The sequence below is a fragment of the Dendronephthya gigantea genome, unplaced genomic scaffold (genome assembly GCF_004324835.1).
Source record: "Dendronephthya gigantea isolate DGI-Jeju-01 unplaced genomic scaffold, DenGig_1.0 000058F, whole genome shotgun sequence".
Taxonomy (NCBI): domain Eukaryota; kingdom Metazoa; phylum Cnidaria; class Anthozoa; order Malacalcyonacea; family Nephtheidae; genus Dendronephthya; species Dendronephthya gigantea.
In genome coordinates this window covers 677,937-730,267 of record NW_021163068.1, presented here as the reverse complement: position 1 = coordinate 730,267, position 52,331 = coordinate 677,937, and the positions used below count along the sequence as shown (strand labels likewise).

Below are 52,331 nucleotides of genomic sequence, written 5' to 3'. Positions count from 1 at the left end.
TAGCGAAATATTTGCATATTTTCTTTTGAATTGAGAACAGTCAAGTCGAACCAATTTATTTATGCTGTTAAAATTCAAAAAAAATATGCAAATATTTCGCTGGCGAACGATTTCGCTGTAAGTGGAAATCCGCCTTAATGAATACATGTTAATTTTTTTGTCGCCTAAAAAATGCAAGCAAGCCAAAACGTGCTTAAAAATCATCATGTGACACGGAAGCAAATACAATTCATGGCTCGCACAGCCTGATATGCATGAAATCATTGCGGGAGTTTGATATATAAAATTATATCAAATGTATGCAATCACATGTTACATGGCAAAAAGTCTTATGTGAAAGCGGCTTTCATTTCTCTCTATGTAAAAGTGCTTCTTAAAATTCGTTCTGGTGTGATATGGGTGATCTGGACCATCAAAATTTTACGCTAAAATTGCGATAGTTAGATTTTAATAGGAAGATGATACGACAATCTCTCTTTGCCTTTTATCAATTAATTACTGGAAAGTAGAAAAGTGCAGCCTGAACTATAAATCTAGTAGAAAGGTACATACCGTGTGCTCTAAAATGCCGGTTCACGATTCCTTGATCTGTTCTCAATATGACCTCTTCGTCTGGACCGTCTTGCTATATCGTTATTCAGAAGCCTCTATAATAAACGTTTTAAATAATATCAACGGTAGGAAAGAAAATATGTACCATAAGTACAGTAGATTTCGACTACGTTTTGGTTATGGGATAACGCTAAATTGCATTAGATATATATATGCGAAGGATAAAAGTAATATGATACGAAAAACTTCCTGGGAACAAAGAATGTATATAAAAAACACCGTAGCAACCGTATACGATAATCAGGCAATCCGAAAAATAAGCAGATGAGAAAATGTTAATTAATTACAAAATATGATGTTAAATTTCTTTTCTAAAATTGGTTCCAATGCCCAACATTAAATATCTAAACCTAGTTCATACTTGTCTGAGGTCACTAGTGCGCATAATTTTTTGTCTATTGGAATAATACAGTGGATCGCCAATTGTTAGGAGCTAGTGTGAATCAGGCCTTAGTTTGGCACTATACTGTATACAGATCGAGACTTAATTCATAAATGCTGTAGAAATCAATGTGAGATCTGCTCTCGAATGAGTCAGAATGAGTACAGTGCGGTAACCCGATCCACTTGTCTTTCTAACTTACAGCATGACAATGAATTTCTGTAAAAGGTAATAATCAGTAAACTCATAGATGAAATGCGATAACGCGATACTTTCATATGAATGGCATGCAATGATCGTTGTGTGGTAAATACTATACTATATTGTTTACTCAGGGCTTCACAGGAAGGCTAGTTTTGCCTGTAAGGCTAGTTTTCACGTCGTATTTACATGAGAAAAGTCAACACGCTTACTGCGGATGGCTCTTTCTCAAAAACCACATTAAATATCTTCTCTGGGAGTCTGGGACTTATCATGATATCCAAAGCCATAGTCAGTCAGACAATTTTTTTAATACTAATAATCAAAGATCTACTGAATGTTATTGTAGAGCTATTACGATCGATATTACGCATTTTATCATGTTGCGCTAGTCAATGACAATGTATGACCCATGTAAACAGCCCCTGAATCGACGAATTATGCCGAATTATTAAATTTAACTGGCAAACATAAAACATTGTCATTCTCAAAGACAATGATAATGTTAATTTTAACAATAATATAATAAAGTCTTACCTGAATGGGGAGCGAATCCACGTTTTGCGACGGCCATTATTTTTACAGTACAGTAGTCCTCCGCTAACTCGAACTCGCTTAACTCAAACTCCTCACTAACTCGAACTAAATCTAATTCCCCTCAGATTTGGTAGTGTTCTTGAGTATTCTATCAGTATTTCATTATTATATAAAGCAGGATTTTTTAGGAAATAAACGCATGAACTGCGGCAATCCAATATACGTAAATATAGGCGTAACCTAACACCAACCTTGGTTAGCTCGAACCCCCGGTAACTCGAACAATTTTTCTTTCCTCTGTAGGTTTCAGAGTTCGCAGTTTGCTGGATTACGCTCGCTAATGTATAAGCACACAAAGTAATGCATGTTAATTCTTTGTCATTCCTGGTGACGTTAAAATACCGGTAACTAAACAAAACCGACGCGATATTAATCATGATATCACTCTCGTTGCACAGGGAACACGTTTCTTTCATTAAGCTTGTTTGTACAGTGTGTCTCATAGAAAAGTGACGCTATTCAGAGTGCATAAAAAACTACAAAAGTATACATTATCATACATTAGAATTTCAATAGCTGTGCATCTAATTACGTTGGGCTTTGAAAATACGTTACCGCGTGCAATACTATGAAAATATGCAAACAAAGTGAATTAGAAATAGTTTAGTTACGAATGGCCCGGTATTACCTAAGAATGGTCTTTATGATTGCAATGTTGACACTTTCGTGGAGTTTTGTTCTGATTCGATCTGGGTTAAGGTTATCGTCTCAATACAAACTGAAAGTCCCTAAATGTAGGACTGACTGCTTAAGAACACCTACTTCAACAGGATTGTATATTTGAGGAACAGTCTGCCAAATGATTTAAGAACTACTAATATTAGTTTAGAGCATTTCAAAAAGTCGTGTAGGAATTATTGTAAATCGTTATCTTACGATCTCGATAGACCTCGTGCTTCTTGGGCTATCTGACTTTTTTATTTTTGGTTTTTTGTATCTTTTGATATGTTATGATTTGTTTTGGGTGGAAAAGCTTATTGTGGTTCTTATTGTTCCTTTCTACTCCATCCTCACTGTACTCTATTTCATTTAATTTTTTAACTTTTTTATTTTGTATTTACCTTTTGTGTATAATACAGCGGAAAATTTATTAAATTAAACTGAAATTCACTACTCATTCACGCCCTGGCTAAACGGTTACATGCTCGTCGATTGTAAAGAATATTCGGGTTCTTTTTTAAGAATATCTCTCTTTTGAACCCCAGGTCAATTCCATCTGCAAGGCTGCGTTCTCTCATATATACGCAATATTTCAAAAATTAGGAAATTTCTCATCACGGCTAAGATTATTATCCATGGCCATGTTTTGTAACATCGAAACTGAATAAATATTTGATTGGGAGACTACAATCGCTTCACAATTATGCAGCTAGAATTATTGTTCAGTGTAAGAAATTTAAGCATGCAACTCTACTCAGAGTTTGCCTTGGCCCCTGTTGAACAGAGAATCAAATTTAAAGCTCTTAAGGGCCTAATGCCATCATATATTTGAAAACTAGTTAAACCGTATGCTCCCTTGAGGACTCTTCGTTCAGCGGACCAAAATCTTCTTTGTCAGCCAAGATTCAATTATAAAGACAATTGGAGCATGTTCCTTTTCCACTTCGGCTGTCGGCACCTACCTTATGGAACTCAATGCCTTCTTCTTTACGTGTTACAAGTTTACGTGTTTAAGCGTGTTTTCAAGTAATTGCACTGGTGAGGGCTTGGTTTAACAAGTTAGCCCTTTCTATATAAATGCAGTTCGGTTTATTTTAGTTCGCCAGTTTTTATAGTTTTTACGTTTTATTAAATCAAACGGGTAGATTTTTTTTGGGACATGCACCCGTATTATTTTATTAACTGAATGTGGTAAAACTCTACATACATTGCTATTAGTATAATGATACACGTATAAGCTTTATATATCACTTATCACGCGTTTGGCTTGATTACGTAATATTACAGTAAAGCCCACGTACACGGCAGCTGTCAGCTGAGCTTCAGCTATAACGACCTCGCGAGGCAATTAGCTCAGCCCGAAAACCATCCGCACACGTGAGAAATTTGAGCTAAGGCTTTGACTTTGCAGGCTTTAACTCAGCTAATAGCTCTCGTGTGCGGAAGGCTTAAGCTATATAGAGATAACTCGGTTTCGTTCTCTATATTGTTAATTTTTAAAGATTATAAGCCCTTGGCGAGACAAAAATAATTTGCACTACACTTAATTAAAACAACATTACCAAACAATGGCAAACGCCAGTTTCAAACAATCACATCGCAGTATTTTCAACCATGTCTTTGGTGGCGTAACCTGTGTTATCTGCAGCCCTTGCTGACTCGTAAGGGTTTTGTTTGAGACCGACATGATCCGACTCACCGTAAACTGGATTTTTAATTGTATGTTGAGATTTGGAACCTGGTTCAATATTCCTTCTTCTGAACCTTTGGCGACGATAAAATATCGCGACACAAGCAATGATAATCCCAGCGATGATGACTGCTGGTATCGTCATAAATATAGGCCATTCAGCTGCGCTGTCCAATTCCCCACGTGACTTTTCTTTTTCTGAAAATGAAAACAGACTTAGTGCATGTGCCATTGCTAAGTGATTTTGAGAAGGAATACATATATATTTATATATATATATATATATGTATATATATATATATATATATATATATATATATATAATATATGTATATATAATATATATATATATATATATATATTATATATATATATATATATATATATATATATATATATATATATATATATCTGCGGCCAATATATATATATAATATATATATATATATATATATATATATATATATATATATATATATATATATATATATATATATATATATATATACAGATAAAGTCTGTATTAAACGAAACTGAAATCTCTGAAATTCACATTATCTATGACGTTTTTTTTGAAATTTCACTCGTCCAATGAAGCGACTAATCTGAAAGGAATAAAATTTCGAAAATATTAACTTCCTATGAGAAATATTGAGTTATACGCTTAAATCACACATATTAACTTGACCCGGGACTATGAGTCGCGATGAAATTTGCATTGTTATAAAAATATCCTCGCCAGTTGCGAAGTTACTTTAATATATTACTTAAATATATCGCAAAGCTAAGGGGTTTTCTTAATATAATATATTTTTTACCGATTTTCCCAAAGCATTGAACTCCGGCGTCTCCAAGATGAGAGCAAGAACGAACTTTTCCCCAACCTCCATGTGAACAATTCGCTATATTTCTTTCTTCTCCGGTACAAGAAACTTGTGTTAACCATACAGGTCCAGAAAGGGGAGGAATTTTTCCACTAGAAGAAGCCTTAATAGCCTTTCGATAACCAAGCTGACGACATGCAACCCTAGCATCTTTCATATCCCATCCATCATCACAGATTGTTCCCCATCGTCCGCGATAGGATATTTCGACGCGCCCTGAACCAGTAGAACTGGATGATCCTTGTAACCTTAGGCTAACAGGAATACCAGTGGCATCTGAAAGATCGAATTTGAAGTCAATCCATCTGATCTCGGTATAAAAACAACCAATCAGAAACCAGATCCTCAACAAAACGGAATTATAATTTCCTTCATTTCATATGTCTTCTAATTAAACACGTTTGTTTTCACCCAACAGCAAATTATAATCTACATTTTTTGCCCTTTATACCAATATTTTGAAGAACAAAGGCAAATAAAATGAGGCGCGTAAAAGAATTTTGTCGAGATGCCTTATGACGTCACCATCTCAGATTAGCGGAATAGGCCTTTCCGATAATGACGTCACAATTTTATTTTTTTTAAATTTATGCATTTCAAAAGTGGGAATTTTGCGAGAGTTAAGAAAAGCGCGCGAAACACTAGTCGAAGGCGAGTTTAATTATTTCATAAGCCTCCAATTGGTCCGTTGAAAGGTCCAATTCTGCAATCCGCCAAGTGTCCGCTGGAATTTTGACCTGTTTGGGAGAAAACTCACTTTCTCACCTTTTGTTGTACATTCAACGCCAACAACTTCGCCGTCAGAGCAATGTCTATTCCCCCAAGCTACTAAGCGAACAACTTTCTATATTTTTTTCTTTCCCTGTACAATCGATGTATTCTAACCATATCTGCTTATAACCGGATGGAATCTCGTGTCTTTGAGGAGTCCTAACGACATATTCATAACCAAGTTGACGACATACAACTTTAGCATCTTTCATATCCAGGGGCGTAACTAGAACGATAATTGGGGGGGAGGGTGTGAATATTCATACATTCAGTTCTGCCCGACGGATTTCTATTGTAAGCTATTGCAATTACAAAAGAAATCCGCAGGGCAGAACTTGATGTATGAATATTCACCCCCCCCCCCAATTATCGTTCTAATTACGCCACTGAGTACAAAGGTAAATACCGTGTGTTCTAAAATGCCGGTTCACGATTCCTTGATCTGTTCTCAATATATGACCTCTTCGTCTGGACCGTCTTGCTATGTCGTTAATCAGAAGCCTCTATCATAAACGTTTTAAATAATACCAACGATAGGAAAGAAAAATATGTACGATACGGCAGGTGCGTACAGTAGATCTCGACTACGTTTTGGTTATGGGATAACGCTGAATTGCATTAAAGTTATATATAGCAAAGGTTAAAAGTAATATGAGACGAAAAACTTCCTGGAAGCAACGAATGTATAAAAAGTACCGTAGCAACCGCATGCATAAGACAATCAGACAATCCTGAAAATAAGCAAATGAGAAAATGTTAATTACAAAATATGATGTTAAATTTCTTTTCTGAAATTGGTTCCAATGGCAATGCCCAACATTAACTTAAACTTCAGCCTTGTTCACACTTGTCTAAGGTCACCAGTGCGCAAATTTTTTTGTCTATTCGAATAATAATACAGTTGATCGCCGATTGTTAGGAGCTAGTGTGAATCAGGCCTTAGTTTGGCACTATACTGTATACGGATCGAGACTAAATTTATAAATGCCGTAGAAATCAATGTGAGATCTGCTCTCGAATGAGTCAGAATGAGTACAGTGCGGTAACCCGATCCACTTGTCTTTCAAACTTACAGCATGACAATGAATTTAAGTAAAAGGGAAGGGGGGCACTGGTAACATTTTGGCGATCCTGCCAGGACTGCTCTAAAAGGCATTTTAACGTTGAAAATAGGGGGCAAAGACGTGGACATATTCGGTCGAGGCGTGCGCTTGAGTACAAGTTATATTATGACGTTCATAATCTAAAAAATACGTTTTTTTATGACTTAATGAAGGAGCATTACTTGTCGAAGTGAACAATATGGATCGGCTTACGCGTTAAGGAACTGTTTCAGTGTGTATGTGGGGTTAGTCTTTTGCACTTCACGATGGCGGCCGTTGATGAGGAAATTGAAGCATTACAGTTGCAACTAGAGTCGGAAGTTTGTGGACTTCAATGGAAGCACTAACGAAATTTGCCCAACACGTAGAAGCCAATACCGAGGGACTAAGACGAATCCAGTTGTCGAAGGGAGTTCGTCAGAAAATTGAGACAAAATCTAGCGGAAGCGGAGGACAAGAGAGCACTACTTACGAGCTATCTTGCGTTGGTGACACCGGAACCACCCCCGCTAGAGACACCAGATGAAGCGGAGGAAAACACAAATTTATTCTACTGGTGCTAATGCGAAGTGAGGCACTCGTAACAGTTACACAAAAGTAAATTTCATGAATGTGTTACATTTCATGACACTTTTGATGCTCCAGTAGCGAACTATGTTAAGAAGCAGTCAAGTGGGAGGGAGAGTTGAAAATTCCGTTTTGTAATTCGCAACGCAGTTCCGAAGTTCAAATCGCACTTCGGAATTTCAAAGCTATTTCAATGCAGCAAAGAAATATTTTTGTAATTGCTTTGCCATGGTATTCTATGGTGGCCATTTTATAAAGCGATTTAATCAAATTGCCCGCAAAGTTCCATTTGAACTTTGGAACTTCGTTGCGAATTACAAAACGGAAGTGACGACTTCCCCGCCCACTTGAGAGCTTCCAAACATAGCCAACTTTCACAGCGGCCAAAGTTTTCAAATCAACTGTAAGTAAAAAGATTTGGAAGAAGTTACAATACAAATAAGCTTTAAATCGGGATTAAGCACAGAAGTCATAGACTAAATTAAGGGCGAAGGAGGTGATTCGACGACAGGTTACATTCCTGTGGATTATGCAGAATTATCAAAAGTATTACAGAAGATTAAACTTTACATGATGAAGAATATTTAATCAGGTAAGCCTACTCGCCGGAGCGATTTTCAGCAGGGGCATGGTACAACGAAGTATTACAAAAAATATATCGCATTTTTATCAATCTCTATTCTAATAACATCAATCAAATGGTCAAGTAAATTAGGTTTGTTTGTTTTTTAATAATTGCGCCCAATATTTCCAGACTTTTTGGGATTGCGATGACAATTTACTTTGTTAAGTTTGCTTATGTAATTCATCTTGGAGGTACCTGATATGAATAACCATGCTGTTTTAATATAGTCAATTGCTTGTCCTATCAGTCTTAGTTTAGTGGTGAAGACAATTGTCTCGTAACTTTTAGGTCGGTGATTCGAATGCTGCGATGAATATATTTTCATGATGACTTTGAATTTTGAAAAGGTATTTAGGTAAAAATAAATATATGTAGCCTTTAACACCAAGAGCTGACTCTCTAATCCTTTTATGCTAATAAGAGATTTGCATACATGTGCGTGGTACTATCTTTAACTATCTACGTCTCTGATGTGTGCACGTGGCTATTCTGCACTATGTACATGCACTATTGTATTAAACCAAGTATCAAGAATGTTCTTTATTCACATCATATCGTATCGATTTACTTTATTCTTCACGGCCATGATTATTTAATTTACTTTATCCTTTTCACGAAGTTCATAATGTAAAACAGTTATGTTGGGATTCGAACCCCCAGACTGAAACGCGGGAGGGCATTGCCTCACCACTAGACCAGCAGAACTTGTGGCGAATTACGACACTATTTTATTTTATTAAACCTTTTTTCGAAGGATTTTACATAAAATTGTATAAGTTTACTTTGATGATGATGATTAATTTTCTTGTATAAAACGCAAAAAATTGAATCTTATTCGTAGCTTTAACCTAATAATATCAATATTTCTGCTGACGCTAAAATATAGGTATGAAGTCCATTGAGCAAAGGAGTATCAAAGGAGTATCATAAACTCGCCATAAGTTAGTTATATGCGGTTCAGGTGAAGCTAGTGCTAATGGTTGCGGTGAGATTTTTTTGTGTTTTTATCATTAATCATAATTGTATTTTTATCGTCATGTCTGATTTCACTGGTCAAAAATTAAAATTTTAGGAAAATGGTAATTTAGATTCATTAGAATGTTTCAACATTTGCCACTCATTTCACACCTGAAATTGTACTCCAAATCTTCAACATAACGCAACAGATATTAAATAACCCTATTCTCCTAAGCTGCGTTTACACGGTACCATCTGCTCGTCACAACATTTTCGTTTCAATTAAATTATATTTTGGAATTTTTAATTGCTCCAAAACAAATAGTCCCAAAAACGAAATAAATTAGCTTTTCGGTACACCACGTAAATATTTATTACTGCAAAGCTTTCAGTCCGTTAAGCCGGAACTTCTTCATTGCACTGATGGAGGCCCGGGTTAACGGACCGAAAGCTTTGCAGTAATAAATACTTACGTGAAGTACCTGAAAGCTAATTTACTTATTGATGTCACCATGCAAACCTACAAGAATATTATTATATGAAACAGATTAGCCTTAGTAAATATTTGAGGCCATTTTTAGCATGTAGCTAACACATTTTAGAATTTTTTTTGGTTGAAATTTAAGAATTTTTCAATCTTCAAAAAGAAATCGAATTCGCTTTAAAAAAACGAAAAAAATCGTCTTGGTGAACGTTTTAAGGCATTTTCAGCATGTTAACACATTTTAGAAAATTTTAGAAAATCATCAATTTTGAAAGTGAATAAACAACTTAATAATTGTTGACTATTGACAATTTGATATTAGAAACTGAAAGAAAACAATTGTGATGCTAAGACACTATCTTTCACTGCACTGGAATTTCCTGATTAGTAAAGAAATAATTTGTGAAGGTTTCTGCATGAAATTACAAATTAATCTATGACCAGTTCGGGAGAAAATGGTTCAAATGATCACAGAAGAACGAGTTTTTGTTGTTATAAATTATACGCTCAAATTCCAACTGCAGTGATTTCAACAGAGTTCGGAACTGTCTATTGTATAATAACAGCAATGAAACACGCAATTTGATTGCTTAGTAGGCGTGCAGGATCAGACAATCCTGCATGGAAAAGTTTACAATGCCGCTCGGTCGCGCGGGATTTTCAAAATGTCGGACAATTTTACACGTGAAGTAGCAAATGATAGACAAGTTAAAGAAATTAAGAAAACATGGAACAACGGTTTGCCCATAGGCAGCCCGGAAATCTTTTCGTTCTCATGGCGCTCGCAGTCTATTATTATGATAAGGTTGGCAATTTTTTTATTATTAAAATAAACTACAACGTTTACTACGGCGAGAATATCTTGCAAATCAGTTACACAAAAAATTTACGCAGAAACTGATAATCAAATCCTGTGTTTCTGAGTCATCTATTATATTATTACCCAAATATAGTACTCTGCATGCATAAAAATACATAGCTACATTGCCTGATTCCCATTACCTTTATAATAATAGAGTTTAGTATATAATATAATTGCAAACGTACTATACAGGGTGAGTAAAAAAAACTGACACCTTTGAAATTCAAATTAGCTGCAATGTGTCTGTAATCGGCTGTAATGTGACAGAAGTTATCTCATGGGTATACGAAGCATATCAAGTAAGTTAACCTTGAACATAAAGTTTGTTCCCTTTGGGAGTTAAAATGCATTCTAAGCTCCGTGATAACGTGGAATTAGTTCAATTGGTTTAAACACTTTCGCATTAAGTAACCACGTCTTGTTGATTGTACACAATGGGAATTGTCAAATTCCAGCCATAAGTTCGCGGCTAATTTGAATTTCAAAGGTGTCAGTTTTTTTTTACTCACCCTGTAAACCGGGTGTCTCAAGAAAAACGAAAACTATTGAAATCACCCATAACAATGCAATTGTTAGAGTTTGAATGCCTAAGCACACTGTTGGGACCCACAGGTGTATAAATGTTTGCCATACCCATGTTTATGCATGCATATGATGCAGTAAAATTTGCTTGAACGCAAAAATGATATTTATTAACAATATTTACAATTTACAAATATGGATAACAATATTTAAATGTGAACCTCAAGAACCATGACCTTCGACATGTCCCCTTTTTCTAGCAACACAAAGCATTTAGCATTTTATCAGTTGCGTTAAATCCCCAAGGGCTGAAATTCGTGAACACGGCATACAAATTTTTACAATGAGTGATTTCAATAGTTTTCGTTTTTTTTGAGACACCCTGTATATATAACCAATCACACTTTTAACCAATCACATCGAAGTATTTTCAACCAAATCTTTAGAGACGTAACCCACGTTGTCTGCAGCTGCACTTTGTGTGAGACCGACATGATCCGACTGACCGTAAACTGGATTTTTAATTGTAGTTTGAGGTTTGGAATCTGGTTCAATATTCCTTCTTTTTAACCTTTGACGACGATAAAATATCACGACACAGGCAATGATAATCCCGACGATGACGACTGCTGGTATTGTCATAAATATAGGCCATTGAGGTGCGCTGTCCGACTCCTTGCCTGAATTCGATTTATCTGAAAATGAAAATTGACGAAGCTTTTCAAATTCAAATATAAGAAGGAACGTATTGTAGTACTCTTCAATTCATACACAGCTCCAATTGCTTCATCTTTAATTGCTATGCAACTGAAGCGGTTTCCACTAGGCAGAATTTTTCGATCAAACGAAATTTCTCGCCTGATTTTCTTTACAATTACCAAAACACGACTGTAGTGCATTCCCTTGACCGGTTCAATTTGTAAAGAAAATCAGGAGAAAATTTCGTTACATCGAAATATGCCATCAAGTAGGAAACCATCCTAAGCGCGGTTTTTTAAAATAGTGCTTAAAATAGTTGTTTATTTTGAAGTCACAGATGAGGAAATCAGTAATATAAAGGAGAATGCGGTCCCTTAAACTGCGAAAAATGCGGAAAAATTGGCTAAAATTATTACGTTATACAACGGCGTTGTTTAATAAGTCTTGCATAAAACGTTGTAAACACTACCTTAGAACATCATTCGTCTCAGTTTTTATTATGCGATATCCACCTCGCCTTCGGCGTATGAATGTTAAGGTATGGCGTAAATTTCCGAAATGAATATTATTAACATAACCACGGTTTAACATGAAGAAATCAAAGGCCGGTGAGAACAATAATATATGCATGGCTAATATTTCACGAACTTGCTGACGCTGCATACTTTTTTACACTCTTTGGTTATCAAACGAGCGACAGGGAAAATTTTAGATTTTCTTTTGAACTAATATGTATGCTGTACCTATGCCTCATTGACAAGTAAGCCATTCAATAGACAAGACAGAAATTATATTAAGCATACCGAAATTTAGCCAATATGTATTGATAAAACATGAAATTAAAAAAAATTAAAACATTCGTCTAAAACTAATGCTACAGCAGTTTGGTATAACATCACCAACTAGAGGGCACTCGGAGACTGCATACCTCCGCCCGTGTTACTGAGCCATAATACACGTCCTAATAATTATGCGCCTCATTACGCATTCAGTGAGTTTTTCTTAATTGACCGGGAAAAGCAAGACAAACTTTTGTTCATTTCTCGTTCAATTTTTAACTAAATTCAACCAAATTTTAAGCACTTCTTCCTTTGCCGACAGGAAATGCATTCCTACAATTTTGTACGAATATGTTCGGTATTTTTTGAGTTATCGTGCTCACAGACAAACACACACGCATACACACATACAAACCCAGATGATTACATAACCTCCTGGCGGAGGTAAACATAGGGTTGCTGAAAAATTAGCTTCCATATTTTTTTGGGAGGTATTTTAGAGGTAAAACCTTTCCTCGCAATTCCTCTTGCTATAATTTTTTCGCGAGTGCAAATTTGCATGGTGCATAATCTCCGAGACGGCGCGGAGTGCCGTGCGAGAACATTAATCCCGCTGGGAGATTTATTACACCCGGGTATTTTGAACGAACATAGCGCAAATGCAATGCCATGGGCGGTTGACGTTGGATGGTTATTTAGTTATGCGCATCCGCGACATTTCGATGGAGTAAAGCCTAAAGGCTGGTAAGCTGTGATATCCAACTCGCTGAATATTATTTATATATAACCTTGGTTTAAAATGAAGAAATGAAACAATAATGTATGCACTGCTTATTTATTCATGAACTTACTGATCCTGCATACTTTGTTACACTCTTTGGTTGTCAAACGAGCGACAGGGAAAATTTTAGATTTCTTTTGAACTAATATATATGTATGCAGTCCCTGCAGTACCTATTACCTCTTAGTTATTGACAAGCGAGCCATTCAAATTGATCGCAGGGCAATAGACAAAACAGAAATTATATTAAGCATACCTATGTCTAGCAAATTATTTATTGATAAATAATGGAACTACCAAGAATCTACAATAATAAAAATTTAGCTTATCATGAACGTGGCGTTTCTACTGCAATTTACCTGTTTTAGAATTAACTGAATCGGTTGGATTTGCTGTGGTAGTTTCTGTAAATGAACATGAATTTAAAAAAATTAAAACATTCGTCTAAAACTAATGCTATAGCAGTTTGGTGCAACATCAACAAAAATAGGGTTGCTGAAAAATTAGCTTCCATAATTTTTTGGGAGGTATTTTAGAGGTAAAACCTTTCCTCGTAATTCCTCTTGCTATTATTTTTTCGCGAGTGCAAATTTCCATTTTGCATAATCCCCTAAAACGGCGCGGAGTGCCGTGCGAGAATATTAATCAATGTAAAATTAATGAAGATGAAATAAAAAATGAAAACATTCAGTCTAAAACTAATGCTATAGCTTTTTGGTATAACATCATGCACCAACCATAGAAAAATAAGACTCTATAATTTTTGTTAGGCATTTTAGGGTAAAAGTTTTTTCCAGAAAACCTTTCCTCGCAATTCCTCTTACTATTATTTTTTCGCCAGTCCAAATCATGCAAAATGCTTTGCATAATTCCAGAGCCGGCGCGGAGTGCCGTACGAGGGTATACTAATCCCACGGGAAGATTCATTACACCCGGGTATTTTGAACGAGTATAGCGGAATCCAAAGTTGTGCAAATTATATGTCATGGGGTCGAGGTTTGCTGGTTCGTCAGTTATGCGCATGCGCTAAATTACGTGTAAAGGCTGAACGTGTAATCAGTAATTTTTAGTTTGACTAAGATAAAAAGTTTGTACTTCAATGAGAACGTCAGCAATTTAACTGTCATTTTGTCAATTATTTCGTAAAAATGTTTTCAGTAAACATCGCGAAATAAAATATGACACTGAAAAAAGACAAAAAAATATTGATCATAAAAAGACAGTTAGCTACAGTTCAAAACTAGCAGTGAAAGAGGAACGATACATCATTTATAAGCTTTGCAGTGTTTAAAAACAGGTAGGTGTCTATTTTGTTTATTCCGTATTTGCTGTCAGGATGCAGTTTATTTGTGTATGAGCTTGGTATTTCGTTTTGCTAAGACATAACCGGGTATTAAACACTATTACACCAACGCTAAACGCTTTAATTCAAAAACAGTTTTTGAAAGTGCAATTTTGAATTTTGATCACTGGCACTGCATAAATATTCGAAAAAAACATTCGGTGTTTTATAGTCCTTGAGGAATGAGAAATTTGTACTATTTTAATGTTTTGAACTTTAATTTTTAACCGTTACATAAGCTCTGAGAGTCTGCCTACATGTTAAATGCAGCGGGACAACGGGTGATGTTTACTTCATTTTTCTTTTAGCTTTATGAATATTTGTTTCCGAATATTACTAGAAATACATGCATGCAGCAACCCCTCGCTATTTCAAACCAAGTACACAATTTCCTGAGTTAACCTTACCTAAACTTATATTATGAAATGACACAAAACTCAAATCGGGTCTTAAAGTTTCCATCATTCAATACAAAAAAAATCACAAAGCTAGTGTAAACATTGCCCGTTCAATTTTGCTGCATTATACCATGCCAGCAATTAAGTAACGGTTTAAAATCGAAGTTTCAAACGATTAAAACAGTACAAAATCTTCACAGACAAAGAAAAAACTTCAAATGTTATTTTATTCTGTAATTGCAGTCAACGCCGGCGGCTAAAAGTTTCAGTATACTTTATAAATATAGTGTGTATTTTTGATACCAAAATTCAAATTACACTTTCAAAAACACTTTTCGAAGTTAAAGCAAAGGTGTAATAGCCCTTCACAGGTTTATGCGTTTGCAGAAAAAGCTGAAAATTTAACAAATGAACGGCATACAAAGCTGAAAAGTATACAAATACGGCTCATTCTTACCGCGAAACAAGTACCAGATAAACAAAGTAAACACGTACCCTTTGTCTTTGAAAACATTTATAAGCTTGAAGATTATGAATTATTCCTCTTACACGGCTTTGTTTTGACTGTATCCACGTTCATCTTTGCTATCTGTCATGCTTCATATATCTTGTTTCTTCTCGTTTTACTTTCTTTGCACAAAGTTTATGAAACGCTTTTACAAAAATGTTTACGAAATGACAGTTAAATTGCTGACGTTCTCATTGAATTACAAACTTTCTGTCTTAGCCAATCAGAACGTTCGTTGATTACCAGTCTACACTCGTTCGCATTTCACGCATGCGCACAAGTACCATGACCATTGAACGTCCACGGTCCACGGTCCACGACATAGAACACCGCGGAAAAACGTCTGCGCATGCGTCAACTCTGCCTGTAAGTGAGATTAAAATACTTAAAAAGCGGTTCCGAACGTTTCCGAAGGCTAAAAATGGCGGCAAAAAGGAGTGATTTCATTCGTGTCTTCAAATCCATATTTCGAGGGCATAAATAAACATTGCATTATAGAAACTAAGAGAAAAAACGTCCGGAGAGTCCTAGAAGTGGCATTCTACAAAAACACCTGTAAAAAGTGACTGTTAACAAATTTTTCGTCTCAAACATTTTGTTTATCAAATAAGCAACGACAGTTTCCGAACTTTTAATTGAGACACGTTTTATTAAAAAAAAAAATATGTCGCCAAATACGAGACGTTTGCGTGTTCTCAATGATTGAAAATTAAGATGTATTTTACAATTTAAATAGATTAACTTTTAGGTTTAAACTTTTGTTTTCGAAAAATATTCTAAAGCCACCCCGTAAAAAAAGGAAAATTTACCGTGAATTCCAGTTCGTTCGATACTCTAAATGCTAGAAGGCTTTTAATTTATGTTCTGTCTGGCCGTCTTGTATATTTTTGCCTTTTCTTAACTTATATTTTATCAAATAATGGGCATGTTTTGTTCCAAAAGTCGATATTTAGATTTACCATAATATTTTGATATTTCGGCGCGTGCGCAGACATTTTTCCGCGGTGTTACGACATAGAATTTGAGCAACTTTGGATTCCGCTATGTTCTGTCACAATACCCGGGTGTAATAAATCTCCCAGCGGAATTAGTACCCTCGCACGGCGCTTCGCGCCGGCTCGGGGAAAAATATCAGCTATAGACTCGTGGGAGTCATTTTATAATTTGAGATTAGGTCTGGCTAGCTCAGGAAATTGTTTGTTTCGTTTAAAATGATATGGGGTTGCTGCATGCTTCTACTTCTAGTATACTGTGAACTATGAAGTCGTATACACTTTTTGTACAAACTGGAGAAGAATATAAATCATGTCTACGTCTTTACGTCTGTAAATGCATAATTTCTCACCTTTTGCCTTACATTCAACTCCGACATCATCCTTATGCGAGCAGTGATCATCCCCACCCCAGCTACTAAGAGAACAATCCACTATACTTTTTTCTTTCCCTGTACAACGGACGTAGTCTAACCATATCTTGCCAGAACCGGATGGAACCTCGTTTTTTCGAAGAGCCCTAATAGCAGCCGGATATCCTAGTTGACGACACACAACCCTAGCCTCCTCTATATCCCATCTATCATCACAGATTGTTCCCCAATATCCACGATATAGTACTTCAACACGACCAATCCCAATTGCACTTGATGGCCCTTGCAACCTAAGACTCACAGGTACAGCTGAAAGATCTTTAAAAAAATAGAGAAAATGGTTCACATAAAGTGCTGTGGAGAGATGTTCTTTAATAAAAATTACATTAGCATTGATAAATGAGATATAGCCTTTGTAGGGGCTTTTTATTTAGGAGCCGGGCTTTATTTACAACGTGTTTAATTATCTTTGCGTTTGAAGTCCAAGTTAGCTTTAGGTATAAAGTTCATAAAGATCAGCATCTATTAAAGAACATTTCCACCATTTGTTCGTTTATAGCCATGTGTGTTCAAGACAATATAGAGAAATGATATATAATAGTATATATACAATATATAATAATATAGAGATGCTGAGAAACATCAAAAATTGTAAGAATTGGCTCCACCTCGCGGCAACCGGGCCAGCTCGGTTGGAGTCCCGTTGGATCCCGCTAAGCAAGATCTCGCCTCTTTCAAGCGGCATCTCGCCAAAAGCTTGTCCATATAAACGCACAAAAGTTTTTATTAGGAATAGCTTTCATGGCGAGGTCTTGCGGCCATGGCAGGCCACCCCGGCTTCCATATGAGCAGTCTCTTAATCACTATAGAAAGATTTAAACATTTAAAATCCTATACTTATATAGCAGTGAAAATACCGCAAAAGAAATCACTCTAAAATGATCGAGACCTCTTGCTGCCAATATTGTTACACACTTGTCAACAACATTGAGCAATACAGTTAAAAATGAATATTGTTCGATGTTAATTGAACATTGTGATTATTGTTCAATGTTAATAACATTTCTGAACAATTTGGGCAGCACAACATTGTTAAATGCTGTTCGTATAAATATTGAAGCTATCTGGTTTTTTTAGTCGTGTAGTTTTGTGAATTTATCATCTGTCTCTTAAGTATCAATACTTCATGATTTACGCACTGAAGCTAGAGCAAGGTTAAAAATATTTTCTCATATTTGAAACTGTATATACGTTAGATATATAACATTATTAGACTACTGGGGCCGGTTGTATCAAAGCCGGATATCGCTATCCACCGGATAGTGATTTTTTCAACCGTTCTAAAAATGCTCGAGAAGCGATAAAATTTCAGCTTGGAAGCAACAATTATTAAAGAGGATCTTCGATTTAGGAATACTAAGATTTAATCAAAGTTGTAGCAAATAACGGACGATTTTGAAGCGATTGAAAAAAACCACTATCCGGTGGATAGCGCTATCCGGCTTTCATACAACCGGCCCCTGAGCTTTACTGATTTATTCTTTAATTTACCTATCCCGGAGCAATGTACACCTGCCACTTGATCAAAGGCGCAATGACTAACTCCCCAATCATGACTACAACTTGTAATTGTTTGTTCGTCCCCATCACAATCGACGTATGCTAACCATAGCGGTCCAGTGCTGGGAGCAGCCAGGTGGAAATCAAGATTCTTTGCATCATCTGGATTATATCCAAGTTGACGACATACAACCTCGGCTTCTGATTCCTCCCAAAAAAAATCACATATTGGCCCCCAATAGCCATGATAGAATACTTCGACACGACCAGTACCATTTGCACTTAACGGTCCTTGTAATCTTAGTCCAACAGGCATAGCTGAAAAATCTTTAAAAATAGCGGTATATATAGGTATGTACATGTACGTATGTAGATTGCTTACCAAATATCGTCAACTATACAGTTTGTTTTGTATAGGAATAATCAGGTGGTGGACAGATAACGAAAAGGTGTTGTTTTTCTATATGCATAAATTACATCTTTCATCCGTGTATGAAATTGCGCTTTTTACAATGTTGGTTGGAATCTTGGTTGTTGTTTTTCAATTGCCAAATATTATTTCTTTTTCGAACGCTTAGTATCATCACTTGAGTACAATATAGAAAACATGTAATATGATTCCTATATTGCTCTTAAATGTAGCAAATGTATAGAGCTTGTCCTGTTGGACTTCCGAAAACGTCAACAACCCGCACCCTTAAAACATCTCTTCATTTTAAGAAATTTAACTGAATAAATAAACATCAATATATATTTAAAGAATAATATAAGGCCTGTCTCAGACGTCGAACTGTTTTAACAAGACGCCTGTTCTGGCGTTAACTCCGGAGCACGTGCCAGTCTTTAATAGAGCTTCTGAACATAAACAATACAATTCATATTCGCATTTAGATGCCTTGCGAGTTGCGAACCTATAAATGTTCGATTGCGAAATTTAGAAGCACATCGTACTTTAAAAAGTATAGAAGTTCAATTGTTCAAAAATGTAAATAAACCGCATGATACATTCGCTTTGTCTTACACTTTGCTTTTGGAGTAGGCGCTTATATAGTTATAATAAATCTTCAATCCTGTGCAAACTACGACGTGTCAACGCGCCCATACACGACCACATCATCTTGTTAAACGGCAAAATAGCAGCGATATTATTAAAATAGGACCAGAATCTACATGTATTAAATATATTCTTACCGCAATTCAATCTAAACTTAATCGAACAGCATGTAAACAACGGTTTATTTGTTCCTCTTGGAGGAATTGCCGTGTCATGCCAGCGAAATCGAATCCGCATCGGAAAATTAACCAAAGCTGTACACTACAACTCTTGGGAGATAAGACTGGGACGTAGATAAATACGGTTACATACACATTTTAAATACTAGAATTGTTCGCGCCATTTCAGACTTGCGACGACGAAAAATAATAATAAAAAAAGAAAATAGGTACGCAATGCGTACATGTGAGTAGCCTGTAAAACATTATTAACTGCGATAAAGCTGCTATAGTGGCAAGTAAATATCAACTGATGCAATAAAATATTATTTTCTAGTCTTATGTTCTAATGCCATAAACAAGGGAATAAACACCCTATAGTTAGCTGGTTGAATACAGTTATAACAAAGTCAATTTAGTACACAAGCTATATATTATAATATTTCATTGTATTAAATACATTTTAGATCAAAACGTACATAAGTATTTTTACAAGAGATAGGAAATGAAATTTTTGCAGAATAGGTGAAGAGAACAAAAAAGGACAGTAAGGTTCCAGGATGGTGGCACACATCATCTGATAACATAAAGCTTAGTTAAGAAGGAGAAAAAGAAGGTTTCAGACTTTTTCAAATGATCATCGTTTTGATGTCCTTTGATTATCAGCATGTCTTTGTTACATACAAGATTGGTTATTTTGTTGATAAATCAATGTTATAGTTATGTTAATATTCAATAAAGGTTAAATGGTTAAATGTTATTGTTCCAGTAAGATTATACCACTTGTTTTCCAAAGTTTATTGGCAATATGTTCACCATTATAACTGAAGATGATAGTATGATTTTATTGATCCAGTAAGAAGGTACAGATGGTTTGCAATGTTGATTACAGATAACCTATCAGCATCAATTAGCTGGACATAATAGCACCAGTTCGTAGGTCCAAAACATCTGTGTGGCTTTTTCCAAGTTTAAATTTATCAGTTGACAATATCTTATCACTGTGGTAATCAGTCCGACAATCAGTTAACATTGAATGCCATCATTCATCATTGATATAAATGTGTAAAAATTGTTTCAAACATTTCAGCATAACAATTTAAAAGGGCTCATCTATGTATCTGAACAATATTTTAAAGATTTTTGTTCAGTTGAAATGCACTTGTGTTAAAAGTTTTGTTTTTTAAAAAAATATGTTTTGTTAGTTATGTTCAAGTAAATGCTTCTTTTTAAACTCCTGCATGTCCACAAGCAAGAAATTGACAAGTGAAATATTGCATTATAATTTATAAAACAGGGCAACTTATTATGTACTACCATTTGCAATAAGGTAATGTATTTGGCTTAATAGCTGCATGTCCACAAGCAAGAAATTAACAAGTGAAATAGTGCATTATAATTTATAAAACAGGGCAACTTGTTACTACTATTTGCCAAATTATAAGGTAATATATTTGGTTTAATAGTTGCATGACCACAACCAAGAAATTGACAGGTGAAATAGTGCATTTTAATTTATAAAACAGGGCAACTTGTTACTACCATTTGCCGAATAAGGTAATGTTTTATTTATTTTCTATTAGTGTAACTTTGTAGTTGTAGATTCAACGCTCACCGATCACCGCTTTTTCGTCAGTTAAAGTACTCCCCTTCGCTTTAAAATTTGACAAACGTATTAACGTAACTTCGATTGCTTCCGTCCTTCGAAAACAACGAAATTTTCCGGAAGTAGAAGAACCACCGCTCGTCATCTTTCGTATATCCGACGATTACCGAAGATGTGGCACCCACACACACACAAACATCCGGACACTTTTTCGACTACATAGTGGTTAGCCGCGCATGCGCAGGCTACCCACAAAAAACCGAGGCGAATTTTCAACTCCGTCGCTGTCTCGCTGACGCCGGAGTAACAAGACGCCTGCTCTGGCGTTAACTCCGGCGCATGTGTCCGTCTTTAATATAGAGCATCTGAACAGTGAACATAAACAATACAGTTCATATTCCTTGCGAACCTATAAATGTTCGATCGCGAAATTCAGAAGCACATCGTACTTTAAAAAGTATAGAAGTTCAATTGTTCAAAAATGTAAATAAACCGCATGATACATTCGCTTTGTCTTACACTTTGCCTTTGGAATTCGCGCTTATAATTATAGTTATATTAAATCTTCAATCCTGTGCATGCGCAAACTACGACGTGTCAACGAGCCCATACACGACCACATGATCTTGTTAAACGGCGAGATAGCAGCGATATTATTAAAATAGGACCAGAATCTACGTGTACTAAATATATTCTTACCCCAATTCAATCTAAACTTAATCGAAGAGCATGAAAAGTCTGAAAACAACGGTTTATTTGTTCCTCTTGGAGGAATTGCCGTATCATGCGAACGAAATCGAATCGCGCATCGGAAAATTAGCCAAAGCTGCACACCACAAGTGTTGGAAGATAAGACTGGGACGTAGATAAATACGGTTACATACACATTTCAAATACTAAAATGTTTCGCGCCATTTCAGACTTCCGACGACAAAAAACAAGACGCCTGTTCTGGCGTTAACTCCGGCGCACGTGCCAGTCTTCAATATAGAGCTTCTGAACATAAACAATACAGTTAATACTCGCATTTAGATGCCATGCGACCCTAAATGTTCGCTGATAGCGAAATTCAGAAGCACGTCGTACTCTAAAAAGTATAGAAGTTCAATTGTTCAAAAATGTAAATAAACCGCATGATACATTCGCTTTGTCTTACACTTTGCCTTTGGCATTCGCGCTTATATAGTTGTATTAAATCTTCAATCCTGTACAAACTACGACGTGTCAACGCGCCCATACAGGACCACATCATCTTGTTAAACGGCGAAATAGCAGTGATATTATTAAAATAGGACCAGAATCAACATGTATTAGTATATTCTTACCCCAATTCAATCTAAACTTAATCGAACAGCATCAAAAGAACGGTTTATTTGTTCCTCTTGGAGGAATTGCCGTATCATGCGAGCGAAATCGAATCGCGCATCGGAAAATTAGCCAAAGTTGTGCACCACAACTCTTGGGAGACAAGACTGGGACATAGATAAATCCAATCACATACACCTTTTAAATACTAGTATATTTCGCGCCATTACAGACTTGCGACGACGAAGAATAAAAAAATAAAAACAACAAAAAAAAAAAAAACCAAGGCGATTTTTCAATTCCGTCGCTGGCGCCGGAATAATGAGCTAAAGCCTTTGTTTAAGTTCATTTCCATTCAATTATTCAGCACATGAAACGTTCGACGTCTGAAACGGCCCGAAAAGGTACATTTTGAAACAAACTTTGTAATTTAAGGAACAAACTTGTTCTCGTCCTTACACCTCTACTAATCTCCCTAGTATATTGTACCAAAAATAAATATACTGTGCTACGGTTGCAGAAAACATCGGTAAGGTTAAAAATTAAAACTATTAAGCCAGTTCTAACTTAATTTAATCTTTGCCAGTTTAATATATAGTTTTTTTTTATATTATTGCGCTAGTTACCATCGTAGTAGCTGTACTATGAATTCAATTTAGGGGGGTTCTTTGAACATGAAAACTTTAGGAAATAATTTTAAGAAAATTTAAGGCAGAGGAAAATAATATTTCAAGACTATAGACATTTGTAGTTTGTAAACTCGTAGAAGGGCCGGCCTGAAACATTTTCCCGACCGAGGCACACAAAACTGTTTCTCGGTTTTTGGTTGCGTAGTACAATTTTCAACGACAAATTGGAAAAGTAAAGCCTTAATTTTCGTCAGGCCATTAAAGCGGAAGTCAAGTCCGTATGTAAATTAATACAACGGCTGTGTGAATATCTAATACTATATTTAGGTTATCTACGCTTCTAAACGAACGTGAAGTGGTGTTTATTCTCAAAAAAAAATTAGAAACATGCGAAATTTTGGCAATTCATACTTAAGAGGCTCCTCGATTGTCATGAGCAGAACCGGAACGGACTTAACTTCCACTTTAAAAAAAAATGAAAATACACAACGCAGTTTCTTCACATAATATCATAAAGCAGATAAAAAATCGCTCCAAAAAAAATGTGCACCACATGAATGTACGCAATTATATAGTTGAATTATAATTGCAACTTCATACCTGTTGTACTGCATTCTACACCAGCGTCTTGAGAATGATCACAACCGGAAACCGCCCAACCAGGATGAGAACAGCTTGAGATATTTTGTTCTTTGCCAGTACAAGCGACGTTATCTAACCAAATCTGCCCTGAACCAGAAGGAACCTCGCTCCTCTGAAGAACTCTTGTAGCATCTTTATAACCAAGTTGACGACATACTACCCTCGCATCTCTCATATCCCATCCATCATCACAGATTGTCCCCCAATATCCATGATACGATACTTCAACACGACCAATACCTTTCGCGCTCAGTGGACCTTTTAATCTTAGATTGACAGGCGTAGCTGATAAATCTTAAAAGAGCAAACAAATGTATCAAAATTGGAATGAATATTGCATGAAATGGAATGAAAAGTACCCAATTATTGAATGTAATTATTCTGTAACCTTATATACCTGTTGTACTACATATTACGCCAGCGTCTTCACGATGAGAGCAAGGATCAACACCCCAACCACTATGAGAACAATTTGTGATATTTTGCTCTTTTCCAGTACAAGCGAGGCGAGCTAACCATACCTGCCCAGAACCTGATGGAACCTCTTCTCTTTGAAGAGTTCTAGCAACATCTTGGTAACCAAGTTGACGACATACAACCATGGCATCTCTCATATCCCATGTATAATCGCAGATTGTCCCCCAATATCCATGATAGAATACTTCAACTCGACCAACGCCATTTGTACTCGAAGGGCCTTGTAATCTGAGCAATACAGGCGTATCTGTAAAGTCTTAAAGATAATAGAGAGTGATATCAAATTGGTTGCTGCCCATCATATACATTGCAAGTCAACGGACCATAAAGGATTCATCAGAAGTAATTTGGATTCGACACTGAAAATTGGATCTTGTGAGCAGACATTAACGAATACGAAAGATTATATCTTAAAAAAAATCATTCTAGGTATAAATTATTATCAAATGACCGTCAAAATCGAACAATTCGTATTCATGTGACTTTCATAACTTTTTTTAAATTCGACAGATTGGAGAATTGCCGTAAAATATAAAGTTACCAAAACGTTTTAAAAAGAAGCTTGATCTATAATCAAAATGTTTACGCTTTTACGTTTTATATTTTATGTAATATACAAGCGACAGCTATTTTGTCTCCATTACTTTCCTGTAATGGACCGGCGTTAGCGGCGATCCATTACGAGATGAAAACCAGAGAAATTCTGAATTAAAAAGGCACAAATAAATGCTCAAGAAAAAATATAATGGCTTTTAAAATTAATTATCAAGACGTCTCCAGAGAGTTTAGGTAAACTAAATAATTCAAAATTCTGCTTTTAATTTTACCAAATGCGTACCAAGCTACTAACACGAATTGATGCATTTACTGTTTGTTTCAAGTGCAAATGCACGCCTTATGCCATAATTATAATAAACTCTTTATTAACCTCGCCTGCTCGGTCTTTACCGAGAAATATCGGACCTTGGTCTTTTTATACATAAACCTCGCTCTTCCAGCTCGGTCTGTTCAAAAAGACCTCGGTCCGATATTTCTTGGTAAAGACTTCGCGCTCGGTTGATAAGAATTTGGTGATGCTAGGTCCTTTCAGTCATTCTATTCATGCCACAAAATTTGTATTGGAAACATATTTCAAACATCAAGAGTTCAACTATAACTCCAGTCGTTATTTTTGTTCACCCGAAATTTTTAGCTAATTGAACATATCGACATGCATTCAGCTGTTTACCTTTTGTTGTGCATTCCACTCCAACGTCCTGGCGACGCCAGCAACTATGAGAGCCCCAACGTCTGTGAGAGCAAGTTGCTATATTATTTTCTTGACCTTTGCAATCTACCTCAGACAACCATATTTGCCCAGAACCAGAAGGCACCTGGCCATCGTAAAGTGCTCTTGCAGCATCTTTATAACCAAGCTGACGACATACAACCCTAGCATCTCTCAAATCCCATCCATCTTCGCAAATAGTTCCCCAACGTCCATTGTAGAATACTTCAACACGTCCTGTGCCGTTTGAACTTAACGGCCCTTGTAACCTTAGCTGTATAACTGCAAAATCGTAAAAGAATATCATAATGGTCATATGAGGGTATTTGATGGTCAAAAACTGTTATTCCAAAGGTAGGTTGCAATCGCTAAGCAAATTTAAACAAACGCCTTGTTTACATTTAAATAATTTTCAATCACGATATTTCTAAAAATATCAACAACAGTCCGAATGTGCAACTATTTTGGTATGATATATAAGTATACCAATATATTATAATTCTTGCTTCATGTTCATAGTCCGCTGTGTGTGGTCGCGCAACCAAGTAAACAAAGTAAAAGCGATACGCACACGAGATCACATGCGCGAGATCACACGGGCAGGTCAAAGTCTGGGCTGCCTACGCTAAAATCATAATTGTGCTATACGAATAGTTTTAAATACTACAATTTTTAGCGAATTTTAGGCTTTTTAAACAGATTTACCTTTATAAATGCCTTCCCAATCAAAATTATTTCAACCAAAAATTGACAAATGAATTAAAAGAGGTGTCATACATTTGTTGATAAATCTACACATTAAACTTACAAAACGCTTGCTTTAAAATACAAAATCTGCCCATTTTACCTGTTCAAAAGCCTCATGCAAAATGGTAGATTTTTCACCATCCATTTGAATCAAAAGTTGTTTTTTTATCCGAAGGCATCTTTCAATTCTCTTTCAATCAATTTTACGAGTCAAATTTTTGTTCAGTTTCAAGATCATCCAAATAAAAAACATTATTTAAAGAAAGTTTTAAAATTGAAAATGTCAGTTATGCTCACGCGAACCAAAATTTTATTTAGCCAATTGCACGTTTTTAACCTTTGCTACTTACCAGTTTTAACTCGTCTTAAACTCACGCATGCGCATAACTAACAAAAACGTCCAACGTGCATGACATAATGGACGACAACTTCGATTTCGAATTTGCATTCCCGGCTTTAATTTAAATCCCCGGGCAGAATTAATGTAATGACTCATGTAATATGTGTTTTTATTCCTTTGTTTCTGGAATACTTTTATAGTATTTGCGAAAAAGGAACACTGTGTGGGAATAAGAAAATATCCAAACTGAATCCCTCAATCTGATCAATAAAACTACCAGTGGTTTCATCGCATACCTATTTTTGTACATTCAACTCCCACGATATCATGACTCGAGCAACTATGATTTCCCCAACCATCGTGAGAACAACTTGTTATATTTTGCTCATTTCCGGTACAAGAGACTTGAGATAACCAAATTTTATCAGAACCATCCGGAACCTCGTGCAACGGAAGCGTTCTAACAGCATCTTTAAAACCAAGTTGACGACAAACAACCCTAGCGTCTCTCATATCCCATCCATGTTTACAGATTCCTCCCCATTGTCCGCGGTAAAATACTTCAACACGACCTGTGTCGTTCTCACTTGATGGTCCTTGTAACCTCACTCTCACAGGTATATCGGTGAAATCTTAGAAGAATAGCGTGAGATCAATGCAGTATAGTTAATGTAAATGCTTGAATGAGTTTTTCTTTTTCATTGGCATCAATTTGAAAGTGAATAGCCACAATCTCTCTCACTAAGGGTGGATTTTCATTCAGTGTAAAATGTCGCGTGATTGCTTCCTTTTCAAATGTGCTTAGTCAAGCTCATCTCGTGGGATTAGTACTACCTGATTGTCTATTTTTCAAACGAAAGCGATCGCAAAAAGCCGAATTTTTCGCACTGAATAAAAATCCGCCTTAAGAAAGTTAACGTTTCAGTAATTAGCGGTGACATATTTTAGTACTCTTTCCGGCATTCATTTTATAGCTGTATTTATAAAAATGTCGATCAAATTTGTTATCTGGGATTCGGAAAGAATATGGCGATTTGAGGTGATCGTATTGATGTCCTATTCTCCATGAACTCCTTTTCAACTCCATTTTGTTTTGGCATAATAAGATAAAGAATAAGCAGAAATCATTAAATTAAAACAGCACGTATAACGAACATGGATTTGATTCTTATTTTTGCCTGTATTCGTGCATTCAACTCCTGCGTCTTTATAATGTGAACAAAAACTTTTCCCCCAACCATCGTGAGAACAACTTGCTATATTTCGCTCATCTCCGCTGCAATAGACGTCAGATAACCATATTTGACCTGAACCAGAAGGAACCTCACTTCTCTCAAGGGTTCGAACAGCATCTCGATAACCAAGTTGACGACAAACAACCCTAGCATCATTGATATCCCATCTACGATCACAGATTGTTCCCCAGGTTCCATTGTAGAATACTTCAACACGCCCTGTGCCATTTGAAGCTAATGGCCCTTGCAACCTTAATTGAGGCACTGAGACACAGACTAATAAACTTTGTGCTTATTTGCAGCTGAAGACGGGTGACGTGAACTTACTGATGAGTATAATTTGATTATATGTTATAGTAAATCACATATGATCTCGTTTGAGTCATCTGGTAATAATTTACATGCTAGGATAGTTGGCTATAGTTCTGGAAAATGGTTGTTTACCTTAAATTTGCAAGGGGTTACTCGTGCATGTAATTCTAGTATAGCTACTGACTGAATATGACTATTTTATTGACTAATTCTGATATGACCGTTCAATATTTTGTTTTTGTTTTTTATCAAATGCGTACCAGGCTACTAATATGAATTCATGTCTTTCGTGTTTGCGTCAGGTGCAAATACATGCTTTATGCCCGCATATAATAAACTTTTCATTAACCTCGCTTGCTCAGTTTTCACCGAGAAATATCGCACCTCGATCTTTTTGTCCAAACCTCGATCTTCGAGCTCGGTCTGTTCAAAAAGAGCTCGGTCCGATATTTGTCGGTAAAGACATCGCGCTCGGTCAATAAGAAGTTATTATATATCGTAGCTATGTTATAAAACGATTTTACCACTCGCTCTCGTCGTATATCACGTGGTGTAATTGCTAAATATTCCCGTGACATAATGGGATGATTCGAAAGCTAAGGCTCCTGATATTTGAAAATACGTAAGAATATCGATATATGATGAATAAATCCAGTTATATATACCTGTTTTTAAACATTCAACTCCGGCGTCTTGATAATGAGAGCAAAAAGGACTGACCCCCCAACCACTGTGAGAACAATTGGTTATGAGCTGTTCTTTACCAGTACAAGTGAGATCCGTTAACCATATCTGTCCAGAACCAGAAGGAACCTCACCACCACGGAGTGCCCTGACAGCACCTGGATAACCAAGTTGACGACATACAACCCTGGCATCTGTCAAATCCCATCCATCATCACATATTGTACCCCAAGTTCCATTGTAAAATACTTCAACACGACCTGTACCATTTCCACTCAGAGGCCCCTTCAATCTTAGCAATGATCCTAGAAAGTATATCTGTTTATAAAAAAACTGTCAAGATGGATTTGCAATGATTTAATTAAATTTCAAGAGATTTTACTCGTTTTGTACCCGATTGTTCACTACACCTACAAAAATATACCTAAACACCGGAGTTGCAAAGTTATTCAGAGGTCGATCTGGAACTGTTACCTCTTAACTGTAGTTAATGACATAATTGGCCAATCAGAGTCGATTTAAATATGCAAAATGTAGTTAAAGAGTTTTATACATCCGGCCCCGAGCTGGTACTTTGTTGGTAAACCGGTTAGTAGCAGCAAACGACTACATAAGTGAACTAACACTATTAGGCCTATACAAATTAGAAAGAAATATTTACCTTCGCAATGGTGTGATACAAAACTTAAACCAAAAAATACGCCAGTTATGACTACCAAATTCGTCATTTTGTGAACAAGTGAGCTTAAAAACAAGGAAACATATACAATTTACACTGAAAGAACGTGTCACTAGGAAAATAGAGGCTGAAATATTTTATTTAAAATGAAAGGTAAACTTTGGCATTAACATGTCATAAAGGTAAACTATGGCGTTAATGCAGATACGCTCGTTATGACAACAAGGAATTTTAATCCTATTTTAAGCTTATAGGGTCTGTGCATGCTCCTATACAATAATGAAAAATAGTGCCTAGGTGTCCGACATTCGATATTCAAAACAAGAGATGCTGCTTCCATTGTGATAAATCAATTCAGTCTAAAATCTGGCCCATTTCCCCAGACTGTTCTAAATTCCCTGTACTAATATTCTTATAGCGAAAATAATAATTAATCTTCTCATAGTAAACAAAATAGGGAAGTAAAGTAATTGCATGTATAATAGCTACGAACAAAGTGAACATGATGGAATTAAAAGCTGGGATGCTAAACGAAAGTTAAATACCGGCAAAGGAACAAAAGGTTAAAAATTTGAATCAAAGTCTGGCAAAACGTTATCATTTTCATTTTATGCTGTAATAAAGAAATGAATACTCATGCGTTGTTGAACATATACAATAATTATAGGAATTATCTCAATTTTCTAATAGGCATAGTTTAATACATGTTAAATTTTTGTCGCCTAAAAATTGCAAACAAGCAAAAACGTGCTAAAAAATCATTATGTGACACGGAAGTAAATACAATTCATGGATCGCACAGCCTTACAATCTGCCGCTGATATGAAATCATTGCGGGAGTTTTATATATAAAATTATATCAAACGTATGCAATCACATGTTACATGGCAAAAAGTCTTATGTGAAAGCGCTTTCATTTCTCTCTATGTGAAAGTGTTTCTTAAAATTTGTTCTGGTCTGATTTGGGTCAGTTCTGGATCATTTAAAATTCTACGCTAAAATTGCGATAGTTAGATTTTAATAGGAATGTGACAGGACAATCTCTCTTCGCCTTTTATCAATCAATTACTGGAAAGTAGATAAGTGCAGCCTGAACTATAAATCTGGTAGAATGGTACATACCGTGTGTTCTAAAATGCCGGTTCAAGACTCCTTGATCTGTCCTCAATATGACCTCTTCGTCTGGGCCGCCTCGCTATATCGTTAATTAGAAGCCTTTATAATTAATAAACGTAAGTAATACCAACGCTAGGAAAGAAAAATATGTACGATACGTCGAACAGCAAATTCGTACAGTAGATCTTGACTACGTTTTGGTTATGGGATAACGCTGAATTTCATTACATATATATAACAAGGGTTAAAAGTAATATGATACGGAAAACTTCCTGGAAACAACGAATGTATAAAAAACACCGTAGCAACCGCATAAGGCAATGCTGAAAACAAGCAGATGAGAAAATGTTAATTACAAAATATGAGCGGAGCTCGTTGTTCGTGGAGTTAGTGTGAATCATGCCTTAGTTTAGCACTATACTGTACAGATCATATTCATAATTCATAAATCAAATGCTCTAGAGATCAACATGAGGTCTGATCTCGAATGAGCCAGAATGAGTACAGTGCGGTAACTTCCTAACTTACAGCATGACAATGAATTTAAGTAAAAGGGAATAATCAGTAATCAAAAGTCATAGATTAAATGCAATAACACGATAGTTTCATATGAATGCTAGCATGCAATGCTCGTTAATTGTGTGGTAAACACTAGGATATTGTTTACTCAGGGTTTTAAAATGACCTTCACAGGAAGGTTAGTTTTCTCTGTAAGGCTAGTTTTCACGTCGTATTTACACGAGAAATGTCAACACACTTAGTAGGGATGGCTTGTCCTCAAAAACCACATTAAATAGCTTCTCTGGAAGTCGCTTGCTTAATACGATGTCCAAAACTATAGTCAGTCAGACAAATTTATCAATACTGATAATCAACAATCGACTGAATGTTATTGTAGAGCTCCATGTAGCCCTATTTAGATATTATGCATATTATCATAATTTTTACGCTCGCCTTCAATGTATGACCGATGTAAACAGCCCCTGAATTGACAAATTATGTCGAATTCTAAAATTTAACTGGCAAACATAAAACATTGTCATTTTAAAAGACAATGATAATGTTAGCAATAATGTAATAAAGGTTTACCTGCATGTGGAGCGAATCCACGTTTTGCGACGGCCATTATTTTTACACTACAGTAGTCTCCCGCTAACTCGAACTCGCTTAACTCAAACTCCTCAGTAATTCGACCTAAATCTAATTTCCCTTAGATTTGGTAGTGTTCTTTAGTATTCTATCAGTACTTCATTAGTATATAAAGCAGGATTTTTTAGGAAATAAACGCATGAACTGCGGCAATCCAATATACGTAAATATAGGCGTAACCTAACACCAACCTCGGTTAACTCGAACCCCCGGTAACTCGAACAATTTTTCTTTCCCCTGTAGGGTTAGAGTTCGCGGGGGAATACTGTATATTGATTTGCTGGATTACGCTCGCTAATGTATAAGCACACAAAGTAATGCATGTTAATTCTTTGTCATTCCTTGTGACGTGAAAATACCGGTAACTAAACAAAACCGACGCGATATAAATCATGATATCACTCTCGTTGCACAGGGAACACGTTTCTTTCATTAAGCTTGTTTCTACAGTGTGTCTCATAGAAAAGTGACGCTATTCAAGGTGCATAAAAAACTACAAAAGTATACATTATCATACATTAAAATTTCAATAGCTGTGCATCTAATTACGTTGGGCTTTGAAAATACGTTACCACGTGCAATACTATGAAAATAAGCAAACAAAGTGAATTAGAAATAGTTTAGTTACGAATGGCCCGGTATTACTTAAGAATGGTCTTTATGATTGCAATGTTGACACTTTCGTGGAGTTTTGTTCTGATTTGATCTGGGTTAAGGTCATGATCTCAATACAAGCTGAAAGTCCCTAAATGTAAGACTGAACTGTTTAAGAACACCTACTTCAAAAGGATTGTATATTTGAGGAACAATCTGCCCAATGATTTAATAACTACTAATATTAGTTTAGAGCATTTCAAAAATTAGTGTAGGAATTATTATAAAACGTTATCTTACGATCTTGATAGACCTCGTGCTTCTTGGGCTATCTGACTTTTTTATTTTTGGTTTTTTGTATCTTTTGATATGTTATATATGATTTGTCTTGGATGGAAAAGCTTAGTACAGTTCTTATTGTTCCTTTCTACTTCATCCTTGCTGTATTCTATCTAATTTGTTTTTTTACTTTTTTACTTTCTAGTTACCTTTTGCGTATAATACAGGAGAAAATGATTAAATTAAACTGAAATGCAGCACTCATCCACGCCCCATGATTGAGCTGATTGACACACTTCATGTTTCTGGCCAAACGGTTACATGCTCGTCGATTGTAAAGAATATTCGGGTTCTTTTTTATTAATATATCTCTTTTGAACCCCAGGTCAGTTCCAACTGCAAGGCTGCGTTCTCTCGTATACACGCAATGATTTCAAAAATTAGGAAATCTCTTAACACGGCTAAGATTATTATCCATGTTTTGTAACATCGAAACTGGATTATTGTAACATTTTGCAGTACAGTCAGCATAAATTAAATATTTGATTGGGAGACTACAATCGCTTCACAATTATGCAGCTAGAATTATTTTTCAGTGTACGAAATTTAAGCAGGCAACTCTACTCAGAGTTTGCTTTGGCCCCCTGTTGAACAGAGGATCAAATTTAAAGCTCTTTTAAGGGCCTGATGCCACCATATATTTAAAAACTAGTTAAACCGTATGCCTTCTTGAGGACTCTTCGTTCTGCGGACCAAAGTCTTCTGTGTCAACCAAGATTCAATTTATAAAGACAATTGGAGCACGCTCGTTTTCAACTTCGGCTGTCGGCACCTACCTTATGCAACTCAATGCGTTCTTCTTTACGTGTTACAAGTTTACGTGTTTAAGCGTGTTTTCAAGTAATTGCACTCATTACCAGAAATTTGAGACATTTTGCGTCCGCGTTCGTGGGCAGCGTCCGCTTCTTGACCCAAGGAATTGGTGAAAATTTCATAAAATGGCTCGATGGTATAATTATGCAATTATAATTATGCTTCAAATGTATATGGCCGGATGCTTAACACACTGAAAAATCATGAAATTTCAAACGCTGTGGGAACCGTGGCGGTAAAAAATACGAAGATATTTATGAGTTATATCGGTAGCTATATCACAACCAAAGACATTTCCAACTCCGAACTTTGCATCGTCCAAAAGGAAAGTGGTGTATTTGACCAGATTGTAGAGCATGTTTACCGATATTACTATGGTTTATATAGCCGAATCATTCAAATGGACTTGTATATAAATCGCACTCAGGAACCTAGAGGATTTGCTAGTGAGTGAATATTTTTTGTTATAACTCTTCCTCTCTGAGCGATTTACAGAATTCGAACTCCGAACCAAGAAAAAAACACACATAGGAAGCGTAATTTAAAGTTTTGTGATTAAGCCATATTGTTTCGCATGAAATTTGGCCGCCATGTTTGTTTTTATCCCAATGCAAGACGCCATCTTGTCCCAAATTTCTGGTAATGTGATGAATGCCCGGATTAACAAGTTAGCCCTTTCTAAATGCAGCTGGGTATATTTTAGTTCGCCAGCTTTAATAATTTTTACGTTTTATTAAATCAAACAGGTGAAGTTTTTTTGGGACACCCAGTTTTATTTTATTAACTGAATGTGGTAAATACTCTACATACATTGCTATTACCTAATAATAGTATTTAGTATAATTATACACGTATAAGCTTTATATCACTTATCCCGCGTTTGGCTTAAGCCGCGTTTGGTTACGCAATATTATAGTAAAGCTTGTATAGAAAATTATCTGACTCTATATGCTTCAAAACGTTATCATTTTATGCTGTGATACAGAAACAAATACTCATGCGTTGTTGAACGTATACAATAATTATAGGAATCATGTCAATTTCCTTATAGGCCTAGTTTAATACATGTTAAATTTTTGTCGCCTAAAAAATGCAAGCCAGCCAAAACTTTCTAAAAAAATCATCATATGACACGGAAGTAAATACAATTCATGGGTCGCACAGCCTTACAGTCTGCCACTGATATGAAATCATTGCGGGAGTTTTATGTATAAAATTATATCAAATGTATGCAATCACATGTTACATGGCAAAAAGTCTTATGTGAAAGCGGCTTTCAATTCTCTCTATGTGAAAGTGTTTCTTAAAATGTGTTCTGGCCTGATTTGGGTCAGTTCTGGACCATTTAAAATTCTACGCTAAAATTGCGATGATTAAATTTTAATAGGAATGTATATGTGACAGGACAATCTCTCTTTGCCTTTTATCAATCAATTACTGGAAAGTAGCAAAGTGAAGCCTGAACTATAAATCTAGTAGAAAGGTACATACCGTGTCTTCCAAAATGCCGGTTTACGATTCCTTGATCTGTTCTCAATATGACCTCTTCGTCGGGACCGTCTAGCTATGTCGTTAATCAGAAGCCTCTATAATTAATTAAACGTAAGTAATACCAATGGTAGGAAAGAAAAATATGTACGATACGTCGTACAGCAAATTCTTACAGTATATCTCGACTATACGTATTGGTTATGGGATAACGCTGAATTGTATTAGATATATATAGAAAAGGTTAAAAGTAATATGATACGGAAAACTTCCTGGAGACAACGAATGTATAAAAAGCGCGGTAGCAACCGCATAAGACAATAAGGCAATCCTGAAAATAAGCAGATGAGAAAATGTTAATTACAAAATATGAGCGGCGCTCGTTTTTCGGAGCTAGTGTGAATCATGCCTTAGTTTGACACTATACTGCACAGATCGAGACTTTTCATTCATAAATGCTCTAGAGATCAATGTGAGGTCTGATCTCGAATGAGCCAGGATGAATATAATGCGGTAACTTCCTATTAACTTACAGCATGACAATGAATTTAAAAGGGAATAATCAGTAATCAAAAGTCATAGATGAAATGCGATAACACGATACTTTCATATGAATGGCATGCAATGCTCGTTGTGTGGTAAATACTATAATATATTGTTTACTCAGGGCTTTTAAAATGACCTTCACAGGAAGGCTAGTTTTGCCTGTAAGGCTAGTTTTCACGTCGTATTTACATGAGAAATGTCAACACGCTTACTGGGAATGATTTCTTCTCAAAATAGCTTCTCTGGAAGTCACTGGAAGAAGTTGTTTTTGCGCTCGGGTTTCAGCTAGGTGTGAATGCCGGGCTGAATTCAACCTCAAGCCAGTTGAAATTTGAAAATGCCTTATATAATATGAGCCGCCTTATATAATATAATTATTGAGAATGGCAACAAAATCTAAAAGCCACACATGCGCCATTTTTCAGGTAAACATAATTTCATCAGATTATATGAAGATTCGATATGAAGATGTTGTTTGAATTTGTGTTTTTTCAAACCTTTTACAGTGAGTTGTGTCTTAATTGTTGTTATGGGCGCCAATTCACAATGTAAACAAAGTTATACGAAAGTTGAATGACTTCAGAAATCAGAAACCTGTTGCGCTTGGAATTTTCGTTCAAAATCGTTCGGTGCATCAATTTTGAGAGATGTTGGGCGTCAATTCACAATGTAAACAAAAAGTTGAATGGCTTTGAAACCTGTTGCGCTTGGAATTATCGTTAAAATATGTGTCTCTCACAAAGTAAACATAATGTCTTTCCAGTTCCTGTTGGTGATACCAAAATACCATTTTTACCTTGAAAAGTCTATGATGTTATTGTCTGCAGAAAAGAGCCTATTAATTTTATGTTATAATGTATGGGGGTGGTATGGTGGGGTGAGCCACATATAACACCTCCCCACCTAGTCGTAAATATTACAACACCTAAAAAAATCAGATTTTTTAGTTACCGGTATGCACTCATTTGATAACCGACTCATATATCATTTTTGCAATATTTGACACTTTCCTGGGATCCCATGGCAAAATTTGAACTTTAAAAATGTTCAATTTTTCATTCTTGTGGCTAATAATTAACTGTCATGTGAACAATTTTTGCTTGCACCATAGTCGAAATGATGAAAATTAATATTGGCTGGTAAAGGCCTTGTTACACGGTGCAATTTTTCTTGCAACTTGCAATGCAATTCTACTTAATCTGAAGATTTTTGTTTGGAGCAATGCACAAGGAAGCAAAGTTGTGCAATGCAGAAACTTGAAGGTCTTGGTCCTTTCTTTTCTAATTCAAGGACTAAATTTAGTGTAAAAATATTTCTGGAATGGATCTAGAGTAATAATAGCTGATATTGATGGAATCATCTTCTGCCACTGTTCGCGCTATACCCTTTTTAAAATGCAGCAACAAAATGTGTTATTTTTGGGTTTATATCACCAAGAGTACTGTACTACATAAACAAATTGCTGTGAAACAAAATCCTGACACTAGAACAAATTCAATATAAATTTAACATCTCCCCCTTGCGTTGAAAGATGAGGATAGCTAAATAGCTAAGAAGCGCTTGCATGGTTTGTCGTGACGCAAGGAATACTTTTTTATTATTATTATACGTACTATTTAAAATACGAGCGGCCGGTCTGTATGGGTATTTACAAGAGTGCGTAGCACGAACCATTGTAAATCCCGTACAGATCGGCCGCGAGTAATTTAACGTGCTTGTTAAAGGGGAAAAAGTACCTGGGGCTATTTTATCTGCAAGTTGTAGATTACCGTTCTTTACTCGTTCAAATTTCGCGCATACGTACAAACAACACGATCATTGGACGTCCAAGGTTCATAACATTTGGAAAACTTTCGATTCCGCTAGGTTTTGTCAAAATACCCGGGTATAATTCTTAATCTCCGGGCGGCATTAGTACCCTCAGACGGTGCTCCGCACCTCCTCGGGGATAAATACATATTTTCACATAATTATTCGTATATGCAAAACCTTTACGTCACTTTTCTTAACAAACGAAAATCACCATTCTTCTTACTTTCTTTCATACAAGAAACTTTAAGAGTAATAAAGTTAACTGTATAAAGTATTATTGTTATTATTTATAATGCAACAATTATAACGGGACTTTTCCCGCCGAACTTGACAAGCAAAGTAGTGTAATCAGAATTTTTCATTGAATCGAATTATAATATTCGTTGGAAATTTTTTTCTGAGTTATATTATAAAAGAAAAAGAAAAAAATTTCCTGTGTTTCTGTACAGTTATATAAACACAATGTTTTTAGTTCTATACACTACTAGTAGGCTATGACCGTCTCGTTCACTTCGCTCCTATAGAGAAATCCTACGGTGTCGCTGTCTAATTGTTAATTATAAAAATATAAATATATATATAACGTCTGCAGCTCGTAACAAAAAAAAATAATTCGCACTACACTACATATTTTAAGACATCATTAGCAAAGAATGGCAAGCGCTAATTTTAGCCAACGGCAGTGACGTAACCCACGTTATCTGCGGCCTCTCCTGACTCGTAATGCCAATGGTTTTGTTTGAGACCGACTTGATCTGACTCACCGTAAACTGGATTTTTAATTGTATGTTGAGATTTGGAATCAGGTTTAATATTCCTTATTCTTCTTAACCTTTGGCGACGATAAAATATCGCGACACTGGCAATGATAATCCCAGCGATGATGACTGCTGGTATTGCCATAAATGTAGGCCATTCAGCTGCGCTGTCCAATTCCCCACGTGACTTTTCTTTTTCTGAGAATGAAAATAGACTAAGTGAATGTGCCATTGCTAAGTGATTTAGAGAAGGAATATATATATATATATATAGGTGCTATGTATTTTAAATGCGATTGGTTCTTCGTAGTCACATGACTTTAAAAAAATGCAATGTTCCCGCCAGGAAAACAAATGAAAAATTGTTGCCCGCTTCTTGTCATAAAAAAGTAAAGTGTTTTTTTTAATGAAATTGTTGTGTAACATGTATGTTTCTGCTCCTATATATAACAAAACACTTTATACCACCTCGGGAAATTGTTTTCCCTCGAGTCTGAATGTTTCCCTCGACAGGAAAACAAAACCCACTATTTCCCTCAGGAGCATACATTAAGTGTATAATATATCCCTTGTATCAAACAAAATTCAATATAACAATGTAACCGCGGTCTCACAGGTATAGCGGAAAAATCTTGAAACAATAGAGCAATTGATGAGATATATGATCGTTATAAATTTGTAGGCTAACTAAAAGAAAAAAAAAGGCTACTAAAATATTTAGCAAGTTAGTTAACAAAGGAGTATCAATAAATCGTTTTCGCGGAAGCCTCATATTGAGCACTACAACAGTGGCAAAAACATATTCAGAATACTAATTCCTAATTTTGACTGTAATTTTACATTTATCAAGATTGAACTAAGGCTGTGCATGTATACTCTATAATGAAGTTATACAATAATTTATACTAAATACGTAGATCCGGCAGAGTCTAAAATCATCAAAGTTTCTCCTATAATCATGCGTTCATCATATTTCTTTAAACTATTTTACTCATCAACTCAAATAATTCATTACCACATCCAAATTTGTCTCGCTCCATTAAATACTAGATTTGAAACAGTCCCAATATATTCAAGCAATAGCAAGACTGCTTGGTTGGGTTTATATATATATATATATATATATATATATATATATATATATATATATATATTATAATATAAATATATATATATATATATATATATATATATATATTTTATATATATATATATAAAATATATATATATATATATATATATATATATATATATATATATTTATATCTTCATGTTTATATATCATAGGAACAACAGGATACAAAAAAATCAGTCGGACATAAGACGAACATATGACTTGAATCGTGATTCATGAATAGTGATTCAAAAAAGATTAAAAAAACAGCGTGTTTAGTTGTGTGAAAAGGATGGGCATGACCAAGATTTCCATTTAAATTTCCGGCCGGAGGTAGCCTAGCTTCCAGTTCATTAGTGTATTATTATTTTCCTCCGCTTGTCATACATCAATGAATAAATGACGAAAAATAGCATGTTGACAGAAACACAACTTCTAGTGGTTCAACCACTAGAAGTTGTCTGGCCAGATATCATTTATATTGCATTACACTCACAAGACACACATGTCCAACCGGGTGCCGCGCCATAATAGCTACATATGCACTGTGTCAGCGTCTCAACGTTGAGAGCGCTCTCAACATATACAGAGTCTTAAAGAACAGCGCGAAACTTAAATATACAAAGCTAGACACATTGCTAAGTTACCTTAATTAATATATTTAATTATATTACCTAAATGTATTACAAAGTTGAGATTTTTATTAAAATATGAATTTTACCTATTTTCCGAAAGCATTGAACTCCGGCGTCTCCATGATGAGAGCAAGAATAAACATTCCCCCAACCTGTATGAGAACAATTTGCTATATTTTTTTCTTCTCCGGTACAAGAAACATGTGTTAACCATACTGGTCCAGAACGGGGAGGAATTTTTCCACTAGAAGAAGCGTTAATAACATCTTTATAACCAAGTTGACGACATACAACCCGAGCATCTTTCATACCCCATCCATCGTCACAGATTGTTCCCCATCGTCCACGATAGGATATTTCGACGCGGCCAGAACCATTAGAACTCAATGATCCTTTTAACCTTAGTTCAACAGGCATACCAGTGACATCTAAAAGAGCAAATTTGAATTTTAACTGAATGTTATCAATGTTAACCAATGTTATAACCAGCCAGAAACCATGTATCCTCAACAAAACTAAAGCTGGATGTACCTCGTACCTAGTTACTGTTTCTGCCATTGTTTCTGTTTCTGCATTAGTTTCTGCCATACATAACTACACACATATTACGTAACATATGTTACGTACCCACTATAAGTTCGCATCATTGTCGAAAACCGTTGTCGCTTGTGTACATTTATCTCGGAGAAGCTGATTGATCGGGCAATTTCAGTGATTACTGAGGGGAACGGTTTCAAGAGTTTAAAATTAAAACATCACGAAAACGGCGTTCACAACTAGTTCGCTTCGTTGATATTTCTTACTCGATTTACCGGGTTCTCAGGTTATATGTTGTTTGCTAATGAATGGCTAGAAAATTCGGAAAAAATTAAAATTCTTCTTCGGGCGAAATTTGCAGAAGATGTTAAACTATAGCCTCGTGAGTATATTAATGTACGAAAAATACTAAAACTCAAAAAATATAACTTTTAGCAAGTAAGTTATTATTGTTTAGGTCAGTTATAATTTCCTTGATTGCTAATTGCAGAACAAGTTACTCCAAATAATTCGAGGTAGATTTCGGAATTTGGCGGATTGCAGAAAGGACCAATTCTGCGTACCGCCTAATGTCCGCAGGAATTTCGACTTGGGTCGCGAGTAAACGCCCTAATCAGTTTCTTACCTTTTGTTGCGCATTCAACACCAACAACTTCATCATCAGAGCAGTGTCTATCCCCCCAGATACTAAGAGAACAACTTTCAATATTTTCTTCCTTCCCTGTGCAGTCAATGTATTCCAACCATATCTGCTTATAACCGGATGGAACCTCGTGTCTTTGAAGGGTCCTAACAACATATTGATAACCAAGTTGACGACATATAACTTTAGCATCTTTCATATCCCATCTACTATCACGATCACAGATTGCTCCCCATTGTCCATTGTAGAAGACTTCAACACGACCAATTCCACTTGCATTTAACGGTCCTTGTAACCGCAGCCTCACAGGTATAGCGGGAAAATCTTGAAAGAATAGAGCAATTGATGAGATATATGATCGTTATAAACTTTAGCAAGACCGCTTAATTTGGTGGTAGGCTTATATATTTATATCTTCATGTTTATATATCATAGGACAATAGCGTACAAAAAAAATCATGCGCACATAAAGGCCACGTTACACGGTGCAATTTTTCATGCAACTTGCAATGCAATTCTTTTATTCCACGCTTCATTAAATTTTAATAACCTCGTTCATGTGAACATCCCCTAAATTAAAATTTCTAGATAGCCAGACATTCAGGAAGTCGATGTGGATGTGGATGTGTCATGTATGTGGCCAAGAAAGGTCGGTCCGGAAAACCATTTGGGAAGAAAGATGACCATCCGTCTTAGAGATAATGGTATTACAAAGATATTATTATTATGTGATAAGCTTTTGATTTGATATAAAATAAGTAAGTTAACTTATAGGTACACACGTCAGCTTTGCAATATTAAATACTTAAGTGGTGTACCTACAAGCCAATTTACTCAATACTAGAATTGATTTTGTTGTTATTAGTCATACTTGCGGTTAAACATTCAACTCCGGCGTCTTCGGCATGAGAGCATGAATGTCGTCCCCAACCACGGTGTGAACACTGTGTTATGTTTTGTTCGTCCCCAGTACATTCGACGTTAGACAACCATATTTGCCCAGAACCTGAAGGAACCTGGTCACCGTCAAGGGCTCTGGATGCATTTATGTAACCAAGTTGACGACAAACAACCCTAGCATCTCTCATATCCCAATCATTATCACAGATTGTCCCCCATTGTCCACGATAGAATACTTCAACACGTCCAGTGCCATTACCACTTGAAGGACCTCGTAATCTTAGTCTGACAGGTAAAGCGCTGAGATCTAAAAAAAATCGGAACTATCATCATGAATAGAGATTCAAAAAAGTTTCAAAAAACAGCGTGTTTACTTGTGTGAAAAGGCTGGGGCATGCATGCATGACCGCAAGATTTTTTTTAAATTTCCGGCTGGAGGTAGTCTTTTTTGAGTTCAATAGTGTATTATTATTTTCCTCCGCTTGTCATACATCAATGAATAAATAGCGAAAGATAGCATGTTGACAGAAACACAACTTCAACCACTAGAATTTGTGTCTGGCCACATATCATTTATATCGCATTACACTCACAAGACACGCACGTGGTCCAACCTGGCGCGGCATCATAATATCTAAATCTATAATTTATCTACTGTCTTGCTATGAAAACGGCGACAAAAAGTGTTAAAGAATTCATATGTGAGATTCGCAGATAATTAGTTATATAAGAAGTAAAACAACATTTATATTCACGATAATCGATTAGATCCCTAAATTTTTACCTGTATTTGTGCATTCAACTCCCGCGTCTTCATGATGTGAACAACGATGATTTCCCCAACCACCGTAGGAACAATTTGTTATATCTCGCTGATCTCCGCTACAATTGACGCGAGATAACCAAATTTGACCTGAACCAGAAGGAAACTCGTTTCTCTGAAGAGTTCGAACGACATCTCGATAACCAAGTTGACGACAAACAACCCTAGCATCTCCCATATCCCATCCATCATCACAGATTGTCCCCCAATACCCATGATATAATACTTCAACTCGACCAGCGCCATTGGCACTTAATGGTCCTTGTAATCTGAGTCTCACAGGTACACCAGTGAAGTCTAAGAAGAATAGTTGAATGAAAGTATGAGATCAATCCGATAATTGTAGATCAAATTACAAGCAATACAAACTACACAGCAAGATCGTGATTCTTTACTTATTTTAAGCAAAATTTTGCTTAGAATAAGAATTTTCCAAGAACTTTATTCTAGGTAAGAATTGTCGATTTTGCTGTGTACTTGAATACGTTTAAACTGAATGGCCATGTTGTAACCCCTGTCTTACAAGTATAGCGGGTACATTCTTAGAAAGTTGGTCGAATCTATGAGATAAGTGCTTGTTTTTTCTTTGTACATCCAGTACCTAAAGCCCTTGATATAAATAATATATGGCGTGGAGTTTCGAAGCAATGATCCTGGTAATCGTGTAGTCATACTAGAAACAGCGTGTGTTTGTTTGGTTTCAAAAGGGCATTTTAGTACTTCAAAATCATTTCACGTTCGCTATATCTCGAGTACTTGGGCTCATGCGAACAGCTCCTAACTCATTCAATGTAGTGCAGGTATAAGAACTCCGTTAAATGTATTAAATTTATCACTTCCTTGCATATATGAATAATAATTAACGCACTGTAGACCGACGAATTCGGTGTTATTTTTCAAATTTAATTGAGATTATACCTTTATCGTGCGATATGATTGGACTATCCAGGAACGTTGGTATATTTTATAACTTACCTATCGTGTAGCAATGTACACCTGCCACTCCATCAGATAAGCAAGAAGTAAACCCCCAACCATCATAAGAACAACTTGTAATATTCTGTTCATCTCCAATACAACGGACATTTTTTAACCATAACGGTCCAGAGGCAGGAGGGACTAGGTTCCACTGAAAAGTCTTTGCATCGTCTGGATCATAACCAAGTTGACGACATACAACCCTTGCATTTTCTCTGTTCCATCCACGAGCACATATTGCACCCCAATATCCATGATGGAGTACTTCAACTCGACCGGTACCATTTGCACTTAATGGGCCTTGTAATCTTAGTCTCACAGGCGTAGCTGTAAATTCTTAAAGAAATAACGGAGTGTGTAAAACAAATGTAGCTGCTGTAGTTGTAGTTTTGGCTTTTCTGGTTGTAGCGTTTGTTGTCATTGTAGTGGTTGGTGTCGTTGTAAGGGTTGTTGTAGAGCGAGTGCAGACAACTGAGTCGCTCGGTTAATGAGGCCACTCATTAATAATACAGAACTTTGCTTCAGCTTTGATGAATACTTTTACACAAAGTAATGATGCTATTTTGATATTAGATGGGTATATGATGGCCTTAATGCATGATATAACTTAATCCCTTTTTCTATTTTTTTTTATCCTCATGCAAAAAATTCTTGTGGTATATCTGAGTCTAATGATACTTCTGTTGTTTTTCAATTTAATAGCAGGAATGATTTAGAACAGTATTTACACACTTTGTCAAGTAATATACTTATTTATTTGAAATTCTCCCTATCCAATTTAAAGAAATCAGGGTTGAATGCAAACCTATAATTTCTTATATAGAGTTAAAAAATCCAGGGCATGTGTCGGGCAAAAACATTCTAAAGAAAGGGCTTCAACGTATCAAGTGAACCAAATAACAACAGAGACTGGATGTGAAAAGCAATTTAAAGTGGAAAAAAATAAAAACTACATGAAAAGAAAACAAAGTAGTACTTCTGTTAAAAATCATATTAGATGTGAATATAAAAATAAGAAACGAAAATGTTGAGACATAACTAGCAAGGATGATTACTTGATTAAAAGATTTTTACATAACAAATGGTAGCATTATATTCTTGAACAAACTTAAATCCAATATTTATAGATTTCATAAATCTATTATATATTTCCTTACTTTATGCAGTTAATTTGTCAAGAGGCATGGCCATTAAAAACTAAACCTAAATCACCTAATATTTATGTATGTTCACAGTGTTGTAAAATAAAAATCTCCTAAAAAGTTCTCATGTGAAAATTCAATGACTCCTTCACCTCTCCCGCATGAATTACAAGGTTTAAGTCAAGTAGAAGAAACATTGAAATATCGTGCTTTCCCCTATTATGAGAGTATATATTCACCTGGGCCTTGAGGGCAAAGAGGTAATTACTCGGGTCATTGGATTAAAAACATTCCACAAACTCTTTTTGTTGTTCATATTGTTGTTCATACCGTCGTTTATAATTCATTAACATCAAAACATACCATAACTATAGCCACTTAAAAATTTCAACATTATATTACTGTACCCATGCGTGAGTGAATCGCAATTTTTCCCCAACTTTCTAAACGCTTATTTCTGGCTTCAAGGCGGCACTTGACTTGAGGTAGTAATTATTACCTATAGAGAATCTACTTCTCTGCAAACTACATTATCTGGGTACTGTAGTTTTCGACTAAATTTTGGGTGAATATGAATTTTTCATGCGGCTGATAAGATTAAATCTGTTTTACAATTTCTACCAATAATTTCGAAAATAAAAGCCTTCCGACGAAAAAAGCACTAAAAATAACGAATTGAAGTTAATAAGTTCATCGCAACGTGGTTTAATTAATGAAAGTAATCACCACACAAAGATTAAATTCACATCCCAATGTTTCGACACTCAGGTCTAGTGTCTTCATCAGGGTGATCTGATGTTGAAACCTTAGTCTAGATGTCAGATCCTTATATGCTCTCAACATGACGTCATCTATCAATCAGATGTAAAATGGCAAATAGTTTCCTTCATCCCTATTTTGGGCACAAAGACTCGAATTAATATGCCTGGCTTCCAAACAACGCATTTGTCCATAACGATCCTTAGTGATAACGACTTTAGAATCGTCCACGCAATGTTATGGTTTGTTTGACACACATGTTTCACCAAGGCTAATTTTGAAATTTCTAAGGCCTTTTGATGTTCTTTCAAACGTGTGCCGAACTGACGTTTTGTTTCACCTAGATATTCCTTCTCGCAATCACCACATGGAATAGAGTATACAGCATGAGTTTTCTGCGATAAATTTCGAGTTATAATTTATAAATTCATTGTTTTCACAGTCAATGAACACAAAAATATTAGCATGCATAGCGGGACAAATCGTAAGGCTGGCTAAGCTACTGCACGCGATCCTTGGGTTTGGTGAAACTATGTAAAATCGTGGTTCGTGTAAAGCGAAATTTAGTAAACACGAAGTGACCATTTTCACGGCGTCTTAGGCGTGACATCGTGTTTGCTCGATTTCTCTAATGTAATCTTTGTGTGGTGATTGCTTTCATTAATTAAACCAGAGCAGGGATAATTGCGTTGGAACAGTAAAAATAGTCTGAATACTTCATGGCAAACTCTTCTAAACCTTACGTTTAACATGAATAATATATGGTATAGAGCAGACTCGATACCGAGCAGATACGATACCCATGAAAGGACACGGAGTTGAAATATTTTATAACTTCATACCTGTCGTGCTGCATTCTACACCAGCGTCTAGAGAATGATCACAATAAGAAATCCCCCAACCACGATGAAAACAGCTTGTGATATTTTGTTCTTCGCCAGTACAAGTGACGTTAAATAACCATATCTGCCCTGAACCAGAAGGAACTTCGCTCCTCTGAAGAATTCTTGCAGCATCTTTATAACCAAGTTGACGACATACAACCCTAGCATCTCTCATATCCCATCCAGAATCACAAATTGTCCCCCAATATCCATGATACGACAATTCAACACGACCAATACCTTTCGTGCTTAATGGACCTTGTAATCTTAGACCGACAGGTGTAGCTGATAAATCTGAAAAGAACAACGAAATTTATCATACAATGTAAGATAAAATTGGAATGAAGAGTTGCAACTCTTAAATGTATCCAATTATTGAATGTAATTATTCTGTAATCTTATATATACCTGTTGTACTACATATTACGCCAGCGTCTTCACGATGAGAGCAAGGATCAACACCCCAACCACTGTGAGAGCAACTTGTGATATTTTGTTCTTTTCCAGTGCAAGCGAGGCGAGCTAACCATACCTGCCCAGAACCTGATGTAACCTCGTCTCTTCGAAGAATTCCAGCAACATCTTGGTAACCAAGCTGACGACATACAACCCGGGCATCTCTCATATCCCATGTATAATCGCAGATTGTCCCCCAATATCCATGATAAAATACTTCAACTCGACCAGTACCATTTCTACTCGAAGGCCCTTGTAATCTGATCGATACAGGCGTATCTGTAAAGTCTTAGATAATATAAAATATTCGTGTTGTCAATCAGCAGAGTGATGTCAATCAGCATTATAATTCCAACAGTGGAGATAAATTTCAATACGGCATTCCGTGCTTTTTCAAACTTACTTTGTCGTTTTTTGGTCTTAACTACTTTTTGTTTGCGACCGCAGAAGATACTGAAACGCCTGCGAAATAAGTTGTTATTTATGGTGTATCAAATTGATTGCTGCCCATATTCATTGCAAGTGAACGAACTTTAAAAGATTCATCTGAAGTAAATTGGCTCCGACACTGAAAATTGGATCGTGTGGGCATGCAGACCTTAACAAATGCGAAAGAATACATCTTGAAAAATTTTTTTTTTAAATACGACTGATTCGAAAATTCAGATGTCAAAAAGTTTTTTGAAAAGAAGCTTGAACTGGAGGTCAATATGTTGACGCTTTTGCGTTTTATATTTTATGTCATATACACGCGTGACAGCTATATTGTCATTAATTTCTTGTAATGCTAGGTCCTTTCAGTCATTCTATTCCTGCCGCAAATATTGTATTGAAAAAATATTTCAAACATCAAGAGTTCAACTATAATCCTAGTCGTTATTTTCTTTCGCCTGAAATTTTCGTAACTTTTTTGCCAAATGGAATATCGATCTGTATTCAGCTGTTTACCTTTTGTTGTACATTCCACCCCGACGTCCCTGCGATGAGAGCAACGATGAGAGCCCCAACCTTTGTGAGAGCAAGTTGCTATACTTTTTTCTTCACCTTTGCAATCTACGTCAGACAACCATATTTGCCCAGAACCAGAAGGTACCTGACCAGCAAGAAGTACCCTTGCAGCATCTTTATAACCAAGCTGACGACAAACAACCCGAGCATCTCTCAAATCCCATCCCTCTTCGCAAATAGTTCCCCAATGTCCATTGTAGAATACATCAACACGTCCTGTGCCCTTTGAACTTAACGGCCCTTGTAATACAACTGCAAAATCGTAAAGGAATATCTTATAATGGTCATATGAGGGTATTTGATGGTCAAAAACTGTTATTCCAGAGGTAGGATGCAATCGCTAAGCAAATGTAAACTAACGCCTTGTTTATATTTAATTAATTTCAGTCACGATATTTCTAAAAATATCAACAACAGTCCGAATGTGCTGCTATTTTGGTTCGTTATATGGTTATAAATCTAAATAAGCATAAGCTGTAAGAAAAGTAATGAATATGATAAATTTCAGATATTTTAAAACGTAAATATTTTAAAATTTTTGTCCCTATAGAACAACGCGCTTCTACACTAAAATAGAAAACATTTTCCGTGTCTTTATACAGCTATAGAATGACCCGTGGGATCTTGGGAGAACAAGAAATACTGTAATCATAATAACGAGTGTGTAAACGTGTTGCTTAAGGAATTTTTGTTCTTTAACAAGCCTTTTTTAACAAGCCATGTTTCCGTTTTCACGGCTATAAATATGGAAATATCTACCAGCGAAATTTCGCCCCAAAATCTTAGTCGAGAAGTGCCAGGAAATGTATATTTTACCTATTGTAGAACATTCAACTCCAGCATCTTCGTCATGTACGCAATTATGAACCCCCCAACCATAATGAGGACAACTTGTTATGTTTTCCTCTTTCCCAGTACAAGAAACTTCATTTAACCATATCTGACCAGAACCGGAAGGAACCTGTTGACTATGGAGTGCCCTGACAGCACCTGGATAACCAAGTTGACGACAAACAACTCTAGCATCTCTCATATCCCATCCATGATCACAGATTGTTCCCCAAAATCCATGATATAATACTTCAACCCGACCAGAGCCATTGGCACTTAATGGTCCTTGTATCTGAGTTTGAACAGGCACAGTGAAGTCTAAGAAGATTAGTGGAATGTGTGAGATCGGCAATCCGAAAATTGTAAATAAAATTATAAGCAATACAAAACTACTTGAGCAAGTTGTTTTTCCATTGAAACCGAATGGCCACTCTATGCATGAGATTACTGCTTGTCTTTTCTTTATCGTGCATCCAGCAAATTAAAGCGCTTCACACCAATAATATATGGCGTAGAGTTTCGAAATAATGTCTAATCGTTTGAAACAACACTAAAGGGGCTGTTCACGTAAAATGACTTGAACGCATTGAAATGAGTGAATAACCTGATCCCTGTAATCGTGTAGTAATCCTAACAACAGCGTGTGCTTGTTTGGTTTCAAAAAGACTTTTTAGTGCCCCATAATCATCTCACGCTCGTTGAATCTCGGGTAATTGGGCTCAAGCGAACATCCCTAACTCACACCTTTTTAGTTTTTTTATGATGAAAAATCCATGTAGACAGGTATGAGAACTCCAATAAATGTGCTAAATTTATCATTTCTTTGCTCATATGAATGATGATTAACGCACTGTAGACCGACGAATTAGAAGTTGTTTCTCAAACTTGAAATTGAACCAGTATCGTGCGTTATGATTGGACTATCCAGCAACGTTGGTATTCACGACAATCGGTTAATCCCCTAAATTTTTACCTGTATTTGTGCAATGAACTCCCGCGTCTTCATTATGTGAACAACGATGACTCCCCCAACCATCGTGGGAACAACTTGATATATTTTGCTCATTTCCCGTGCAATAGAGGTCGGATAACCAAATTAGGCCTGAACCAGAAGGAACATCGTTTCTCTGAAGAGTTCGAACGACATATCGATAACCAAGTTGACGACAAACAACCCGGGCATCATTTATATCCCATCTACGATCACAGATTGTCCCCCAATATCCATGATATATACTTCACACACGACCAGCGCCATTCGTACCTAATGGTCCCTAATCTGAGTCTGACAGCTACACCTGTGAAGTCTAAAAAGAATAGTTGAGTGAGAGCATGAGATCAATCCGATAATTGTAAATTAAATAACAAGCAATACAAACTACACAGCAAGATCTTTACTTATTTTGAGCAAAATTTTGCTTAAAATAAGACTTTTTCAAGAACATTATTCTAGGTAAGAATTTTCGATTTTTTTTCTCTGGACTTGAATACGTTTAAACTGAATGGCCAAGTTGCAACCCCTGTCTTACAAGTATAGCGGGTACATTCTTAGAAAGTTGGTCGAATCTATGAGATTAGTGCTTGTTTTTGTACATCCAGCAACCTAAAGCCCTTGATATAAATAATATATGGCGTGGAGTTTCGAAGCAATGATCCTGGTAATCGTGTAGTCATACTAGAAACAGCGTGTGTTTGTTTGGTTTCAAAAGGGCATTTTAGTACTTCAAAATCATTTCACGTTCGCTATATCTCGAGTACTTGGGCTCATGCGAACAGCTCCTAACTCATTCAATGTAGTGCAGGTATAAGAACTCCGTTAAATGTATTAAATTTATCACTTCCTTGCTTATATGAATAATAATTAACGCACTGTAGACCGACGAATTCGGTGTTATTTTTCAAATTTAATTGAGATTATACCTTTATCGTGCGATATGATTGGACTATCCAGGAACGTTGGTATATTTTATAACTTACCTATCGTGTAGCAATGTACACCTGCCACTCCATCAGATAAGCAAGAAGTAAACCCCCAACCATCATAAGAACAACTTGTAATATTCTGTTCATCTCCAATACAACGGACATTTTTTAACCATAACGGTCCAGAGGCAGGAGGACTAGGTTCACTGAAAAGTCTTTGCATCGTCTGGATCATAACCAAGTTGACGACATACAACCCTTGCATTTTCTCTGTTCCATCCACGAGCACATATTGCACCCCAATATCCATGATGGAGTACTTCAACTCGACCGGTACCATTTGCACTTAATGGGCCTTGTAATCTTAGTCTCACAGGCGTAGCTGTAAATTCTTAAAGAAATAACGGAGTGTGTAAAACAAATGTAGCTGCTGTAGTTGTAGTTTTGGCTTTTCTGGTTGTAGCGTTTGTTGTCATTGTAGTGGTTGGTGTCGTTGTAAGGGTTGTTGTAGAGCGAGTGCAGACAACTGAGTCGCTCGGTTAATGAGGCCACTCATTAATAATACAGAACTTTGCTTCAGCTTTGATGAATACTTTTACACAAAGTAATGATGCTATTTTGATATTAGATGGGTATATGATGGCCTTAATGCATGATATAACTTAATCCCTTTTTCTATTTTTTTTTATCCTCATGCAAAAAATTCTTGTGGTATATCTGAGTCTAATGATACTTCTGTTGTTTTTCAATTTAATAGCAGGAATGATTTAGAACAGTATTTACACACTTTGTCAAGTAATATACTTATTTATTTGAAATTCTCCCTATCCAATTTAAAGAAATCAGGGTTGAATGCAAACCTATAATTTCTTATATAGAGTTAAAAAATCCAGGGCATGTGTCGGGCAAAAACATTCTAAAGAAAAGGCTTCAAAGTATCAAGTCAAGTGAACCAAATAATGACAGAGACTGGATGTGAAAAGCAATTTAAAGTGGAAAAAAATAAAAACTACATGAAAAGAAAACAAGGTAGTACTTCTGTTAAAAATCATATTAGATGTGAATATAAAAATAAGAAACGAAAATGTTGAGACATAACTAGCAAGGATGATTACTTGATTAAAAGATTTTTACATAACAAATGGTAGCATTATATTCATGAACAAACTTAAATCCAATATTAATTTTATAGATTTTATAAATCTATTATATATTTCCTTACTTTATGCAGTTAATTTGTCAAGAGGCATGGCCATTAAAAACTAAACCTAAATCACCTAATATTTATGTATGTTCACAGTGTTGTAAAATAAAAATCTCCTAAAAAGTTCTCATGTGAAAATTCAATGACTCCTTCACCTCTCCCGCATGAATTACAAGGTTTAAGTCAAGTAGAAGAAACATTGAAATATCGTGCTTTCCCCTATTATGAGAGTATATATTCACCTGGGCCTTGAGGGCAAAGAGGTAATTACTCGGGTCATTGGATTAAAAACATTCCACAAACTCTTTTTGTTGTTCATATTGTTGTTCATACCGTCGTTTATAATTCATTAACATCAAAACATACCATAACTATAGCCACTTAAAAATTTCAA

The 52,331-nt window shown here is 35.9% G+C and overlaps 2 protein-coding genes across 4 annotated transcripts; both read right to left on the bottom strand.

The window, feature by feature from the left end:
• Nucleotides 1-11,138: 11,138 nt before the first annotated feature.
• On the bottom strand, nt 11,139-35,186 carry LOC114529974 (deleted in malignant brain tumors 1 protein-like). Of its 3 annotated transcripts, none has more exons than XM_028551548.1 (12): nt 34,988-35,186; nt 30,608-30,680; nt 29,468-29,550; nt 28,788-29,111; nt 26,872-27,207; nt 25,450-25,770; nt 24,142-24,477; nt 23,703-24,038; nt 18,342-18,677; nt 16,770-17,108; nt 13,536-13,580; nt 11,139-11,612 (listed from the first exon to the last, which is right to left on the bottom strand). In XM_028551548.1, the coding sequence occupies exons 3-12, from the start codon at nt 29,532-29,534 to the stop codon at nt 11,332-11,334; spliced, it is 2,721 nt and encodes a 906-aa protein (XP_028407349.1). In that variant the 5' UTR covers nt 29,535-29,550; nt 30,608-30,680; nt 34,988-35,186; the 3' UTR covers nt 11,139-11,331. The 3 variants fall into 3 exon arrangements, with proteins under 3 accessions (XP_028407349.1, XP_028407350.1, XP_028407351.1); XM_028551549.1 differs by lacking the exon at nt 34,988-35,186 and adding an exon at nt 31,691-31,979; XM_028551550.1 differs by lacking the exons at nt 29,468-29,550; nt 30,608-30,680; nt 34,988-35,186 and having other exon boundaries at nt 26,872-28,074; nt 28,788-28,875.
• Nucleotides 35,187-37,799: 2,613 nt separating this feature from the next.
• On the bottom strand, nt 37,800-49,090 carry LOC114529997 (deleted in malignant brain tumors 1 protein-like). The gene is made up of 10 exons (XM_028551568.1): nt 48,796-49,090; nt 47,920-48,231; nt 46,924-47,259; nt 46,474-46,809; nt 43,728-44,066; nt 42,714-43,049; nt 41,901-42,236; nt 41,012-41,353; nt 39,936-40,277; nt 37,800-38,298 (listed from the first exon to the last, which is right to left on the bottom strand). Exons 1-10 carry the CDS (start codon nt 49,010-49,012, stop codon nt 38,012-38,014), a joined length of 3,183 nt encoding a protein of 1,060 aa, XP_028407369.1. The 5' UTR covers nt 49,013-49,090; the 3' UTR covers nt 37,800-38,011.
• Between the last annotated feature and the right edge of the window lie 3,241 nt (nt 49,091-52,331).

Coding starts and splice junctions, on each gene's coding strand:
- LOC114529974 (XM_028551548.1), bottom strand. CDS start 29,534: ATGACGAATTTGGTAGTCATAACTGGCGTATTTTTTGGTTTAAGTTTT. Junction 24,478..25,449: donor AGTGGAATGCACAACAAAAG/GTAAACAGCTGA, acceptor ATTATCTTTAAG/ACTTTACAGATACGCCTGTA. Junction 18,678..23,702: donor TGTAGAATGCAGTACAACAG/GTATGAAGTTGC, acceptor CTATTTTTAAAG/ATTTTTCAGCTATGCCTGTT.
- LOC114529997 (XM_028551568.1), bottom strand. CDS start 49,012: ATGAGAGATGCTAGAGTTGTTTGTCGTCAACTTGGTTATCCAGGTGCT. Junction 43,050..43,727: donor TGTACATTGCTACACGATAG/GTAAGTTATAAA, acceptor TATTCTTCTTAG/ACTTCACTGGTGTACCTGTG. Junction 40,278..41,011: donor TGTTGAATGCGCAACAAAAG/GTAAGAAACTGA, acceptor TTGCTCTTTTAG/ATGTCACTGGTATGCCTGTT.